At 37.5% G+C, this 72,089-nt stretch overlaps 1 pseudogene and 2 gene segments (V, D, J or C); 2 read left to right on the top strand and 1 right to left on the bottom strand.

Moving 5' to 3' along the window:
- Positions 1-17,564: 17,564 nt before the first annotated feature.
- On the top strand, positions 17,565-18,142 carry LOC500175 (immunoglobulin kappa variable 1-39-like). The segment is given in 2 exon segments: positions 17,565-17,694; positions 17,817-18,142. Coding segments are annotated over 2 exon segments (360 nt in total).
- Positions 18,143-43,560: 25,418 nt separating this feature from the next.
- LOC500174 (immunoglobulin kappa variable 1D-33-like) lies at positions 43,561-44,115 on the top strand. The segment is given in 2 exon segments: positions 43,561-43,669; positions 43,793-44,115. Coding segments are annotated over 2 exon segments (372 nt in total).
- Positions 44,116-51,725: 7,610 nt separating this feature from the next.
- Positions 51,726-52,863, bottom strand: Arpc5l-ps4 (actin related protein 2/3 complex, subunit 5-like, pseudogene 4; annotated as a pseudogene).
- Between the last annotated feature and the right edge of the window lie 19,226 nt (positions 52,864-72,089).

Below are 72,089 nucleotides of genomic sequence, written 5' to 3'. Positions count from 1 at the left end.
GGTCCTTTTTGTTTCTACTTGGTTGATTTCAGCTCTGAGTTTGATTATTTCCTGCCTTCTACTCCTCCTGGGTGTATTTGCTTCTTTTTGTTCTAGAGCTTTTAGGTGTGCTGTCAAGCTGCTGACATATGCTCTTTCCTGTTTCTTTCTGCAGGCACTCAGCGCTATGAGTTTTCCTCTTAGCACAGCTTTCATTGTGTCCCATAAGTTTGGGTATGTTGTACCTTCATTTTCATTAAATTCTAAAAAGTTTTTAATTTCTTTCTTTATTTCTTCCTTGACCAGGTTATCATTGAGTAGAGCATTGTTCAATATCCACGTATATGTGGGCATTCTTCCCTTATTGTTATTGAAGACCAGTTTTAGGCCGTGGTGGTCCGATAGCACGCATGGGATTATTTCTATCTTTCTGTACCTGTTGAGGCCCGTTTTTTGACCAATTATATGGTCAATTTTGGAGAAAGTACCATGAGGAGCTGAGAGGAAGGTATATCCTTTTGCTTTAGGATAGAATGTTCTATAAATATCCGTTAAGTCCATTTGGCTCATGACTTCTCTTATTCTGTCGACTTCACTGTTTAATTTCTGTTTCCATGATCTGTCCATTGATGAGAGTGGGGTGTTGAAATCTCCCACTATTATTGTGTGAGGTGCAATGTGTGTTTTGAGCTTTAGTAAGGTTTCTTTTACGTATGTAGGTGCCCTTGTATTTGGGGCATAGATATTTAGGATTGAGAGTTCATCTTGGTGGATTTTTCCTTTGATGAATATGAAGTGTCCTTCCTTATCTTTTTTGATGACTTTTAGTTGGAAATTGATTTTATTTGATATTAGAATGGCTACTGCAGCTTGCTTCTTCTGACCATTTGCTTGGAAAGTTGTTTTCCAGCCTTTCACTCTGAGGTAGTGTCTGTCTTTGTGTCTGCGGTGTGTTTCCTGTAGGCAGCAGAATGCAGGGTCCTCGTTGCGTATGCAGTTTGTTAATCTATGTCTTTTTATTGGGGAGTTGAGGCCATTGATATTGAGAGATATTAAGGAATAGTGATTATTGCTTCCCGTTATATTCATATTTGGATGTGAGTTTATGTTTGTGTGCTTTCATTCTCTTTGTTTTGTTGCCAAGACGATTAGTTTCTTGCTTCTTCTAGGGTATAGCTTGCCTCCTTATGTTGGGCTTTACCATTTATTATCCTTTGTAGTGCTGGATTTGTAGAAAGATATTGTGTAAATTTGGTTTTGTCATGGAATATCTTGGTTTCTCCATCAATGTTAATTGAGAGTTTTGCTGGATACAGTAACCTGGGCTGGCATTTGTGTTCTCTTAGGGTCTGTATGACATCAGTCCATGATCTTCTGGCCTTCATAGTTTCTGGCGAGAAGTCTGGTGTGATTCTGATAGATCTCCCTTTATATGTTACTTGACCTTTTTCCCTTACTGCTTTTAATATTCTTTCTTTATTTTGTGCGTTTGGTGTTTTGACAATTATGTGACGGGAGGTGTTTCTTTTCTGGTCCAATCTATTTGGAGTTCTGTAGGCTTCTTGTATGTCTATGGGTATCTCTTTTTTTAGGTTAGGGAAGTTTTCTTCTATGATTTTGTTGAAGATATTTACTGGTCCTTTGATCTGGGAGTCTTCACTCTCTTCTATACCTATTATCCTTAGGTTTGATCTTCTCATTGAGTCCTGGATTTCCTGTATGTTTTGGACCAGTAGCTTTTTCCGCTTTACATTATCTTTGACAGTTGAGTCAATGATTTCTATGGAATCTTCTGCTCCTGAGATTCTCTCTTCCATCTCTTGTATTCTGTTGGTGAAGCTTGTATCTACAGCTCCTTGTCTCTTCTTTTGGTTTTCTATATCCAGGGTTGTTTCCATGTGTTCTTTCTTGATTGCTTCTATTTCCATTTTTAATTCCTTCAACTGTTTGATTGTGTTTTCCTGGAATTCTTTCAGGGATTTTTGTGTCTCCTCTCTATGGTCTTCTACTTGTTTATTTATGTTTTCCTGGAATTCTTTCAGGGATTTTTGCGATTCTTTCAGGCATTTTTGCGATTCCTCTCTGTAGGCTTCTACTTGTTCTCTAAGGGAGTTCTTCATGTCTTTCTTGATGTCCTCCAGCATCATGATCAAAAATGATTTTGAAACTAGATCTTGCTTTTCTGGTGTGTTTGGATATTCCATGTTTGTTTTGATGGGAGCATTGGGCTCCGATGGTGCCATGTAGTCTTGGTTTTTGTTGCTTGGGTTCCTGCGCTTGCCTCTCGCCATCAGATTATCTCTAGTGTTACTTTGTTCTGCTATTTCTGACAGTGGCTAGACTGTCCTATAAGCCTGTGTGTCAGGAGTGCTGTAGACCTGTTTTCCTCTCTTTCAGTCAGTTATGGGGACAGAGTGTTCTGCTTTCCGGCATGTAGTTTTTCCTCTCTACAGGTCTTCAGCTGTTCCTGTGGGCCTGTGTCTTGAGTTCACCACGCAGCTTTCTTGCAGCAGAAAAGTTGGTCTTACCTGTGGTCCCGAGGCTCAAGTTCGCTCGTGGGGTGCTGCCCACGGGCTCTCTGCAGCGGGAGCAACCAGGAAGACCTGTGCCGCCGTTTCCGGGAGCTTCAGTGCACCAGGGTTCCAGATGGTCTTTGGCTTTTTCCTCTGGCGTCCGAGATGTGTGTGCAGAGAGCAGTCTCTTCTGGTTTCCCAGGCTTGTCTTCCTCTCTGAAGGTTCAGCTCTCCCTCCCACGGGATTTGGGTGCAGAGAACTGTTTATCCAGTCTGTTTCCCTCAGGTTCCGGCGGTGTCTCAGGCAGGGGTCCTGCTGCTCCTGGGCCCTCCCCCACGGGAGCCCAGAGGCCTTATACAGTTTCCTCTTGGGCCAGGGATGTGGGCAGGGGTGAGCAGTGTTGGTGGTCTCTTCCGCTCTGCAGCCTCAGTAGTGCCCACCTGATCAGGCGGTTGGGTCTCTCTCTCACAGGGTCTGGGGGCTGAGAGCTGCTGCGGGCCGGGATCCGCGGGTGTGGGACTTCCGGTAAACAGAGAACGTGCCGGTCCTAGGGGAATTCTGCTTCCGTGTGTCCCAAGCTCACCAGGCAGCTTTCTTGCAGCAGAAAAGTTGGTCTTACCTGTGGTCCCGGGGCTCAAGTTCGCTCGTGGGGTGCTGCCCACGGGCTCTCTGCAGCGGCTTCAACCAGGAAGACCTGTGCCGCCGTTTCCGGGAGCTTCAGTGCACCAGGGTTCCAGATGGTCTTTGGCTTTTTCCTCTGGGGTCCGCGATGTGTGTGCAGAGAGCAGTCTCTTCTGGTGTCCCAGGCTTGTCTGCCTCTCTGAAGGTTTAGCTCTCCCTCCCATGGGATTTGGGTGCAGAGAACTGTTTATTCGGTCTGTTTCCCTCAGGTTCAGGCGGTGTCTCAACCAAAAGTATTTTTTAAACAGTATAAATACCCCTATATATTTCAGGGGAAAAGAATCAGAAACTTTCATGAATTGGATTTGAGTTATGCACATGAAAGTAGTATTTTAATTTTATAAAAAGAGTATTAATGATTCTCATTTTATTATTATAAAATATTTCCTGAAATTTAGGTATTTCAGATACTCTTGTGCACAACGTGTTTGCCAGAATGAATATCCTATAAAAATAATTATGAAGCTCATTGCTTATTTATTTGCAATCCAGTTTTAATAATCCATTTACTTATGTGAGATCCATGGGATTCTCAAAAGGAATACCATGAGCTCTATGCCCAAATGCTGTGGAATAAAACCCTTCACACTGCTCTGACTCATCTTCCTTACCTTTAACACTTTAATCAAGACAGAAAGTATAAATCTTGAGCAAAGATGGTAGGGGTGTATTAAAACAATGAACTGTTTTCTTCCTATTGGAATGCAAAAGAAAAAGAAAAGAAAGAAAAAACACTGTTGATTTGTGCTCACAAATTGCATCTTCTACACAAACAAACCAAGTAAGCAACTAAAGGTCTACAATGAGGGTGATAAAGCTAATAACTACAAGAGAGCTAGATTTTTTCTAAATGGAAATGTAATAGACATAGATACTATTCTCAAAAATACATTGCTTCCAGTTTCTGCCTGCACCCAGAGCTACTCTGGTCCCAAAGCTCTCTGTTCCCAAATTGCACAGGGAAGCCTGCTGTACTCTCAGAAGTGCTGACAATCCTGAGAACTCAAGAGAGACCACCACTTCTGTTACATTCCTAGCCAAGAGGAACTCACCTTGAGCTCTCTGGACAAAGAAACCTAGAAACAGCCAGGGACATGTTCCTTCCACTTTCTATCTATGCCCAGAGCTGAAAGCTAGTCTCCAGGAGCTCTGCACACCTGAGAGCAGAGGTAAGACTACCACTTTTGCTCTGAAAAATCAGTCTGCACCCCTCAGAACACAGGAAACAAGGAGTAGTCTGGCATAGGATCCTTCTGGTTTCTGCCTATACCTTGAGCTGACTCAGTCACACAGATAAAAGAAAATTAAAATAATGACATGCATCCTATCAGATCACCATGGACTAAGGCTGGTCTTCAATGAGAGTAAAATGTCAAAAAGCCCACATATACATGGAAGATGAAGAATTCCCTAGTCAGTGATAACTTGGTCATGGGAAAAAAAAGACATTAAAGACTTTTTATAATTTAATGAAAATCAAGTAACAAGAAAACCAAACTTATGGGACACAATGAAAGTAGTGCTAAGAGGAAAAGATACGGCTCTGAGTGCCTCCAAAAAGAAACTAGAGAGAGCACACATTAGCACCTTGACAGAACACCTAAACGCTCTAGAGAAAAAAAAATCAAATACACACAAGAGGCATACAGGGCAGGAAATAATCAAACTCAGAGCTGAAACCAAATAAGTAGAAACAGAAAGAAACATACAAAGAATCAACAAAACCAGGAGATGGTTCTTTCAGAAAATTAAGAAGATAGATAAACCCTTAGCCTGACTAACCAGAAGGCACAGGAAGTGTACCAAAATTTTAAAAATCAGAAAAAAAGGGGAGACATAAAAACAGAATCTGAGGAAATTCAAAGACTCATGAGATCCTACTAAAATAGCCTATATTCAACAAAACTTGAAAATCTGAAAGAAATGGAAACAATTTAGAGAAATACCAAGTTGCAAAGTTAAATTAGGAACAAATAAATCATCTAAACAATCACAAAACTCCTAAAAAATAGAAGCCAATATTAAACGTCTCCCAACCATAACCCAGGACCAGATGGGTTTAGTGCACAATTCTATCAGACATTAATAGAAGACCTCATATCAACACTGTCAAAACTTTTCCACAAAATAGAAACAGACAGAGCACTGTCAAATTCCTTCTAAGAAGTGATAATTATACTTATACCTAAATCACACCAAGACCCAACCAAGAAAGAGAACTTCAGACCAATTTCCCTTATGAATATTGACACAAAAATACCCAATAAAATTTTGGCAAACCTAATCCAAGAACACATCAATCCATTATCCATTGTAATCAAGTAGGCTTCATCCCAGGGATGCACGGATGGTTCAATATATATGGAAATCCATCAATGTAATACACTATATAAACAAACTCAATGAAAAAAAAACGCATGATTATATCATTAGATAATGAGAAAACATTTGATAAAATTCAACACACTTCTTGTTAAAAGTATGGGAAAGATCAAGATATCAAGGACCATAACTACACATAGCAAAACCAATATATGACAAACCAGTAGCCAACATCAAACTAAATGGAGAGGAACTTGAAGCAATCCCATGAAAATCAGGGACTAGACAAGGCTTCCCACTCTCTCCCTACTTATTCAATGTAGTACTCAAAATCCTAGGAAGAGCAAATAAAGAACAAAAGGAAGGCAAAGGGATACAAATAGGACAGGAAGAATTCAAAATATCACTATTTGCAGATGATAACATAGTATACTTAAGTAACCCCAAAAATTCCAACATAGAACTACTAAGTCTGAAAAAAAATCAGCAAAGTGGCTGGATATAAAATTAACTCAAAAATATTCAGTAACCTTCCTCTACTCAAAGGACAAACATGTTGAAAAAGAAATTAGGGAAATGATTACTTTAACAGAAGTCCCAAATAATTTAAATACCTTCTAACCAAGCAAGTGAAAGATCTTTATGAAAAGAACTTCAAGTTTCTGTAGAAAGAAATTGAAGAAGATTGCAGAAGATGGAAAGACCTCGCATGCTCATGAATTGGCAGGATTAATATAGTAAAGATGACCATTTTGCCAAAAGCAATCTACAGATTCAATGCAATCCCCATCAAAATTCCAAGTAATTTCCTCCTAAAGTTAAAAAGAGCAATTAGCAAATTCATTTGAAAAAGCAAAAAACAAAACAAAACAAAACAAAACCAAGACAAACAAACAAACAAAAAGACCAGATAGTGAAAACTGTACTCAACAATAAAAGAGCTTCTGGTGGAATCACCATCCCAGACCTCAAGAAAACTGTGTGATGTTGGTACAGAGACAGGCAGGTAGATCAGTGGAACAGAACTGAAGACCCAGAAATCAACCCACCAATCTATGGTCACTTTATATTTGACAAAAGAGCTAAAACCATCCAGTGGAAAAAAGATAGCATTTTTCAACAAATGGTGTTGGTTCTACTGGAGGTCAGCATGCAGAAGAATGCAATCTGACCCATTCTTATCTCCCTGTACAAGGACTTGCTTAAATCCAAGTGAATCAAGGACCTCCACATAAAACCAGATACACTCAAACTAATGGAAGAGAAGGTGGGGAAGAGCCTCAAACTCATGGGCACTGGGAAACATTTTCTGAAAAGAATACCAATGCCATATGCTCTAAGATCAAGAATTGACAAATGGGACCTCATAAAATTGCAAAGCTTTGTAAAGCAAATAATGCTGTCAATAGGTCAAAATAACAACCAACAGATTGGGAAAGATGTTTAACAGTCATATATCTGATAGAGGTCTAATATCTAATATATACAAAGAAGTCAAGCAGAAACCATCCAGAGAACCAAATAAATCTATGAAAGTGGGCTCCAGACCTAAACAAAGAATACTCAGCTGAGGAATATAGAATGACTGAGAAGTTGCTCCCAATCCTGTGGGAGAGAGAGCTGAACATCTAGAAGTGAGGATAATCCTGAGACTACAGGGCAGGACAGACTGCCACTTCTGGCCAACTTTGCCCATTTTCCTGGCCCATGTGGAATTTGCATAGTCCCTCTCAACACAAGAACATAGGAGGACTCAGCCACATGAGCCCCAAGGGCCATATTTGTGCCCAGATCTGAACTAAAGTAGTCAAAAAGCTCCCTGAACCCAAATCTTATGGTGGGTTCAGGGGTGGGGGAGTTAGACTCTCAGAGGTAGGGACACTCTTGAGCACTCAGAGGAGACGATTCTCTGCTCATATTCCCTAGTCAAGAGGAAAACCCCTAGTGCCATCTGTGCACCCTGAGTACAAGGACCTAAGCAGTAGGGGCAAGACCCTTCCGGTTGCTGCCCTCTTAGAAAGCAGAAAGACAGCCACTCATAGTGACTACACACCTGAGAACAGAATACTCTGCTCTCATAAACTGGATGAAAGAAAACAGGAAAATAGGTCTATAGGAGTTCTGACACACAGGCCCACAGGAGGATGAAGACACCGTCAAAAAAAGCAAGAGCAGCTAACATCAAGAACAACTTGATGGCAAGAGGCAAACTCAGGAACCAAAGGAAAAGAAACCAAGACTACTTGGCATTATCAGATCTGAGTTCTCCCACCAAAGGAAACACTGGATATCCAAACACACCAGAAAAGCAAGATATAGATTTAAAATAATATTTTATCGTGATGATGGAGGTCTTTAAGAAGGTCATAAATAAATTCCTTAATGAAATACTGGACAACACAAGTAAACAAATAGAAGCCCTTAAAGAGGAAACAAAAATCTCTTAAAGAACTACAGGAAAGCACAGCGAAACAGGAGAAGGAATTGAACAAAATCATCCAGGAGTGAAAAATGGAAAAAGAAACAACAAAGAAAGCACAAAGGGAGACAACCCTAGGGATAGAAAATCTAAGGAAGAGATCAGGAGTCATAGATGTGAGCATCACCAACAGAATAAAAGAAAATACAAGATAATGGAAATGGAAAAAGCTCCTAGCCCAAAACATCCAGGAAATCCAGGACACAATGAGAAGATCAAACCTAAGGATAATAGGTGTAGAAGAGAGTGAAGATTCTTAATTTAAAGGGCCAGTAATATCTTCATTAAAATCATGGAAGAAAACTACCCTATTCAAAAGAAAGAGATATTCAAAAACATACAAGAAACTTACAGAACTCCAAATAGAAAAGAAATTCCTCCCATCACATAAGAGTTAAAACACCAAATGCATAAAAGAAAAAAAAAGAAAATTAAAATCAGTAGGGGAAAAAGTCAATTAAAATATAAATGCAGACCTATCAGAATTACACCAGAGTTCTCACCAGACATTAGGGAAGCCATAAGATCCTGAACAGATGTGATACAGATCCTAAGAGAACAAAAATGGAAGCCCAGGCTACTATATCCTTCAAAACTATCAATTAACATTGAGTGAGAAACCAAGATATTACATGACAAAACCAAATTTATATTTCTACAAATATATTTCTACAAATGCAGCCCTACAAAGGATAATAAATGGAAAAGCCCAATACACGAAGGGAAACTATACCCTAGAAAAAGCTAGAAATTAATCTCCTTGCAACAAAACCAAAAGAAGAGAAGCTAAAAACATAATCCCACCTCTAAATAAGAAAATAAGAGGAAGCAGCAATCACTATCCCTTAATATCTCTCAAAATCAGTGGACTCAGTCCCCCAATAAAGACATAAACTAACAGACTGGTTACGTAAGGAGGACCCAGCATTTTGCTGCTTTTAGGAAACACACCTCAGAGACAAAGACAGACAATATTTCACAGTAGAAGGTTGGAAAAATACATTCCAATCAAATGGTCCGAAAAAGCAAACTGGAGTAACCACTCTAATATCAAATAAAATAAACTTTCAACCAAAAGACATCAGAAAAGATAAGAAATGACAGGTCATATTTATCAAAGAAAAAATCCACCAAGGTGAACTCTTGATTCTAAGTATCTATGCTCCAAATACAAGAACAACTACATTCATAAAAGATACCTTTCTAAAACTCAAAGCACACATTGCACCTAACACAATAATAGTAGGAGATTTCAACACCCCACTCTCATCAATGGACAGATCATGGAAATAGAAATTAAACAGAGACACAGAAAGTCTAACAGAACTTATGAACCAAATGAATTTAATTAATATTTATAAAACATTCCAGCCTAAGACAAAAGAATATACATTCTCACTACCTCATGGCACGTTCTTCCAAATTGACCATATAATTGGTCACAATATAGTCCTCAACAGATACAGAAAGTTAGAAGTAATCCAATGCATCATATCAGATCACCACAGACTAAGGGTAGTCTTGAATAACAATAATAAGTGATGAACACCCACATATGTATGGAAGTTGAACGATGCTCTACTCAATGATAACTTGGTCAAGAAAGAAACAAAGAAAGAAATTAAAGATTTCTTAGATTTTAATTTAATGAAAATGAAGGTACACTATATCCAAAATTATGGGACACAATGAGAGCTGTGCTAGGAAGAAAACTCATATCTCTAAGTACCTTCAGCAAGAAACAGGAGAGACATAAAACAGCAGCTTGATAGCACACCTAAGTGCTTTGAAGTAAAAAAGAAGTAAAGATAGCCAAGAGGAGTAGAAGGAAGGAAATAATCAAACACAGGGCTGAAATCAATCAAGTAGAAACAAAAAGGATTATACAAAAAAACCACCAGAATGAAAAGCTGTTTCTTTGAAAAGGTCCACAATACAGTTAAACCTTTAGTCAGACTAACAAGAGGGCATAGAAATTATGTCCCAATTAACAAAATAGGAAAGGAAAAAGTGAGACATAACAACAGAATCTTAGGAAATTCAAAAAATCATCACTTCCTACTACAAATGCGTATAGGAGGAAATGGACAGTAATCTAGAGAAAGACTAGGTACTAAAGTTAAATTAGGAATATATATATATATATATATATATATAATCTAAACAACCCCATAACTCCTAAAGAAATAGAAGTAGTCATTGAAAGTCTCCCAACCAAAAAGAGCCCCCGACCAGATGGGTTTATTGCAGAATTCTATCAGACCTTCATAGAAGACCTCATACCAATACTGTCCAAACTATTCCACAAGATAGAAGCAGATGGAGCACTACCGAATTCCTTCAATGAATCCACATTTTCTCTTAAAAAAAAAGCACACAAAGACCCAACAGAGAAAGAGAATTTCAGACAAATTTCTCTTATGAATATCGATGTAAAAATTCTCTGTAAAATTCTTGCAAACCGAGTTAAAGAGTACATCAAAACTATCATACTTCATGATCAAGAAGGCAACATTCGAGGTATGCAGGGTTGGTTCAATATATGAAAAACCATCAACATAATCCACCATATAAGCAAACTCAAATATAAACCACATAATCATTCGAATAGACGTTGAGAAAGCATTTAACAAAATTCAATACCCTTTCATTATAAAAGTCCTGCAAAGAAAAGGATTCACAGGCCCATACCTAAATATAGTAAAAGCCATATAGAGCAAACCAGTAGCTAACATGAAACTAAACGGAGAGAAACTTGAAGCAATCCCACTAAAATAAGGGACTAGAAAAGACTGCCCACTCGCTCCCTACTTATTCAATATAGTTCTTGAAGTTCTAGCCAGAGCAATCAGACAACAAAAGGAGATCAAATGGATACAGATTGGAAAAGAAGTCAAAATATCACTATTTGCAGATGATATGATAGTATATTTAAGTGATCCCAAAAGATCCACCAGAGAACTACTAAAGCTGATAAACAACTTCAGCAAAGTGGCTGGGTATAAAATTAACTCAAATAAATCAGTAACCTTCCTCTACACAAAAGAGAAACAAACCGAGAAAGAAATTAGGGAAACGACACCCTTCATAATAATCCCAAATAATATGAAATACTTCGGTGTGATTTTAACCAAGCAAGTGAAAAATATGTATGATAAGAAGTTCAACCTATGAAGAAAGAAATAGAATAAGATATCAGAAGATGGAAAGATTTCCCATGCTCATGGATTGGCAGGATTAATACAGTAAAAATAGCTATTTTGCCAAAAGCTATCTACAGATTCAATGCAATCCTCATCAAAATTCCAATTCAATTCTTCATAGAGTTAGAAAGAAAAATTTGCAGATTTATTTGGAATAACAACAAACACAGGATAGCTAAAACTATCCTCAACATTAAAAGGACTTCTGGGGGAAACACCATCCCTGACCTCAAGCAGTATTACAGAGCAATAATGATAAAAATTGTATGGTAGGTTTCTTTAAGGGAGGGTGGTAATGGGGGGAGGATTGGGAAGGGAACACACATATGGAAGTGGAAGGGGAGGTTTTGGGGCATATTGGCATGGAAACTGGGAAAGGGAATAACATTTGTAATGTAAATAAGAAATACCCAATTTAATAAAGATGGGAAAATTAAAAATTAAAAAAAATAATAGAAGCAAACTTAAAAAAAAAAGAGAGAGACAGGCAAGTAGATCAGTGGAGTAGAAAAAAAGAACCAGAAATGAACCCCACACTTATGGTCACTTGATTTTTGACAAAGGAGCCAAAAACATCCAATGGAAAAAATCGCATTTTAAACAAATGTTGCTGTTTAAACTAGTGGTCAGCATGTAGAAGAGGGCAATTTGACCCATGCTTAACACCCAGGAAAAAATTTAGGTCCAAGTGGATCAAGGACCTCCACATCAAACGAGAAACACTTAAACTAATAGAAGAAATATTGGAGAAGAGTCTCAAACACATGATCACTGGGGACATTTTCCTGAATAGAACACCAATTCCTTATGCTCTAAGAGCAAGAATGGACTTATGGCACCTCATAAAACTCCAAAGCTTCTGTAAAACAAAGGACACTGTCATTAGGGCAAAATGTCAACCAACAGATTGGGAAAAGTTCTTTACAAATCCTACATCCGATAGAGGGCTAATATAAAAAATACACAAAGAAACCACGAAGTCAGAATTCAGAGAGCCAAGTAAACCTACTTAGAAAGGGGGCACAGAACTAAACAAAGAATTCACAGCTGAGGAATATCGAATGGTGGAGAAGCACCTAAAGAAATGTTCAATGTCCTTAGTCTTCAGGAAGATGCAAATAAAAATCACCCCTGAGATTCTACCACATACCAGTAAGAATGGCTAAGATCAAAAACTCATTAAGATCAGTGACAGCAGGTGCTGACGAGGATGTGGAAAAAGAGGAACACTCCTCAATTGTTGGTGGGATTGTAAACTCGTTCATTCTCTCTGGAAATCAGTCTGGAGGTTCCTCAGAAAAGTGAACATTACACTACCTGAGGACCCATTTATACTTCTCCTGGGCATATACCCAAAGATGCTCTAACATACAACAAAGACACATGCTGTACCATGCTCCCAGCAGCCTTATTTAAGGTAGCCAAAACCTAGAATGTACCCAGATGCCTTTCAACAAGGGAATAGATCCAGGAAAAGTGGTAAATCTACACAATTGAGTACTTACTACTTCGCTATCAAAAATATTAAGGGTGACCAAAATGTGGATATTTCACTCCTCCTTAAATGGGGAACAAAAATATCCATAGGAGGTGATAAGGAGGCAAAGTTTAGAGCAGAGACTGAAGGAATGGCCATTCAGAGCCTGCCCCATATGTTTCCCATATATATACATCCAAAAAAAAACTAGATAAGATGGATGAAGTTAAGAAGTTCATGCTGACAGGAACCAGATGTAGATCTCTCCTGAGAGACACAGCCAGAACATGTCAAATGCAGAGCCGAATTTTAGCAGCAAACCACTGAACTGCAAACAGGACCCCATTGGTAAAATCAGAGAAAGGACTGAAAGAGCTGAAGGAGTTTGCAACCCTGTAAGTACATCAATGCCAAGAAATCAGGGCATCCAGGGACTAAACCACTACAGAAAAACTATAGTTAGACTGATCCTGGGCTCCAACTGCATATGTAGTGGTGAATAGACTTGTTGGGGCACCGGTGGAAGAGGAAAGCCTTGGTCCTGCCAAGGTTGGACCCCTAGTGTAGGGGATTATTGGAGGGGGAGTAATGAGGGGCAGATGGGGAGGCAAACACTCATATATAAAGGGAGGGGGGAATGGTTAGCAGGCTGATGGACAGGAAACCAGGAAAGGGAATAATATTTGAAATGTAAATAAGAAATACCCAATTTAATAAAAATGGGGAAAAAAGAATAAATTTAGTAATCAAAAGCAAACAAACAAACAAACCTGAATGACTGAGAAGCACCTAAACAAATGTTCAACATTATTTGTCATCAGAGAAATGCAAATCAAAACAACAGTGAGTTTCCATCTCACACCAGTAAGAATGGCTAAGATCAAAAACTCAGGTGACATCAGATGCTGGAAAGGCAATAGCAAAAGAGGAACACTTGTCCATTGGTTGTGGGATTAAAAGCAGGTATTCGCATTCTGGAAAACAATCTGGAGTTTCCTAAGAACATTGGGCATTGCACTACCTGAAGACCCAGCTATGCCTCTGAGGGGCATATACCCAAAAGATGCTCCAACATACATCAAAGACACATGCTCCACTACATTCATAGCAGCTTTCTTTACAGTAACCAGGAGTTAGAAAGAACCCAGATGCCCTTCAACAGAGAAATGGATACAGAAAATGTGGTACATCTACACAATGAAGTACTATTCAGCTATCAAAAACAATGACTTCATGAAATTCATACGCAAATGGATGGAACTAGAAAATATCATCGTGAGTGAGGTAACCCAATCACAGAAAACACACATGGTATGCACTCACTGATAAGTAGATATCAACCTAAAAGCTAGAATTACCCAAGATACAATTCACAGACCATAAGAAATATAAGAAAAAGGACTACCAAAGTGTGGATGCTTCCCTCTTTCTTAAAATGGGGAGCAAAAATATTCATAGGGGGGAATATGGAAACAAAGTTTGGAGCAGAAACTAAAGAAATGTTCATTCAGCACCTGTCCCACATGGGTATACAGCCCAAATATATATACAGCTACCAAAACAAGGTAATATTGATGAAGCTAAGAAGTGCATGCTGATGGGAACGTATAGCTCTCTCCTGAGAGGCACAGCCAGGTCATGCCAAGTAGAGAGTTGAATGCTAGCAGCAAATCATTGAACTGAGAACAGCGTCCCTGTTGGAAGAATTAGAGAAAGGATAGAAGGAGCTGAAGAGGCTTGAAACCCCATAAGAACAACAATACTAACCAACAAGAGCTCCCAGGGACTAAAATACTACACAAAGACTATACATGGACAGACTCATGGCTCCAGCTGCATATGTAGCAGAAGATGGCCTCGTTGAGCACCAATGAAATGAAAAGCCCTTAATCTTGCCAAGTCTGGACCTGCCAGTGTTGGGGAAGTTCCGGGGGGGGATGAGAAGGTGGGGTGGTTGAAGAGTTGGAACACCTTTATAGAGCAAGGGATGTGGGATGGAATAGGGAGCTTATGTTCTGGAACTAGGATAGGGAATATATTTTTGAAATGTAATTAAAAATATCCATTGAAAAAGATAAAATGAACTCAATAATAATAGGGGCAACGTGAACATTTAAGAAAATATCTCTGTCTGAACTCTTTTCTTTTCAAAGGTCATACTGCCTATTATTTTTAGACCTGAGTGTTTTTACAGAGTTAGACATAATATGTATCATATTTTTAATGCTCCTATAATTTATCATATTTATGAATGTTTATCTTGGGAGAAACCAATATTAGAATTCTCCCTAAGCTATAATCCATGCTTTTACTTAGTAAAATCCCTTAAATATCACTAGGAGAACTAATATGTGTTTTCTACTTCTGTATTTTAAGCATAGATACAGATTTTCATAATGCTTTCAAAGACTTTTGAACACAGGTAGTAACTCTGTCTTAGGAAGCCATAGGCTGTACACCCAGTTTGCCATGGCTAATCCTTAATTTAACACTGATGACATTTTGTCCAGTGCTAAAAACTGACAGATATTTTATGTAGTTTTTCTCCCAAAGGTTCTCTTTACTTAATGCTTGGCTCTTTTGAAACACTAGCCAATGTCTGAAAATTGCATATTTTTCCCTAATGAAATCCATCCATGTATGTCTAGAATCAAAGCTCAGTTGTTGTCTTACTTTGACTACCAATTACTTTTCATGGCAAATACTATCTTTCAGGATCCAACTCTATTTTGGTGGAAACTAATTCCACTGATATAAGCAAGTGTCCCCTTGGAAGCAAAAATGTGCCTGCAAATGCTGAGAATGATTCAACAGACTCTCAGCAAATACATTTTAAAATAAAAAAGCCAAGCTTTAATGAAAGTGTTAAATTATACATGTTTTTATTTAAAATTTTTATTTCAATGGTGGTCTGACCTCAAATTCAGAAATTAAGTAGCTGAGAACACTTGCCCTCCCAATAAGAAATAGCTGCATTTAGTAAATTAATTTCATTTCTTTCAACAAAGTAAGTTATGTAATTTTTGAATTCCTCAAATGGAAACCACCTATAGGCTAGCAATTCTTTTGTAGATGAAATACTGTTATCTTACAGATTTAGTAAGATGATTTTTCATACTTCTTTTGAATAAAGAGTTCTAGAATTTATGTGACAACGTAGAATTTTTTTTTTTTTTTTGGAGCTGGGGACCGAACCCAGGGCCTTGTGCTTGCTAGGCAAGCGCTCTACCACTGAGCTAAATCCCCAACCCTGACAACGTAGAATTTATATTCAGTATAATACATTAGACTGGTAGGATCATCATCATGCATCCGTATATATATGAATGTATGTATATATAAATGAATATATAGATATATATGCAAATATATTATCTTAAACTCAGAAATATATTGCACTTAGAATACAAAGCATTTTTTTAATTTGTGGAAGAGTGAATAAAATATTTTAGTAACCCCAAGATATTATGTATTTTCACTGAATATGGTAATTTCTATTACTTCTTGTTAGCAATTAAATAGTGTGTCAAATAGAGTTATGTCTCTTATAAATTATGAAAATAGTCTCAAAAATGTCTTTAGTAGTGTGGTATCATTATAGAAAAAATACTGCTCTGCAATCAAATATGTGTTGTCATGGTCAGGCCTGGTATCTTGGGATGCAAGACTGTGATGAATTACTAAGACAAGTGATCCTGCAACTGTATCTAGATCTGTCCATTTTATGCTGATTGTCATGTGACCAAAGCACAAATCCACTGCCAAAGAACTTATTAACTGGCTGGTCCCACAGTGGACAATCAACAGTCTCAGACAGGACAGCTCATGATCATGAGGACTTCCTCTCAGCTAATGAGGACTACAATGGAAATATAATCAGGATAAATATTTAGTGATCAGTGTTGCATAGTACATTAGGATTGTCCTTGTACACTGTGCTTAATTTTGTTTTGATTTATTATGTATCCAATCTCAGGAATCAATTGTCATATACAGAGGACCCAGTAGTAGTGTTTTCTGTTATGGTATTCAAGTGTATCGTTACTAGTAATACCTGCATGCTGAAGAATTGTGGTTAACAATAGCAAATACAAGAAAAGTGTTTACATGGAAGATCCCAAAATGAGCAAAAGATGCATCTCATTTAGCCCATGATAATAAAAATACCTCCATATTTATATGGACTAACAATTCCAAGTGACACCAGTTGTTGGGTTCAAGGTGCTATATGTGTACATATTGTGGATTTACTCATCTTTACTGTATTAAACATGGCAAATTCTGTTAAAGCTTAAGTTTTAGTCACAAAGACATTCATGGTATATTACAGTTTTTTTAAGACTCATTCATTTATTATATATAAGTACACTATAGCTGTCTTCATATACACCAGAAGAGGGCATCGGATCTCTTTACAGATGGTTGTGAGCTACTATGAGATTGCTGGGAATTGAACTCAGGAACTCTGGAAGAGTAGCCGGGTGCTCTTAACCGCTGAGCCATCTCTCCAGCCCAATATATTACAATTTAAATTTAAAGAAATGACTACTTAGAACAAAAAATAATTCACCAGGATAATATATAGAATTTAATAATCAATTTGAATTATTAATTTAAATTATTAATTTCTTCTTTGATTTATATTACTGAAAAGCAGAATTTTATTCTATTATACAAGGTATTTTTGAAATATAGTATTAAAATTAGAGCTCGTGTATAGTAGAAATTTTCAAATAACCCTAAAACACATCTGTAATTTTAAAATCTTAAAAATAAATTGAATACTCCAAAGGCATATCTGTGGTCTGACCTCGGATATCTGGGGTCATTACGCTTGTGCTAAATGCTCAGCAGAGTGAGTCTTGCAGCTGTTCTCAGACCAAATTTGTTTCCAATGATTTGCATGTACTCACTCCCCAACTTTTGGAGCTTCCTCATATAGCAGTCATATGTTGAGTCATTGTCATTGCAGTTAAGACTCATCAGGGAAATGAGGGTGGCTGTTCAATTCCTTGGGCTCCTGTTGCTCTGGTTTCAGGGTAAAAATGGTCTAAAATGGGAGATTAAGTGTTGCACACAGTTTTCTGTTTGCTGGTGTTTGGGAAGGGTCCTCTCTTTCCATGCTTAACTATGTGGTAATTTATTATGTCTCCACTCCTAGGTGCCAGATGTGACATCCAGATGACCCAGACTCCATCCTCCATGCCTGCATCTCTGGGAGAGAGAGTCACCATCAGTTGCAGAGCAAGTCAGGGTATTAGCAATTATCTAAACTGGTATCAGCAGAAACCAGATGGAACGATTAAACCCCTGATCTACTACACATCCAATTTACAATCTGGTGTCCCATCAAGGTTCAGTGGCAGTGGGTCTGGGACAGATTATTCTCTCACCATCAGCAGCCTGGAGCCTGAAGATTTTGCAATGTATTACTGCCAACAGTATGATAGTTCTCCTCCCACAGTGATATAAGTCATAACATAAACTGCATGAAAGCAGAACTGAGAGGTTTGCCTTCACCAGATGTTCCTCATGGTGAGTCACCCACTGAAACTGTACCTCAGACATAACAGGAGGTTTAGCTAAGCTCATGAAGAGTCATTTGTTTTGGTAAGAGAGACTAAACACTCCTCTCTATACCTTTTTTCCTTCCTCTTCATTTTTAGCAATACAGAGTACCAGTGTCTTTCCTGACTTAATGGAGGATGCAGTTGCTTCCTTTGAGATGTCTGAGTTGTTGCATATGTAAGAGAGAATAGTTGGGGCACCAGTGGAAGGGTAAGCGCCTGGTCCTGCCAAGGTTGGACCCGCAGGGCAGGGGAATATAGGGGATAGTAAAGGGAATATATGGGGGGAATACCCATATGGGGAAGGGGGAAGTGAGGGAGTAGGTGCCTATGGACAGGAAACAGGAAATAACGGGGAATAACATTTGAAATGTAAGAAATATATCTGAGTTGCATCACCAATAAAGACTCATAGAAAAGAATAGATGCTACTGTGCAAATTCCAGCACACATTGTTTAAATGTAGAAAATTAGCCTAAAAATACCAGAATTTAAAAGGCAGAGAAATATTAATGAGAAAATGGACAGCACATAGTATTCCTGGTTTTCTTACAAGATCTAGATCACATGTGTCTGAGAAAACTAAGGTGGCCTAAGAATAACTCTGCTATGTCTTAAAATTGTAGCAAAGGATTTTGATGTTTTTTGCTGGTCTTCAACACTTCACACAGTATTCCTCTGGCTTCAAATTCACTGTTCTGTTCATAAGAATAAAACAATACTAAACCACACTAATGTAACTTTTAATCCCACTCTGTGACATGGAATACAGATTTGAAGATATGAAATCATAGAAGACAAACACTTGTTTCTAAAATGCTTCCAGCAGAGGTATTTCTGAAAAATTAATATTTAAGAACTTAATTTTAGAAAAACACCAAAAATGACGAAAGAACAAAGGTGATCTATACTTTATTCTCAATCTCTCTTTCCTTCTCTCCTCCACCTTCATTTTCTTTCTTAGAAACAGTCTATTATGTGTGGATACATCTACTTTTTGTTTCTTCATCATGTCCCATTCACCTATTAGTTCAGTTGTGTACCTAGTATTCATATGAATTTAATTATTGGGATTTTACACAAAGAAAACAATTAAATCAGAAGTTATAATACTTAATTTCTAAAATCTTAGTTATTCTATTAATTGATATAAATTCTAGAATGAGTTTATCAACTTTAGAAATTCCTTCAGGAATATTAGTTACATTACACTGAGTTCAGATACCCATATGGAAAACACATATTTAAAAGTGGTTCATTAAGATGGAGAGAATGGCTCCTAGATAAGAGCAATTGTTGAAGAGTTGAAGAGTTTTATTCTCATCATCCACATGATGAAGCAGTTATCATTACCTTCAGTTCCAGAGGATCCAGCACCCTTATGTAATCTGAGGGTTCTGCTCAGGCAAGATTACACATTTCAAATATTGTCTGCTTTTCTACTTCTCCATAAACCCTAAATCAAAACAGCGAATAAGATTTCACCAGATCAGTATAGCCAAGAAAGCCATCAGAAAACATTAAAAGATGAATAAAAGAATTTAAGAGTTCTTTGTTAAGTAAGATTTCACTTCAAAGCTGTAATCAAAATGAAACAATTTTCATGGCCTTAATTGGAATGCAGTTATCTTATGTACACCTTTTTTAAGAAACATAAAAAGAATCTTTTGGCATTAAGTCATTGCTATAGACAGTGATCCAAAACCACATTAAAAACATAGAGGCAAGCAACCAAGCAAACAAACAAACAAATCCTAGAATATTTGAGTTTAGGAAAACAGCAAAAACTGAAAAACAATCTAAATATTTATAAATTATAGGATATCCAATTGAAAGGAATCTTACTCCTTGTGGCAGGTTTGCAAAAGTGTATCTCCAAGGTAGGTTATAAGACCATTAATATCCAGAGAGACAAGCATTTGGAAAGCTGTAAGTTTGAGGTCAGCCTGAGTAAGATTGAGTTTCCAGGACTAAGCTACAGATTAAAATTCTGTTTGTAGAAACAAGGGAAAAAGGAAAATGGAAAATTAACTAATAATAAAACACCTTCTACAGGATATACATATTACAAATATAAAATGTAATTTAATATTAAAATAGAATAATTGAGAGGATAAACGAACCAAACATTATATGTCTAAGGTATGAAAAGTAGCAATTGGTAAAACTAAGCACAGAGGTTGATAGCAATATGCAGGTTTCCAGTATTGATTTCATGGGCATCCCTAGAGCAGGTCAGTAATAAAACATGAAAGCATCCCTTATTTATAACTGGAAACAATTTTAGACTTAATAGAATTTCATAAAATACTATCCTGGGAGATCAGACTGTGAATATTCCTCATGAACACTGGGGCCATTGTCAAGACAAAAGCCATAGCAAACAGTAAAAGACAGCAAGCCCTTACATCATCTTCCTTCATGTAGAGGGCATGAATATATACTTTCATATATGGTGGGCAGAGGTTAATCTTAACTGGTAGTACTCTCATTCTACATAGCTTTCAGTTTATTTTTTTTCAAGGCAAATTCCCTCTGTGAGCTATAGTATGCTGAGTAGTTTAGGGTGGCTTTTGAATCCCCAGAAATCTACTCTTCTGTGCCTCTCCAGTGCTGAGATTGTAACCATCACTCGGTTTTATTGTCCTTATTTCTATTATGAGTTTTGGAGATCAAATTCAGGTGCCAACATGTGCACTGTGATCAGTTGGGAACCAAAGCCCTACTTTATCCTCTGTAATGAAAATGGAATTAAAAAAACAGTGGAGTACTAAGAACTGAAAAATGCGAGGGGAAAATATGGTCGAGAAAATTCACAGATTTATTATTAAAATGTATCAAGGACAAAAAATCAAAGGTTGCATTCTAAATTATCCAAATAAAAGTGAAAGTAGTCTCTGCTCCCAGACCCTGTGAGAGAGAGAGACCCAACCGCCTGGTCAGGTGGGCACTCCTGAGGCTGCAGAGCAGAAGAGACCACCAACACTGCACACACCTGCCCACATCCATGGCCCAAGAGGAAACTGTATAAGGCCTCTGGGCTCCCGTGGGGGAGGGCCCAGGAGCGGCAGGACCCCTGCCTGAGAAACCGCCCGAACCTGAAGGAAACAGACTAGATAAACAGTTCTCTGCACCCAAATCCCGTGGGAGGGAGAGCTAAACCTTCAGAGAGGCAGACAAGTCTGGGAAACCAGAAGAGACTGCTCTCTGCACACACATCCAGAGGAAAAAGCCAAAGACCATCTGGAACCCTGGTGCACTAAAGCTCCCGGAAGGGGCAGCACAGGTCTTCCTGGTTGCTGCCGCTGCAGAGAGCCCGTGGGCAGCACCCCACGAGCGAACTTGAGCCTCAGGACCACAGGTAAGACCAAATTTTCTGCTGCAAGAAAGCTGCCTGGTGAACTCAAGACACAGGCCCACAGGAACAGCTGAAGACCTGTAGAGAGGAAAAACTACACGCCCGAAAGCAGAACACTCTGTCTCCATAACTGACTGAAAGAGAGGAAAACAGGTCTACAGCACTCCTGACACACAGGCTTATAGGACAGTCTAGCCACTGTCAGAAATAGAAGAACAAAGTAACACTAGAGATAATCTGATGGCGAGAGGCAAGCGCAGGAACCCAAGCAACAGAAACCAAGACTACATGGCACCATTGGAGCCCAATTCTCCCATCAAAACAAACATGGAATATCCAAACACACCAGGAAAGCAAGATCTAGTTTCAAAATCATTTTTGATCATGATTCTGGGGGACTTCAAGAAAGACGGGAGGAACTCCCTTAGAGAACAAGTAGAAGCCTACAGAGAGGAATCGCAAAAATGCCTGAAAGAATTCCAGGAAAACATAAATAAACAAGTAGAAGCCCATAGAGAAGACACACAAATCCCTGAAAGAATTCCAGAAAAACATAAATAAACAAGTAGAAGCCCATAGAGAGGAGACACAAAAATCCCTGAAAGAATTCCAGGAAAACACAATCAAACAGTTGAAGGAATTAAAAATGGAAATAGAAGCAATCAAGAAAGAACACATGGAAACAACCCTGGATATCGAAAACCAAAAGAAGAGACAAGGAGCTGTAGATACAAGCTTCACCAACAGAATACAAGAGATGGAAGAGAGAATCTCAGGAGCAGAAGATTCCATAGAAATCATTGACTCAACTGTCAAAGATAATGTAAAGCGAATAAAGCTACTGGTCCAAAACGTACAGGAAATCCAGGACTCAATGAGAAGATCAAACCTAAGGATAATAGGTATAGAAGAGAGTGAAGACTCCCAGCTCAAAGGACCAGTAAATATCTTCAACAAAATCATAGAAGAAAACTTCCCTAACCTAAAAAAAAGAGATACCCATAGACATACAAGAAGCCTACAGAACTCCAAATAGATTGGACCAGAAAAGAAACACCTCCCGTCACATAATTGTCAAAACACCAAACGCACAAAATAAAGAAAGAATATTAAAAGCAGTAAGGGAAAAAGGTCAAGTAACATATAAAGGGAGACCTATCAGAATCACACCAGACTTCTCGCCAGAAACTATGAAGGCCAGAAGATCCTGGACTGATGTTATACAGACCCTAAGAGAACACAAATGCCAGCCCAGGTTACTGTATACAGCAAAACTCTCAATTAACATTGATGGAGAAACCAAGATATTCCATGACAAAACCAAATTTACACAATATCTTTCTACAAATCCAGCACTACAAAGGATAATAAATGGTAAAGCCCAACATAAGGAGGCAAGCTATACCCTAGAAGAAGCAAGAAACTATTCGTCTTGTCAACAAAACAAAGAGAATGAAAGCACACAAACATAACCTCACATCCAAATATGAATATAAAGGGAAACAATAATCACTATTCCTTAATATCTCTCAATATCAATGGCCTCAACTCCCCAATAAAAAGACATAGATTAACAAACTGCATACGCAACGAGGACCCTGCATTCTGCTGCCTACAGGAAACACACCGCAGACACAAAGACAGACACTACCTCAGAGTGAAAGGCTGGAAAACAACTTTCCAAGCAAATGGTCAGAAGAAGCAAGCTGCAGTAGCCATTCTAATATCAAATAAAATCAATTTCCAACTAAAAGTCATCAAAAAAGATAAGGAAGGACACTTCATATTCATCAAAGGAAAAATCCACCAAGATGAACTCTCAATCCTAAATATCTATGCCCCAAATACAAGGGCACCTATATACGTAAAAGAAACCTTACTAAAGCTCAAAACACACATTGCACCTCACACAATAATAGTGGGAGATTTCAACACCCCACTCTCATCAATGGACAGATCATGGAAACAGAAATTACACAGAGACGTAGACAGACTAAGAGAAGTCATGAGCCAAATGGACTTAACAGATATTTATAGAACATTCTATCCTAAAGCAAAAGGATATACGTTCTTCTCAGCTCCTCATGGTACTTTCTCCAAAACTGACCATATAATTCGTCAAAAAACGGGCCTCAACAGGTACAGAAAGATAGAAATAATCCCATGCGTGCTATCGGACCACCATGGCCTAAAACTGGTCTTCAATAACAATAAGGGAAGAATGCCCACATATACGTGGAAATTGAACAATGCTCTACTCAATGATAACCTGGTCAAGGAAGAAATAAAGAAAGAAATTAAAAACTTTTTAGAATTTAATGAAAATGAAGGTACAACATACCCAAACTTATGGGACACAATGAAGCTGTGCTAAGAGGAAAACTCATAGCGCTGAGTGCCTGCAGAAAGAAACAGGAAAGAGCATATGTCAGCAGCTTGACAGCACACCTAAAAGCTCTAGAACAAAAAGAAGCAAATACACCCAGGAGGAGTAGAAGGCAGGAAATAATCAAACTCAGAGCTGAAATCAACCAAGTAGAAACAAAAAGGACCATAGAAAGAATCAACAGAACCAAAAGTTGGTTCTTTGAGAAAATCAACAAGATAGATAAACCCTTAGCCAGACTAACGAGAGGACACAGAGAGTGCGTCCAAATTAACAAAATCAGAAATGAAAAGGGAGACATAACTACAGATTCAGAGGAAATTCAAAAAATCATCAGATCTACTATAAAAACCTATATTCAACAAAACTTGAAAATCTTCAGGAAATGGACAATTTCCTAGACAGATACCAGGTATCGAAGTTAAAACAGGAACAGATAAACCAGTTAAACAACCCCATAACTCCTAAGGAAATAGAAGCAGTCATTAAAGGTCTCCCAACCAAAAAGAGCCCAGGTCCAGACGGGTTTAGTGCAGAATTCTATCAAACCTTCATAGAAGACCTCATACCAATATTATCCAAACTATTCCACAAAATTGAAACAGATGGAGCCCTACCGAATTCCTTCTACGAAGCCACAATTACTGTTATACCTAAACCACACAAAGACCCAACAAACAAAGAGAACTTCAGACCAATTTCCCTTATGAATATCGACTCAAAAATACTCAATAAAATTCTGGCAAACCGAATTCAAGAGCACATCAAAACAATCATCCACCATGATCAAGTAGGCTTCATCCCAGGCATGCAGGGATGGTTTAATATACGGAAAACCATCAAAGTGATCCATCATATAAACAAACTTAAAGAACAGAACCACATGATCATTTCATTAGATGCTGAGAAAGCATTTGACAAAATTCAACACCCCTTCATGATAAAAGTCCTGGAAAGAATAGGAATTCAAGGCCCATACCTAAACATAGTAAAAGCCATATACAGCAAAACAGTTGCTAACATTAAACTAAATGGAGAGAAACTTGAAGCAATCCCACTAAAATCAGGGACTAGACAAGGCTGCCCACTCTCTCCCTACTTATTCAATATAGTTCTTGAAGTTCTAGCCAGAGAATCAGACAACAACAGGAGATCAAGGGGATACAGATCGGAAAAGAAGAGGTCAAAATATCACTATTTGCAGACGACATAATAGTATATTTAAGTGATCCAAAAAGTTCCACCAGAGAACTACTAAAGCTGATAAACAACTTCAGCAAAGTGGCTGGGTATAAAATTAACTCAAATAAATCAGTTGCCTTCCTCTATACAAAAGAGAAACAAGCCGAGAAAGAAATTAGGGAAACGACACCCTTCATAATAGATCCAAATAATATAAAGTACCTCGGTGTGACTTTAACCAAGCAAGTAAAAGATCTGTACAATAAGAACTTCAAGACACTGAGGAAAGAAATTGAAGAAGACCTCAGAAGATGGAAAGATCTCCCATGCTCATGGATTGGCAGGATTAATATAGTAAAAATGGCCATTTTACCAAAAGCAATCTACAGATTCAATGCAATCCCCATCAAAATACCAATCCAATTCTTCAAAGAGTTAGACAGAACAATTTGCAAATTCATCTGGAATAACAAAAAACCCAGGATAGCTAAAGCTATCCTCAACAATAAAAGGAATTCAGGGGGAATCACTATCCCTGAACTCAAGCAGTATTACAGAGCAATAGTGATAAAAACTGCATGGTATTGGTACAGAGACAGGCAGATAGACCAATGGAATAGAATTGAAGACCCAGAAATGAACCCACACACCTATGGTCACTTGATTTTTGACAAAGGAGCCAAAACCATCCAATGGAAAAAAGATAGCATTTTCAGCAAATGGTGCTGGTTCAACTGGAGGGCAACATGTAGAAGAATGCAGATCGATCCATCCTTATCACCCTGTACAAAGCTTAAGTCCAAGTGGATCAAGGACCTCCACATCAAACCAGACACACTCAAACTAATAGAAGAAAAACTAGGGAAGCATCTGGAACACATGGGCACTGGAAAAAATTTCCTGAACAAAACACCAATGGCTTATGCTCTAAGATCAAGAATCGACAAATGGGATCTCATAAAACTGCAAAGCTTCTGTAAGGCAAAGGACACTGTGGTTAGGACAAAACGGCAACCAACAGATTGGGAAAAAGATCTTTACCAATTCTACAACAGATAGAGGCCGTATACCCCAAATATACAAAGAACTCAAGAAGTTAGACCGCAGGGAAACAAATAACCCTATTAAAAAATGGGGTTCAGAGCTAAACAATGAATTCACAGCTGAGGAATGCCGAATGGCTGAGAAACACCTAAAGAAATGTTCAACATCTTTAGTCATAAGGGAAATGCAAACCAAAACAACCCTGAGATTTCACCTCACACCAGTGAGAATGGCTAAGATCAAAAACTCAGGTGACAGCAGATGCTGGCGAGGATGTGGAGAAAGAGGAACACTCCTCCATTGTTGGTGGGATTGCAGACTGGTAAAACCATTCTGGAAATCAGTCTGGAGGTTCCTCAGAAAATTTGACATTGAACTGCCTGAAGATCCAGCTATACCTCTCTTGGGCATATACCCAAAAGATGCCTCAACATATAAAAGAGACACATGCTCCACTATGTTCATCGCAGCCTTATTTATAATAGCCAGATACTGGAAAGAACCCAGATCCCCTTCAACAGAGGAATGGATACAGAAAATGTGGTACATCTACACAATGGAATATTACTCAGCTATCAAAAACAACGAGTTTATGAAATTCGTAGGCAAATGGTTGGAACTGGAAAATATCATCCTGAGTGAGCTAACCCAATCACAGAAAGACATACATGGTATGCACTCATTGATAAGTGGCTTTTAGCCCAAATGCTTGAATTACCCTAGATCCCTAGAACAAACGAAACTCAAGACGGATGATCAAAATGTGAATGCTTCACTCCTTCTTTAAATGAGGAAAAAGAATACCCTTGGCAGGGAAGGTAGAGGCAAAGATTAAAACAGAGACTGAAGGAACACCCATTCAGAGCCTGCCCCACATGTGGCCCATACATATACAGCCACCCAATTAGACAAGATGGATGAAGCAAAGAAGTGCAGACCGACAGGAGCTGGATGTAGATCGCTCCTGAGAGACACAGCCAGAATACAGCAAATACAGAGGCGAATGCTAGCAGCAAACCACTGAACTGAGAATAGGTCCCCCGTTGAAGGAATCAGAGAAAGAACTGGAAGAGCTTGAAGGTGCTCGAGACCCCAAAAGTACAACAATGTCAAGCAACCAGAGCTTCCAGGGACTAAGCCACTACCTAAAGACTATACATGGACTGACCCTGGACTCTGACCTCATAGGTAGCAATGAATATCCTAGTAAGAGCACCAGTGGAAGGGGAAGCCCTGGGTCCTGCTAAGACTGAACCCCCAGTGAACTAGTCTATGGGGGGAGGGCGGCAATGGGGGGAGGGTTGGGAGGGGAACCGGGAAAGGGAATAACACTTGAAATGTATATAAGAAATACTCAAGTTAATAAAAAAAGTGAAAGTATAAACACAATATTAAACCTATGTTACAGAGTTAAGCTCTGGAAGTAGAGGAGATGCAGCTGTGCTATTGTGCAGTTTATAGCAATACAGTGTGGAGACCGTTCTACTAGTAAGTGATCTCCAGCGCAGTAAGAGCTGAGATATTTTCTTGCTGCAAGTAATATGTCACCTGAAGGACCTGTATAACACGCAAAAGTCATTGGCAGAAAAATTGACATATGGAGGTGTAACCAGAAACTTGAGAACCTGGTATGGTGTTTTATCAAATTTCCATCTGGTGATCCAGTGCATCCTCACAATTGATTGATACTGGATCTGTAATTGATGGAATCTAATGTTCCCTGGGTTTATAACTATTGTTTGCCACAGTCTGCAACAATGTCTGACTGTCCTGACTATTAGAATTAAAGGATGCAGCATCTCATGGTAAGTATTAGCTATATTTGAATACATGAATTTGAATTGATAAAAATTATTAGTTAAACACATCTGTTTCACTTGCTCAATGACCATGTATGACTTGTGTTTAGTCGTTGCCATATTTTATATTTCTGATATAGAAATCGTCTTCAAAGTAGATCCTATCAGTAATTGTTTATAAGCATATGTGACATATTTACTATTCACAGTTCAAAACAAATCCATCTGCTATTTGTCTACATGACTAGATGACCTCAAATGCTTCACTCTGTAGTAAAGCTATCAGGACTCTCAAAGTTGGCTAATGTAAAATTGTCTAGGATAGTACTTTTCATATGTGCAGTCTGTATATATAAGGCATACAGGTGATGATATAGTCTTGATCTACAATCACAACATTTGGTATTGTGAGACTTGATTAAAGGATTTTACAAGTCCAGACCTAGTCAAGAAATTATCCTCACTTAAAAAGTGTTTTAATGACCCAAGTGAAATGCTACTTATTCAAAAATTAAACCTAACAAATTGTTCTCTTCAGATTTATGTTGAATTAGAATTGGATGTTTAAGGTAATATGATGCATCAGTCAATGTAACATGCTAGGTTTAAAGTGCCTACTTAGCACTCTAGGTAATCCTCAGTAACAAAATATACATGATACACGGATATAAATAGAGATAGAGATAGATATATCATACATATCAAAACAATCTGGAAGAAGGTATAGGGACATTATGACATCCAGACCTCTGAAATTCTCGCTAAACACAATAAGCCCATGGATATTACATTTCTCATTCCCTAGAGAATGTAAGCCTAAGGCATCTGAATCATTATAAGTTTTTAATTCACCATATTAAATTATATCATCTCATACCTATGTTATATGGTAGGATGCATTAAGGAATGCTCAGATAGTGAAAGAATTACATGTACATATTTTGAGAAACAGGAAGAAATTCCACATATTCATAACTAAAAAATATGTAAAGTGCTATGCTTTCAGACAACTTTCAAAATAATTACATTAGTGTATTTATACTGCAGGATCATGTATATGAGGGAAAAATCATGCATGCTTGTCTACTAACCATTGACATTGTACCAGGTGACCAGCTGAGGGACACAGAGCAAACTCAAGGAAGAAACCATACTGGCAGTTTATTGAAACTGCCAGTATTTAAAACAAATGAACTCTGGATTGTATCTTAGGTAATTATTTTTGTTGTTAATATTCACTTATTAGTGGATATATACCATGCATGTCACTTTGGGTCTGAGTTACCTCTTTCAGGATGATATTTTCTAGTTCCACCCATTTGCCTGCAAAACCTGTAATGTCTTAGTTCTTAACAGCTAAATAATATTCCCTTATATAAATGAAACACATTTTCTGCATCCATCGACTGTTGTGGGATATTTAGGTTGTTTCCTGCTCCTGGCTATCACAGATAAGGTTGCTATGAGCATAGCAGAGCATATGTTCCTCTGGTATGGTGTGGTATCTTTTGCGTATAAGCCCAAGAGTGGTATAGTGAACTCTTCAGCTAGATCTATTTCCAATTTTCTGAGGAAACTCCAGATTGATTTCCAGAGTAGTTGTACCACGTAGCAAGTCCACTAGCAATAAAGGAGTGTTCCCCTTTCTCCATATTCTCACCAGCATGTGCTATCATCTGAGTTTTTTTTTTTTTTATTAGCCATTCGATTGGTGTAAGTTAGAATCTCAGGGTTGTTTTGAATTGCATTTCCCTGATCTCTAAGAACATTGAATAGTTATCAGCCATTCAAGATTCCTCTGCTATGGATACTCTGTTTACCACTAACCTCATTTTGAGGTGTTTTCTTAAGGTTACCTTCTTGAATTGTGTATATATTTTGGATATTAACCCTCTATCAGATGTTGGGTTAGAGAAAATTCTTTTTCCCAATCTGTAGCTTGCGAATTTTCCTTATTAACTATGTCTTTTGCCTTAAAGAATATTTCCAGTTTCATGAAGACTCATTTATTAATTCTTGATCTTAGAGTCTGAGACACTGGAGTTCTGTTAAGAACATTTCCCCCTGTGCCAAGGAATTTAATGCTATTTCCTCTTTCTCTTCTTTTAGATTCATTGTATCTGGTTTTATTTTGAGGTCCTTGATCCACTTGGACTTGAGTTTTGTACAAGGTGACAAATATGGATTTATTTTCATTTTTCTACATACAGACTGCCAGTTAGACCAACACCATTTATTGAAGATGTTTTCATTTTTTTCCATTGTATACTTTTGGCTTCTTTTTGAAAGATCAGAACTCAAGAAGGTTAACAAGCAAAAGGACCCAAGTGTGAATGCCTCAACCCACATGAAAAGGTGAAGAAAACAATCAGAGCAGGATTAAGGAAGGAGGAAATTGATTAGGATAGTAGAATGTGAGGGGGAAGGGGAAATATGGTCAGATAGAGGGTATGAGAGACAGAACAGAAGCCCTGAGAGCCATCAGAATGAATGGAAATATGCAACCTTGAGGGTGGGAGTTGGGAAGAACCCTCTAGAAAGTGCCAGAAACCTGGTAGGTGAGAGACTCTCAGGGATCAAAGGGACTAGATGGAAAGTCAAACCTTAAAGAGAAGAAATTGTTAGGGTTTATCTACAGTAGACAAAAAGAGCATCAAGTGGAATGATGGAGATGCTATCCACAGTCAAAAACTCAGACCTAGAATTGCTCCTATCTAAAAGAACTTCAGGGAAAAAATGGAGAAGAGACTGAGGGAAAGGAGGCTCAACATGGGATCCATCAAAGGGAGGTTCCAAGACTTGACAGTGTTACTGATGCTATGGTGTGCTTATAGACAGGAGCCTAGCATGGCTTTACTCTGCATGGCCTAACAAGTAGCTGACAGAGACAGATGCAGAAACTTATCCCCTGTCACAGGTCTGAAGTCAGGGACCACTGATTTAGGGAAACTGGATTAGGGAGAGGCTGGAAGAAGCTGAGGAGAAAGGTGTCCACATAGGAGGACCAGCAGTCTCAAGTAACCTGAACCCCTGAGATCTCTCAGACACTGAGCCACCAACCAGGCAGCATGCATGAGCTAGTCTGAGGCCCCCAACACCAAAAGCTGAGAAGACTGCCTAGTCTGTACTCAGTAGGAGAAGTGCATAATCCTGGAGAAACCTGAGAACCTAGGGAGTTGGGAAAGACCTGGTCAGGGGAGGGGGGACATCCTTTTGGAGACTAGGGGAAGAAGAATTGTGGGAGGAATGAGGAACCTGGAGGAGGCAGGCAACAACTGGATTCAAAAAAATATAAAAGTAATAAGAAATACCAAAACAAAAGAAAAAATAAACTCAGGATCATTGACACTAAGGGCAATGAATGGACAGTCAAACTTCTAGATGGGAGGATAACCCTACAATATGCAAATTTTCTCCTTCAACCTGTAGAAAATATTTTATGTATGTGATTATGTTATGCATTATAATTATATGTTTAATTTAGATATTTTGATGCATCTTAATTGCTCGTGTAACTGAAAAACTCTGTCCTAAAAAAGAGTTTATGTAAAATAAATAAATAAAAAAAAAAAATATATATATATATATATATATATATCAGTACTGGAATTCATTATACTCTGACCCATCTTCTGAAGGACTAAATATTTTCCTATTCTCTCTCACCAATTCTTCCCTATTTTATTTTAAAATTCCCATGAATCCAAATTTATTAATGAATATTTCTCTTTTCCTAAAAACACGATGTATTATAATATTTCCTTCATATTTGAGAGATATACTGTAGCACTTTACTCTGCCATGCATCTCAATAAGGCATTTCATAATTTTTATTGAATTAATAATGAAAATTGAAAATTAGCAAATCCAAATATCATTTTACTTTGAAAAACTCATAATTTTTAATGATTTTCATAAATATTTAATTAAATGCCATGCAATACCTATATGGAACTCAAATACTGTTATTAAAAGCATACTATTTACATAGAAGTACATTGTAATATAAGTATAGTATTTATTAATTAAAAATGGAAATTTACAAAGGATATGAAATTAGGAGGTATCATCAAGAGCCAAGCTGAGCAAAGACCATCTTTTTATATTCTTCAAGTATAAAAAGAAACCATTCTTATTAATTGGTAAGATTTATGATGGTAATAGTGGTAACAGTGGATGAATTCACTAAACTGCAGTAAGGGTTATCTAGTGTTTCATGTTCATGAAATGATGACTTTCAATATACGACATTTATTCTGACCTTCAAACAAGAAGATATACTTTTCCATTACTTAGCAAAGTTCACCACTAGAATTCAGTTTAGTTGTGCAAATGAGTTTTAGTTGTCATTTTTATATCCTTGTGGTAACTAATATGACATCCCTTCCTAGGATTATTTTCACTTCGTGCTACTGTGGAGACTAATTCATTCACCTATAAGAAAAGCCAGCCTGTGTCATCTTTTGGCATGATTAATCTCCCAACTCTTTGTAGCAAATCATCACTCCTTCATGTGTACTGAAAATGTAGTGTTTATTAGAATGATAAGGCCACTTGCACATGGTGCCTTCCACAATCATCATTTTTTTTTTTAGCATCCCACTATTCTCTCATCATGCAATAGGTTTAGGTATACGGTTTTTACTACAATATAGAAGACTTTCAAATGTTAATCCCTTTTTAGGTTTCCTGTCCATAAGCCTCCCTCCCCTCTCCCCCTTCTTATATAAGGGTGTTCTCCTACCTATTCACCCCTCCTTACATCTGCCCCCCTGTCATTCCCTTACATTGGGTGTCCAACCTTGGAAGGACCAAGGGTTTCTCCATAGAAGACTTTTAATGCTGTTTTTCCAACATAAGAGCCCTACTGCACTCTTCAGAGGATTTTCATAATGCTCCGAAGGGTGGACTTCTCTTTGCAACTCTGAAGTAAAAGCTCACCTGTATGCTTGTTTCAACTAATCACTCTCCTCAGTTCCCTTTCTTAAAATGAGGCATCATGTTAACCTTCAGGGGCTGGGAATCTGGATTCCTGACAAACAGAGTGGGAGAAAAAAAGCAAGAATGGGAAGGATGGGCAAGCACTTGGGCCCTTGCTATGCAAGTGTGTTCTGTTCACATGTAAAATGGCAGTTTCTGTTCTCCAGGAGGAGCTTAGGGTTATATATGTCTCTGTGTTTGTCTCTGTCTCTCTGTCTCTATCTCTGTCTCCTCCCTGTCTCAGTCTCTGTCTCTGACTCTCTCTGTCTATCTCTCTGTCTCTCTCTCTGTCTCTCTCTCTCTCTCTCTCTCTCTCTCTCTCTGTGTGTGTGTGTGTGTGTATTTGTATGTGTGTGTGTTTGAGTCTATGAGTGTGCTTGCGTGTTTGAGAGAGACAGACAAAAAGCAACAAAGATAGGCAATTTCAACCTAATCCAACATTGTTCACTTTCTCAAATTTATTCAGCTTCACAATAAAGTAATTGAAAAATTTCCTCTGGTTATATCCACTCTTTTACTGTTAAGTATTTGCCTTACTTGTTTCTTTTTCACTTTTCAACATCATATAAACAAATATAAATGTTTATATGTAGCTCCCTTTTGTTTTCCATTTATGCAAAAATACATTCTTTGTAGAGAAACTTTCATACTGTCTATCCTTTTTCAATCATTCTTGGACTTTAGACCCTAGCTGAAGGCTGAAGACTCTGTGAAATCTTTTTTTTTAATTTTTTTATTAGGTATTTTCTTTACTTACCTTTCAAATGTTATCTCCTTTCCTGGTTTCCCCTCTTGAAACTCCCTTTCCCATAATCCCTCTCCCAGGTACAATCCCTCTGGAAATCATTCTGGTGGTTACTCAGAAAACTGGACATAGTACTACCTGAGGATCAAGCTATAACACTCCTGGGCATATACCCAAAAGATGCTCCCACTTATAACAAGGATGCATGCTCTACTATGTTCATAGAAGCCTTATTTATAATAACCGGAAGCTGGAAAGAACCCAGATGCCCTTCAAGAGAGGAATAGATACAGAAAGTGTGGTACGTTTACATAATGGAGTACTACTCAGCTTTTAAAAATAATGGCTTCATGATATTCATAAGCAAGTGGATAGAACTAGAAAACATATCCTGAGTGAGGTAACACAGTCAGTCACAAAAGAAGATATATGGTATGCACTCACTGATAAGTGGATATTAGCTCAAAACATCAGAATACCCAAGATACAATTTACAGACCACATGAAGCTCAAGAAGAAGGAATATAAAAGTGTGGACTTTGTCCTGTCTTGAGACACAGATAACAATTCTGTAATTAATTAACCTAAAACTGTCAATTGAAATCTTTAAATTTTAATACAGATTTTCATCTTCAGGTTCTTATTTCAACCTTATCAAACAAAGATTTTGTCCAACTCTATTTGTAATTCCAGCTAATATGTAAGTACAAATCTATCTGAAGTATGACAAATTCATTTTAACACTTTAGAGCAACAATATACTATTTCTTAGTTGCTAAACACAAGTTCTGTGCTGATGTTGACTTTAATAAGAGGGAATCTCACCCAACAGAGGTGAAGTACTTTTTTTATGTCTCTCAGTGACCACAACACAAGGAAAAAAATTAAAGATTGGTTCTTAGACACAGATTCCTTTAATTTTCTTGCACTACAAACCAGTCAGGTTACAAGCTCTTTTACTGACACAATCAGAGTACTACTGCATAGTATCTATCCAAATTTGCAGGTCTTTAAAGGGAGAAGAAATGCATTCCACTGTTCAGAACTAAGTATGTAGTCAAATAAATCCACTTGCTAGCAGGTTCTTAGTTGCATTTTTTACTGTGGGGTATATTCACACAGTTCAGGAAAGTTTCTCATGCTGCTAAGTCCATTAGGTGCATGAGCATATCACAAAACGAATTCCAGTTCGATAAGCTAATCCTTATGCTTGCATGTTGAAAAGCTATGACATCCATAAAGCAGACACACCCTGGAGAGACTGAAAAGGTGGTGGTGGAAGGATGTGTAACAACACAAGAAAAGCTTGTTGGCCTAAATAGCAGTTGTCTGGTACCGGATGCATAGTGCTGTTTTTCTTGGAGCAGAATGACAAGAACAACTCTCTTCTCTGGAGGAGGCTACCAGAAGCAAGGTTCTTTACAGCCCTCTTCCACTTTGTTAATTTTAGAATGGATTGTTGAAAGTTTGCTTTAAATCCTAAAAGTATTTCAAAACATAAGAGCAACTGAATGTCCTTCTGGGTACTTATGCTCAGTGTGTTGACATTGAAGACATTTAAACCTCTATGGTAACTTTCTATTGTCTATCATTTAGTAACCTTCCAACTTTACATCACAGTATGAAATTCCCATTGAAAGACATTTATCTTAGAAAAATTTCTACTTCAGTGGTTTCATTTGTCTATGTTTTGTAATTTATTCTTTTATTGAAGATATTATGGGTATGTTAACATTTGTCTGTCATTTTTCAACTATTCTCCCTAAAAACAGGAAGATGTAGTTATTGTTCAGCTCTTTCCTTGGTGGTGTTGTTATTCATGAGTAAACACCTGTTCAAATACTTGCAAACTAAAGCCTCTTGACCTGAATTTATTGCCATCATGTAATTTTTGTTAATTGTTATTTCCTGTATAGAAAACAACGCGTATTATTAAAATAGTCATCACATCACCAGCCAGTGCATCATGTCCAACTACTTGCATTGGATTTGCTGTATCCAGAAGTAAAATTACTGTGCCATATGATTCCTTCAGTAAAAAACCCACACAGTTACATATAGAGCAATGGGTTGCAATCTCTCTTCATGATTCATGAAGACATATGGCATTTTGTAAGAATAAAGGGAAACAGTATTTATAGTTTAGAACAAAGTAGTGAAATCAGTGTTCAAAATAACCTGCACCATTAGGAGGGACCTCCATTCTAAGAAGCTGTTTGGAATAAAGTGGTCAACTTAGATTCTATATACCCTTGAATTAGGATTTCTCTCTCATCAATGTGAATCTAGGGAATATCTGAAAATAAGTCAATTTGACTTCATTCATCATTCTAGGACACCCACTCACTTAGGAAAGAATATCCACTGTACCCTTGGTCATTAATAAGGTTCAAGTAATCTTGAGTTATATCCTTTGCCATAGTGCTTTAGAAAGTTTGAGTCTATGGAAGTATGGGAGAGTCTACAGAATATGTGATCCAATTTGCCGATATGCATGTCTAAGCCACGTGTCCAAGTCGTGTGAATTATTACAACCTGTAGCTGGAAATATTTAAAAAAATACATGCTGTTGCTGGTAAGAGACTGGTCTGTTCTTATCTTATGGTGACTCTTTGACCCAGAGCTCTGAAATCTCTCCACTGGACTCACTAAGTTCCCATGGTGGGTCACTGTCATGCCAGCCCCACGCATCTGAATTCACATGGCTAGCAGGGATGTACTTTTTTGCAAACCCATGCTTTGTTGCTGTGCCCAGCTGAGTTGCTGATGAAGGTAAACACCACACAATCTTACTCTAGAATCAACAGGTAACACAATCACTGGGTGCAGCACCTAGCATCCTAACTTATCACACCTTCTAAGTTAAATCCTCTAGTGGTAAAACCTGGCAGATCTACCATCTAAGCCCGGGGAGTCTTTTTCACTACATGTTGTCCCCCAAACTCTCCCAGTTGAAAAGCAAGTCACCTTTTCCTGCCTCCCCTCTTCTTCTCTGTGACCTGCTCACCCAGTGTTTGGTCCCCTGAAATCTTTATTCATTAGGGGAAGGTTCTGTAACAGCAGCCTTCCAAATTGATCTTCCTTAAATTAGCAGCATATATGAACAAAAAAATGTTGTATTATCGATTCCTGCCTGAGTCCATCTTCACCCTTAACCGTGGTCAAAATTAGAGGCACATCATAGAGAAATCTGTTTCCCACTTTGAGTTCTAAGAATTAATTCTCATGCTCTGTGAAATGTTAATATCTATTGTACTATTAGCTTATGTGACTGAGGATCAGTTTATTTCCTTGGCCACACCCAAGATTATTATTCCACAAACAAAGGAGAAATATTTAGAATATGGACTATTGGGTTCTCTGCATAATTACAAGACAAGAAAATGAAATTCAACACATTTGATCATGAATCACCTTTAATACATTGCAGTCTTCATTATGTATTCAGGGAAAGTGCTAAATAGAAACTTTCTTGAATTAGATTGGAGTCATAGATCTAAAAGTGTTATTTTAATATCATGTAATCATTAATGGAAATCTCATTTTACTCTACCATATGGAGTTCAGGTATTTCAAAGAATATTTTCAGAAAATAGTATTTTATATTAATTTCCTTTTAAAGGTTAAGAAAAATCATTGCTAATTTATTTTTATAATCCAAGTTTCCACATTTTATTTCAGGGTGTGTTATCTGTGCATTTCTCAGTGAAATACCATGAACTCCAGGTCCAAACCCGTACAGATCTGAGAGTAGTCCTTCAACACAGCTCCGAAACATATCCCTTTCTTTTAACATCTATTTTAATCAAGATAGAAAAAAATCAAATCAGGGGGGAAAGGAAATGTTTTATTAAATCAATGGTTTTTATTCTTGCTAGTATAATACAAAGAAAAAACTGTTAAGGCAGTTCTTGCCTGTATCCCATATACAAACTACTATCTTTCCCCAATAAAAATTGCAAGGTTATTCCCTTAGACAGGTTGTGTCCTACAAATATACTTTTCCTGAGGCACTGTAGAGTAATATCATGAATTTTCCTTGTATTTATTTATGTCTTTCCAATGGTCACACTGGTGAAGCAAAACACATTGTTTCTTCATTTTCTATTATTAACAAATCTTTCTTTATTTTTATAACTTTTAATGTTGTTTCCAATTTATATATTTTTTCTCATATATTATATTCCAAATATAGGTTCTGCTGCTCTTGCACTCCAGTCCTCCAAGTTCTTCCTTCCCTCCCCTTTCTCCCTTAGATTACTCCTCTATTTCCATTCAGAAAAGAACAGGTCTCCCAGGGATATCAACCAAATATAACACAACAAATTACATAAAACTAGGCACATACCCTCATATCAAGACTGAATAAGGCAAAGCAGTGGAAAGAAGAGTGTCCCCAGAGCTTACAAATGAGTCAGAAACAACTCCCACTCCCACTGTTAGGAGTCTCCCAAGGACACCAAACACCATATCCATAAAATATATGCATATCTTTTGGCTCAGTCTCATATAGAATTCCTGTCCTGTTCCTTCAGTTCTAGGTGAGCCACTATGAACCATGATTAGTTGATTCTCTGGGTGATTCTCTTATGGTGTCCTTAAACCCTCAGGCTACTACAGTCCTTATTACCTCTATTACTGGTGATCCAGATCTCTTCCTAATGTTCAGCTGTGGATATCTCCATCTTCTCCTTTCAGTTGTTAGACAAAGGCACTCTGATGACAACAATACTAGGCGCCATTCTATGAGAATACCAGAATATTATCAGAAAATATTTTGTTGACTTTTTTTTTCTATTTTTTGACAGTTGCATTTGGTTTTTTTCCTTGGTCTCTTGGCTATCCAACCTCTAGTTCCTGGCCACTCCAGAATTTTCAGGCCTGTTTTCCTTGTGGCAGGGGTCTGAAGTTTGTCCAGCCATTGATAAAACTCTCACAAGATCTGGGACACAATTACCCCATAACTGTAAATTTTCACTAGGACCACATTCATAATGATATTTTCATTTTACTAGGTTTTCCAATCACCCTCGAAATGATCCTCAATTCTTATAGTCTTTTCCTCCATCTATCCCTACTCTGATTCTTCCTGTTTTCATCTTCACCATATCCCAGTTTATCCATGAAAATGATTCTGTTTTTTCTTCCTAAGGAGCTCCAAGAATCACCTTGGCAGTTCTGCTTGTTAATTGATGTCTCTGAAGCTGTGGATTTAGCATGATTTCTTGCTAATGTGAATTAGCATTGTTTACTTAAAAGCTCACATTTAGTTTTTAAAACTGGATACACTGAAAATGTTAAATAAAAATGAGTAATATTGTTGAATGCATTGGCAAAAGAGAAAACATCCTGAACAGAACATCAATATTACAACCATTAAGATTTGATATTAATAAATGGAACCTAGGGGTTGGGGATTTAGCTCAGTGGCAGAGCACTTGCCCAGCAAGCACAAGGCCCTGGGTTCAGTCCTCAGCTCTGGGAAAAAAATGGAACTTCATGAAACTAAAAACTTTTGTGATGCAAAGGACTCAAAACAATAGCTCAGAAAGTGAGAAAAAATTTCAAGAGCTCTATATCTGATACCCAAAATATATAGAGAACTCAAGAAACAGGACATCAACCAACCAACCAAACATCAATTAAAAATAATGTACAAATGTAAAAGGAATTCTCAAAAGAAGAATCTCAAATGGCTGAAAAACACTTAAAAATGTTCACTATCCTTTTATCATCCGTGAAATATGATCAAAACATCCCTGAGATTCCATCTTATACATGTCAGAAGGGCTAGGATAAAAGACGCACAAGCAACAGCTTATGCTATTTGGAGCTCAAGAACAAGGACCACCAAGTGTGTCTGCTTCTGTTCTACCTACAAGAGGGAGCAAAATAATTGTGGGAAGTAGGAACCTGGGATGGAAAGAGAGGGAAAGGGAAAAGGAGGCACAGGATCAGGTGTGGGAGGAGACTGGGCAGAAAGGGTCAGGAAATTGCGTGGAAATGTGAACCATTGAGGGATGAGGAACAGTCGGTAGCTATCAGAAAGTCCCAGGTGACAGGCAGGTAAGCCATAGGCTTCCAGGACAGAACAGGAAAGACATTATCTCAAGTACTCAAAAAAAAAAAAAAAAGGGAAGAGAGAATCTGTTGGAACCATATTCAGAGGTTAGGTTCAGCCCCTGTTTGAGGGAAATGGGGCCACCCACCCATCTCAATAATAATAATAATAATAATAATAATAATAATAATAATTCAGAGTTGTTCCTGTCTAAAGGAAATGCAGACACGATGAATGAAGCACAGAGTGAAGGATTAAGAGACTGCCCCACCTAGGGATGTATTTCATCTGCAGACACCAAACCCAGAAACTATTGCTGATACAAAGAAGTGATTGATGACAGAAACCTGGTATTACTGTTTCCTGAGAGGCTATGCCAGAGCCTGATCAATACAGATAAGAATGTTCTCAGGTGTTACTGTAAAATTATAATAAATAACATGCTGTCTTTTACACCACTAGATCCAGCACTGCAGTGCCCCAAGATAACTACTTAATATCTTAAGTCTCAGTCAGCAAAGCCTCTCACCGAACTTGCTCCATCCCATATCACACTCCCAAAGGCCTCTCTCTGAGCCTGGCAGCAATCTCTGTACCTATCTCATTCCCAAGGCAGGTTTCCATGCCAGAAACACACATCCAATTGCTCAGCGGCCCAGTGTCTTTAGCTGCCGCACACTTTCTTTCACTCAAATCACTACATGAAAGAACATACAACACAATAACCTCTGATCCAATTGATAAGACATAATTGCCCACGTAAACATACAAAGCCCTGTACACACCCATCCCTTAAGAACATTTATAACAACCTGTAAAGGTACATTGTGGAATCTTAATATCAGCTTCCAAGTTGCTACTCTCTGTCTCTCCTATCCTCTCCTGTTCCTGCCTCCTCCTCTTACTTCAAGCTTTTCTCCCACCTATCCTTCCTTCCCATCCAATGACAGGCCTCATTTTACCTTGCATCTGCCTCACCTGTGACATCATCTCACAAGCTAACCATCAGAATATTTGAAGGACCCCAATATAAGAGTAAGGGAAAGGACTGAAGGAGCTGAAGGGGTTTGCAACACTACAGGAAGAAAAACAATATCAATGAAACAACTCCCTGCCCAGAGCTCACAGGGACTTACCAAACAGCACACATGGAGGGACCCATGACTCCAGCTACACATGTAGCAGAATATTGCCTTATCTGGTATCAATGGGAGGGGAGAACCTTGGTCCTATTTTGGATAGATGACCCAGTATAGGGGGATTGTAGGGCGGTGAGGAGCAACTAGGTACATAGGTGGAGGATCACCTTCAAAAAAGCAGTGGATTTGTGGAGGGGCAACTGGGAATGGTGACAACACTTGAAATGTAAATAAATAACCATTAAAAAAAAGGAATTTCCTCAGACAATTATAAGGAGGGAGTTCACTTTTATACTTGACACACAAGAACCCATATTATTCTCATGTATTTTCAATACAAACCTCTTTAGGAATTGCTCACAAGTTTCTGAACCTCTTTTAAATGCCCCTACCAGTGATAATACTGGGATGAGGTTGATGAGCAGGTTCTGTAAAGGCTCTTAGTGACGCACCATGGGCGTTTTTTTTTTTTTTTAACAAGTTAGAACTTTCAAGGACTAACATACATCCCTTTGACATGCTGGGGTTTTTACATTCTGTGTCTTCAGCAAATGCACTCTTCCCAACAAATTCTGGCAAGCTGCCAATAGCCAGAGCAGTAGTCACATTTTTGAGCAATTTAGGATCTCCTAGACAAATTAAACGGTGATTTACCACATCTGGAAAAAAGTGACAATTCTGTTGAATAAACCTTTCCTTCTGAGAGGAACAATATCCACCCAGGCAAGGAATGCCATTAAAAACATTTTTACACAGAGTTTTTCGAAAATGGCCTCTTTCTACTGCTTTAGCTTTTACCATTGAATTAATGTTTTCTTTCTATTAAATACTGATATTTAGAGGCACTGAGTGATTTAGAGAACTTGAGTGTAATTATTTTGTAGATGATAAGACATTATGTCCCTTACTTATTTAACCATAAACCAAGAAAAGTATTCATGTTTTTATACAAATGAGCCATGGGTTCAGTTACAATTTTAAATTGCATTTCAGGAATACAGGGCTTCTTAACTTCAGTGAATAACTATCTCAACTATGTGGTACTTACATGTAACTGGTGAGCTTTTTAGTTAATGAATAGTATTCTTCAAACATCACTTATATTTCCCTTCCATATATATATATATATATATATATATATACATATATATATGTGTGTGTGTGTGTGTATTTTTAAACAAGTTAGGACTTTCAGTTATCAACATACATCCGTTTGACATGGGAAACACACACACACACATATATATATATATATATATATATATATATATATATATAATTTTAGCACCAATTATATCTCTCTTTTGGACATGTCCATTTACCTTTCCTATTTTCATAACTCTCCTGTGTCCATTATCTTCTCTATGGGTCGTCATGGGGGAATTCCTTGCCCTGACTCACCTCTGTCTTCTACAGAATCGATTCTCTCACTTGTTGAACTATCCTCATGCTCTTTCTTTTGGAAAAAGTCCTTATTAATCTCATCACACCTCTACTAACATGAATAAACACATTGCCATCCTCACTATGTCTGTTCTTTCCTTTACAGAGTTATTATATTACCTTCCTAACATGTTTCTCTTTTCAACAACCTAAATGCAATGTCCATAAATCAGACATCAAAAATTATGTTCTCTTTGGATTTGGGAGAGTTTGGGGGCTGATAATGGATGAAGCTTTATGAAATATATTGGATTTCAATATATTAATGGGTCATATTTAGAAAGAAACATTTCTAAATCACAATTACATTAAGAAAATTGTGTTAAGAAGAAACAGAAAGAAAGAATTGGAGACATAACATAAATATTAGGCAGTATAACACATATTCTCCATCTGGCAAGGTGATGATTTGCAACATATGGAAAAGAAGAAAATAAGGGTTGTAGAGACCACCTAGCAGTTCAGAAAACATTCTCTTCTTGCAGAGTATATGGGTTAGGTACACAGCAACACATGCAGATTTCAATCATCCGTAACTCTAACATCCTTTTCTGCTCTCACCTAGCAATAAATCCACTGTGCACACGTACATATAGAGGGAAACATCCATGCGCATAAAATCAAAGTTTTCTTGTTGTTTTCCTGTTTTATTTTTAAGAAAAGGATAAAACTGAAGTTCATTTTTGGTAGTCATAGAATACTAGATTAAGATGAATTGGACAGTGTAGGAAATGAAGTGATGATACATAATCTTGTCATTCTTTAAAAAAGATGACCCCCCCCCAGTATTTGTCTCTTCTAATTTTGATAAAGACAAAAAGAATTAGGAATATTCACAAACAAATCATATTTTAATCTCAGTGATATCTACAGTTAACCATTAAAACTTTCTTGAATTTTCTGTGAACATACAAACCTGAGAACCCCTAGCATATACAAAATATAGCATTAGAGTGATATACTGCGCATGAGAGAAATTTTTAAAAAACATAAAATTAGTGCTATTAATATCATTATTTGGGCCTCCAAAGATGAGCACCTTCATTGGAAAAAATCTGCACTGTGCTAGTCTGATGTAAGACATCAGAGGTCATTGTGCTTTTGTTTAGTTACTAAAATAAGTCTATCCTGGAGCTGTGCCCAGCCCTGTCCAGATGCAGCTGATTTACATGTGCTGAGATCATATCCTATTGCCCCAGAGATTTAATAAACCAACCATTCACAGTAAAAGAGTTATTCTTGGTCAGGAGACAACAAGAAAATGACGACCTCAATTCAGTTCCTGGGGCTCCTGTTGCTCTGGCTTCATGGTAAAGAGCATAACATTGATTATTTGTTATAAACAGTATGTAATCAGGAATTTCTAGTCCTTCAGGAAAGTCTTCTTTGAACATAACTAATTTCGTAGGAATTTATATTTTTTTTTATTTTAGGTGCTCAGTGTGACATCCAGATGACACAGTCTCCTCCCTCCCTGTCTGCATCTCTCGGAGACAAAGTCACCATCACTTGCCAGGCAAGTCAAAACATTAACAAGTATATAGCTTGGTATCAGCAAAAGCCTGGAAAAGCTCCTGGGCTGCTCATAGGTTACACATCTAGACTAGTGTCAGGCATCCCATCGAGGTTCAGTGGCAGTGGATCTGGGAGAGATTATTCATTCAGCATCAGCAACGTGGAGTCTGAAGATATTGCAAGTTATTACTGTCTACAGTACGATAATTCTCCTCCCACAGTGATACAAGTCATAACATAAACCACCCAGGGAAGCAGAAGTGAGAGGCTACTTTGCCCCAGATTCTTACCCTATGTCTTACCCATTCTGCTAAAAACATTTTGGTTGCCAAGTTGCAAAGTCCATTGGGATCTTTTAGTAGCACAAGGAGAGAAAAAATGAAAAAAGAAACTAAACATCTGTCGTTTAAAAATCCTGAATCTAAAACATGACCACAATTCCAATGATCAAAATGTATGAAATCATTTGTCTTGAATAGTTTAAGAATTGCATCAATTGAAAGTCACATTGGGAACCCACACACCTATGGTCACTTGATTTTTGACAAAGGAGCCAAAACCATCCAATGGAAAAAAGATAGCATTTTCAGCAAATGGTGCTGGTTCAACTGGAGGGCAACATGTAGAAGAATGCAGATCGATCCATCCTTATCACCCTGTACAAAGCTTAAGTCCAAGTGGATCAAGGACCTCCACATCAAACCAGACACACTCAAACTAATAGAAGAAAAACTAGGGAAGCATCTGGAACACATGGGCACTGGAAAAAATTTCCTGAACAAAACACCAATGGCCTATGCTCTAAGATCAAGAATCGACAAATGGGATCTCATAAAACTGCAAAGCTTCTGTAAGGCAAAGGACACGGTGGTTAGGACAAAAAGGCAACCAACAGATTGGGAAAAGATCTTTACCAATCCTACAACAGATAGAGGCCTTATATCCAAAATATACAAAGAACTCAAGAAGTTAGACCGCAGGGAAACAAATAACCCTATTAAAAATGGTGTTCAGAGCGAAACAAAGAATTCACAGCTGAGGAATGCCGAATGGCTGAGAAACACCTAAAGAAATGTTCAACATCTTTAGTCATAAGGGAAATGCAAATCAAAACAACCCTGAGATTTCACCTCACACCAGTGAGAATGGCTAAGATCAAAAACTCAGGTGACAGCAGATGCTGGCGAGGATGTGGAGAAAGAGGAACACTCCTCCATTGTTGGTGGGATTGCAGACTGGTAAAACCATTCTCAAAATCAGTCTGGAGGTTCCTCAGAAAATTGGACATTGAACTGCCTGAGGATCCAGCTATACCTCTCTTGGGCATATACTCAAAAGATGCCTCAACATATAAAAGAGACACGTGCTCCACTATGTTCATCACAGCCTTATTTATAATAGCCAGAAAATGGAAAGAACCCAGATGCCCTTCAACTGAGGAATGGATACAGAAAATGTGGTACATCTACACAATGGAATATTACTCAGCTATCAAAAACAACGAGTTTATGAAATTCGTAGGCAAATGGTTGGAACTGGAAAATATCATCCTGAGTGAGCTAACCCAATCACAGAAAGACATACATGGTATGCTCTCATTGATAAGTGGCTATTAGCCCAAATGCTTGAATTACCCTAGATCCCTAGAACAAACGAAACTCAAGAAGGATGATCAAAATGTGAATGCTTCACTCCTTCTTTAAATGAGGAAAAAGAATACCCCTGGCAGGGAAGGGAGAGGCAAAGATTAAAACAGAGACTGAAGGAACACCCATTCAGAGCCTGCCCCACATGTGGCCCATACATATACAGCCACCCAATTAGACAAGATGGATGAAGCAAAGAAGTGCAGACCGACAGGAACTGGATGTAGATCGCTCCTGAGAGACACAGCCAGAATACAGCAAATACAGAGGCGAATGCCAGCAGCAAACCACTGAACTGAGAATAGGTCCCCCGTTGAAGGAATCAGAGAAAGAACTGGAAGAGCTTGAAGGGGCTCGAGACCCCAAAAGTACAACAATGTCAAGCAACCAGAGCTTCCAGGGACTAAGCCACTACCTAAAGACTATACATGGACTGACCCTGGACTCTGACCCCATAGGTAGCAATGAATATCCTAGTAAGAGCACCAGTGGAAGGGGAAGCCCTGGGTCCTGCTAAGACTGAACCCCCAGTGAACTAGACTATGGGGGGAGGGCGGCAATGGGGGGAGGGTTGGGAGGGGAACACCCATAAGGAAGGGGAGGGGGGAGGGGGATGTTTGCCCGGAAACCGGGAAAGGGAATAACACTTGAAATGTATATAAGAAATACTCAAGTTAATAAAAAAAAGAAATAATAAAAAACACCTATACATGGAAAAAAAAAGAAAGTCACATTGGCACACATGCATAAACCCACAGAGAGAGAAAGGGAGAGAGAGAAAGAGAGAGAGAGAGAGAGAGAGAGAGAGAGAGAGAGAGAGCTGTAAATACTGGAGTAAATTAAACTTATCTACCTCCAGCTTTTAGAATCCTGAAACCCTAAAGTCAATCCAGTATGTATAAGAGCATGTTATTCTCAGAAGCTCCCTTCAATCAAAATCCATACTTAGTAGAGGAAAAGGATACCTAATCATTTGATCACATGATCCTCAGATGTGTTTAGGAAAATGACATGAGTGATCATGTGTTTCCATGCCTGTATCACCTCAGCCATCACTTCTATACACACTACTACTTGAATATTTCAAGGGTTATGTTATAATTATCTGATCTTTAGTCTTATGGATATTTCCTTCATAAACTCTGCAGGAATTCATAGAAAGAATCAAGGTTCTGAGAACTGTGCTTTCAGATGTTGTGGTGATGAAGAATTAATTTCTAATTAGTGCAGTCTTCTTGGACCTAATTCTAACAAATTTCTTATTAGGGTTTGTTTCTGAGTATAACTTGATAGTACCTCCATGTACAAATCCAGGCTATAGTAAAATAAATTTAAAAATAAAATATAGTAATCACTATGAAGTAATAATGTGAAATGTGTAAAACAGAAATACCAAATGACTTGGTTTGGATATACCAAATATAAATTTTAAGATACTACACTTCGTGTTTTTGGATGTCTGATTATAATTTTAGTAACTCATATAATGGAATAACCTATAATTTTGTTATAATGATTCTCAACAAATGTGCTGAATGTGTTAAGGTTCTGAGGGATATGCTTTCTGATACTGTGGCAAGGGAGAATTAAAATCTTATTAGCGTGGGTTGGAGAGATGGCTCAGTGGTTAAGAGCACCGACTGCCTTCCAGAGGTCCTGAGTTCAATTCCAGCAACCACATGGTGGCTCACAACCATCTGTAATGAGATCTGATGCCCTCTTCTGGTGTCTGAGGACAACTACAGCATACTCACATACATGAAATAAATAAATCTTTAAAACAAAAAATAAAATCTTATTAGCGCAACAATCATCATCATCATCATCACATATAATTAATCGGACCCCATTCTAATATTTTATTTAAAAAGAGCTGTTTTGCCCACATGGTTAAAATATTTGCTATTATTAATTGGTTAATGCCATAGAAAAGCAATGTTTTTCAATATAAACGAAAATATATCTTAAAAATACTAAGTGGTTAACAGCACTAGATGTTCTTGCAAAGGCCCTCGGGTCATTTTGCAGCATCCTCAGATAGCATACAACTCCAGACTTAGGTGAACCAATGCCTTCTTCTAGCCCCATAGATTCCTGTTCAAACGTTGCCCACATAAATGAATGCAAGCACATGCATAAGCACACAAAATAAAAAACAAAATATATAATAAAATGTTTAAAAGAGAAATTTTGATTTAAATCTAGAATAAAGCTTTATGTGTTCAGGGTGAACTAAGTAAGAAATATGAGTAAGCAGAAGGAAAACACGGATGAAGAAAATATTCTTCACATATTGCTTGGGAAAGAGGCCTTTCTCCCAAACATGTGGAGTGGGTTCACACCATAATAAGGCCCACAGTAATAATCTGAAAATTCTTCAGCCTGAAGTTGCTGTTAGGAAAGAGTAATGTCTGTCCCATACTCACTGGTGCTGAATTAGTACTGGACACCAGATGTTAGAAAGCATACCACGAAATGGCGGTGATAGAAGATGATTCCAGTTAGCTTGTATCCAACTAAGTGATTAATCTGGTGAGAGCTCCATGAGACACTCTCCCTGAACTGATGGTAACCCACTCTTTTTCAAACTCAGTCATTAGACTCAATATAAATGACCATGACATCTTCACCAAGACCTTAAATTAGAAGTAGCTATTATTAACATAATGCATTAGTCTTTATTTAAAAATCTTAAATAAAGGTATTTTTAATTTATATGTATAGTAGTATTTTGTGTCAATTTTCATTCTGTGTAAAAAAAACTATTTTTCTTATACAAAATATGTCTTTTATACTTAAAATCTGAGACCAAAAATATAAGCATAGGCACAGGGTTGTTACATCATCATAGCAAAGTTTCTCACCTGTAGATTATATTAAGACCGCCTCCTAGGAAAAAAATAAATAAAAGGAACTTTGAGTAGTCAGTCAACTTGGATGTGAGAACTCTATGCTGAGTGTCACAGGATGGTAGCAAGAGTAGATGTGAATTCCATAATGTGGACAAAAAGAGAAAGAGAAAAAGAATATGTCATTATTCAGTGGAAAGTGTTCATGCACTTACAGATGTACAGAAATGAACTGTAAACAAATTGATTACCAAAGAACAGTATCTTTGTATCAAATGTACATATTCACATCAACTGCACTCCAGTTGGAAAAAATTTTCATTATTAAAATATTGATATATATGTGAGTGTATGAAATACTGTATAACCTATATAGCTTTGTTACTCCCTTAAATTTAAAATACGTATCTGCTACCCTTTCTACATGTGTTGGAATTTTAGAAATCTCGCTGCTAAATCATTGACTTTTTTCTCTCTTTTTTTTTTCATCAGATAACATATATTCAGAACTCACTATCTTCTCTGCTGGATCATTTTTAAGTGCTTTTAAATTTCTTTTCATGACAGAATAAGGACACCCAGAGTTTCTCCGAGGGCGAGAGTTGGCATGGTTCAGACCCTCTGCCAGGTCAAGATAGTTCTCTTATCTTTAACTACCATCTCCAAATGGAAAAAAAAATCAGTGTTTGTAATCTTCATGAATAAGAGATTAACACTCATAGGCATTTTGGATACATGAAATACAACCAACTACGCATCAGAATCCACTCATTTTATGGTAGTAGACAAAAATGCATAAATAATACTTCGATACTCTCCCCTTATTTCCTCGTAAAATATACTGGGAGGGAAAAATGAATATCCAGGTTGTTTTAGAGTCTTCCCAGCTTTCATCATGGATAGCATAAATAGAAAAGGAACAAGATAGTTCAGTGGAACGATTTTTTAATTTGAAAAATAAATTTTAGAGTTATTATTGATTATCTTCTTCCCATTATCAAATTTTAATCAAAAACAATGGTCATTTCAACCACTACTTTTTTGTAAGAGAAATAAACTTAACATAGACCTCAATGACAAGAACTATGTGGTAACAGCAAATGAAAAATCAAAGCTGATGATTAAGCTTTACTGTGTTTTATACTTATTTCTAGTGAAGACTGCATACATTTATTTTCTCAAAAGTTTTCTGCATTTTTATTGGATATTTTATATATTTACATTTCAAATGCTATTCCTTTTCACAGTTCTTCCCTCACCTATCCCCTCTCCCTGATTCAGTGATAATGCTCCCACTCCCATCCACTCTCCCCTCATCATCCTGGCATTACCCTACACTGGAGAAAGGAACTTTTGATACTTTGATATTTTGATACTTCACAGGACAAAGGGCTTCTCCTTCTATTGATGTCAGAATATGCCGTCCTCAGCTACATATGCTGCTAGACATATGTATGGTCACTCCATATGTACTTTTTGGTGGGTGATTTATTCGCTGGTAGCTCTGCAGTTTCTGGTTGGTTGATATTGTTGTTCTTCCTACAGGGTTGCAAACCCCTTCGATTCCTTCTGTCCTTTCTCTAACTCCTCTAATTGGGTCCCTGTGCTGTGTTTGAAGGATGTTTAGCAGCAAACATCCTCACCTATATCAGAAAGGCTCTTGCAGAGCCTCTCAGGAGACATTCATATTAGGTTCCTGACAGCAAGCACTTCTGGGTATCAGCATTGCTGACTGGGTTTGGTGGCTGCCTATGGGATGGAGCCCCAAGTGGAGCAGTCTCTGGATAGCCATTCTTTCAATCTCTGTTCCATTCTTTGTCTCTATATTTCCTACCATTAGTATTTCATTTCTCCCATTAAGGACTGAAGCATCCACATTTTGGTCTTGCTTCTCTTTGAGCTTCATGTGATCTGTGAATTATATTTTGGGTATTCTGAACTTTTGGGCAAATAACATATCAGTGAATGAATATCATGTGTATTTTTACTTATTTGGTTTCCTAACTCAGGATATTTTCTAGTTCCATCCATTTGCCGAAGAATTTCATGAAGTCATTGTTTTAAATAGCTGAGTAGTACTCTATTGTGTAAAAGTACCACATATTCTGTATCCTTTCCTCTGTTGAAGGACATCTGGATTCTTTCCAGCTCCTCGTTTGTGACTGGTGAATCTCAGGGGTGTTTTGATTTGCATTTCCCTGATGAATAAGGTTGTTGAACATATCCTTAGATGTTTCTCGGCCATTCGATACTTCTAAGGTGAGAATTGTCTGTTTAGCCTGTACCCTACTTCAATAGAGTTTTCTGGTACTGTGGAATCTAACATCTTGAGTTCTTTGTATATATTAGATATTAGGCCTCTATCAAATGTTTGATTGATAAACGCCTTCTCTGAATTAGTTGGTTACTGTTTTGTCCTATTGACTATGTCCTCTACCATACAGAAGTTTTGCATTTTATGAGATAGCATCGGTCAATTCTTAAGATTAAGTATGTCATTGATGTTCTGCTCAGGAAAATTTCCCCTGTGCTTATGTGTTCAAGGCTTTTTCCACTTTCTTTTCTATTAGTTCCAGTGTATCTAGTTTTATGTGGAGGTCCTTGATCCACTTGGACTTGAACTTTGTAAAGAGGGAAAACAATGGATCAATTTACATTCTTTTACAGGCTGACTGCCACTTCAACCAGCACGATTTTTTTAAAATGCTGTCTTTCTCCCACCGGTTTTGCTCCTTCAGCAAAATCAAGTGACCATAGGTTTGTGATTAATTTCTGCCTCTTCAATTCTATTCCATTGATCTACCTGTCTGTCTCTGTATAAATACTATGGAGTTTTAATCAATATTGCTCTGTAATACAGCTTGAGGACATGGATGTTAACTTTCCCCAGAAGGTCTTTTACTGCTGAGAATAATTTTAATATCTAGGATTTTTGTTATTCCAAATGAATTTGCAAATTGCTCTTTCTAATTTTATAAAAAATGAATTTGAATTTTAATGGGTATTGTATTGAATCTGTAGATTGCTCTTGACAAAATGGCCATTTCTACAGTATTAATCCCGTCAATTCATGAGCATGGGAGATCTTTCCATCTTCTGAGGTCTTCTTGGATTTCTTCCTTCAAAGACTTGAATATCTTGTTATAGAGATATTTCACTTGCTTGGTTAGAGTCACACCAAGATATTTTATATAGTTTGTAACTACTCTGAAGGATGGCCATTCCCTAATTTCTTTCTCAGCCTGCTTATCCTTTGAGTAGAGGAGGCTACTGATTTGTTTGAGTTAATTTTATACCCAGCCAAAATGAAGACGTTCTTTATCAGGTTTAGGTATTCTCTGAATCTACTGTTCCAGCTAGACAACACGATTTTTTCTTACAGTCAAAACATGAATGATGGACACTACTCCTCGAACAAGTGTCTTTTCATGACCCTGTAGTAAGATAGTGCTGCTATTGTCAGATGGGGCTCTCAAAGCCTTTATATTGATTAGGAGGACCATACCATTTCTGTCCAGAGCCTGAACAGCTCTTTCAATATCATTAGCTTTAAAAGAGATGAGTACCTTCAAGACAATGCTGCCTGCCTGGTCCTTCACTGCCTGACTCTTTGTGCTGATCGGGGAGGGGAGCAAGCATCCTGGAGAGCAGTTGTCACAGGAATGAGTCCACCTTGCCCTCATCAGACCAGATAGCTGCTGTCCTCCTCCTCCAGGACCTTGTTCTCCTCATAATCATCCACATCCACCTTATGAAATTGAGCCAATGACACCATGTTCTTCAACAGCTTGGATTGTGACAAAATGCTGGCCTCTCCCCTGTAGTGCCTCTCCCTCAGACTGTTATTTTTTTTTTATTGTTTCTATTTTAGTCTTTAGATCCTCTATGGTTTTGTTCAATTCCTTCACCTGTTTGTTTGTGTTTTCCTGTAATTCTTTAAGGGATTTTTGTGTTTTCCTCTTTAAGGGCTTCTCCTTGTTTACCTGTATTTTTTCCGTATTTTTTTAAGGGAATCATTCATGTCCTTGTTAAAGTCCTCTATCATCATCATGAGATGTGATTTTAAATATAAATCTTGCTTTTTGGGTATGTTAGGGTATCCAGGACCTGCCAGGGTGGAAGCACTGGGTTCTGAGGATGCCAAGTAGCCTTGGTTTCTGTTGCTTATGTCCTTGAGCTTGCCTCTCGCCATCTGGATATATTTGGTGTTATTTGGTCTTTAAGTCTCTGACTGGACCTTATAAGTCCTCTGGGGCTGTGATCCTGTCATCTTAGGAGTGAGAGTACTCCTTGGGAGACCTGTTCTGTCTGGGCAGGATTTGGTATGTTGGGCAGTGGGACAGCCTTAGCTCTTGGCATAGATGGAGGCCAGAAGAATCTTATCCCAGAATACTCCGTGGTTCTTGTGCCCTGTGTGTTCCTGTTAAGTCTCTCTTTGGACAGTTATTGGAGCAAAAGTGGTGGACTCACCTGTGGGCTTAGTAATTTCACCATATTCCGCAGGTAAGGGGCTGTCCCTTGAAGCTCTCATCTTTTCTTCTGTGTTCTGTAGCTCAGAACTGCAGGTTTGAGAGAGAAAACTTGTGTTCTATTTGCAGTGCTCTCAACTAGAATTTAGTGTGGGAATACTGGATTTTGGTATATTCTAATATAAATGGAACACGGGAATTTTAACTTTTAGAGAGACTCCTGGAGTACAAGGTTCAGAATGTAGGGAAATATTGGTATGTTCTGACTCTAATATAAGATCAATCAAAGCAAGCATTGAAGTTTGAACCACCACTCTCCACCGATTTACATGACACAGGCCACTTCCCTGAGCATTTACATAAACTGTACATAATCTGAGAAATTTTAGTCCTAGCCATGACTCAGATCATTTCCTGTTGGTCTGGATTTCAGGTAAGGAAATGCAGCATAGGTGATTTTTGCAGCTTACTATGTTTACTGCTATATGACTTCTTATGAGAATCATTATGCAAATGAATATTCAAGTTGCATCTGTTGTATGTTTTTCTGTTTCATGTGGTATGTGTGAAATGCTGTTCTCCCAATGAATAGCCTTGCTGACTGTATGTGATAGTCCATGTCACCATCATTTGCTTTGTGAGTCAGAACATAGGTGATTGGTTATCTTGTTATCAGCAAAAAAAAAAAAAAAAATCAGGGAATCTCCTACATTTCTGTCTATGCTAGATCCTGTTGGCAAATTTCAATAATGTCCAGGTTTAATACCAACAAATCTACATTACACATTTCACCATCAGTCCCAAAAATTCTGAAAATATTGTCATCTACTACTGGCAGTAGGGCAGCAACACTCCTTCAATGATACAAGTCATAGCAGAAACTTCACAGAGAAGCATAGGTGAGTGTGGGCTCCCCTATTTGGTACATTGACATTTGAAATTGTACCTTTTTTACACAAAACTCATGTTGTGTGTGTGTGTGTGTGTGTGTGTGTGTGTGTGTGTGTGTGTGTGTAAGATTACTTGAAGATTTTGGTAGAAGAAGCAGGCCTCTTCATCCCTACTAACTTTCCTGTTTTGCTCCAGAAACATAGACAACACAAAGGCTCTCTAGAATTAATGAAGAATTTAGAGCATGATATATGACTATTTGCCATAATTGGAAGTCATAGTCTTTTTTAAGAAAAAATGGAGTAAAGTTAATCTGTGTTTATTACAATTCCTTTAAATGACTTAATGCAGTTTATTGATTTGCGTACTACTGTTATTAAGTTGATACCTGTTAGGAAAGTTAATAGTTTAAAATGGGGCTCTTTGGTACATAAACAGTTCCTAGGCCACCTCTAACATGGTCGTCAATTTCTAAGTCTGTTTGATGCATCCTTATCTAAGCTAGTCAAAATAGTGTTAACTAATTAGCTATAGTAGTAGAGTATCTGTATCTAGTAGTTATAGTGCTTTCAATATTTCTATATGAAGTGAACCTAAAACTATAGACTATTCTACTTATGTTTGCACATAATAAAAAGAGGATGTTGGTTAGAACCAGGAGCTTGCTTTTCAGGTCTTTTCAAGAAATCTATATGAGATTTTTGTCTTTTATTCTTACACAAATAAAAATGAACTCAGTTTGGGGCCTTTCATTCTGGCCTAATTTTGTTGATATTCTAAGGACTATTATTCATTCTGGTATGCAATCTATATAATCTAAACAAATGCACTTGAAACGTTCTTTTCTGTGTATTTCTTGATTTGTGTTACTGACCTGAACTGAAAGGAATGTTGTTAATAACTGTGATCTGTGAAGGAATCATTTGTTTTTATCGTAAAAGAATTTGTGTAAAACACATTCAATGACCAAAGATAGTTGCTAGTTTACATTTACAGTTGCTTTATAAGAAGGTGACTGTTTTCTTTCAAATCACTCTTATCTTCGCCGTTTTGGACATAGTTAGCATTTCTGCTCACTCATGGACTTCAGGCAATCTTGCAGCTGAAAGGATCCTTCTACTCTGTAACTGTGAAGTGCTTAGGCAGATGGAAGCAGACATGACAAAAATTGTAATGTCTCTAAAAATTGCTTTTCGAGGGATATCCTGGGTCATGTTTGCCTGGCTTTTGTGAAGAACATCAGTTTATAAGAACATCTACCTCTATAGGCTGGCTGTGGCATAGAAATGTGGCCAACTTCAAGGAAGTATTCAAAAATTCCACAAAAATCTTTAGATAGAAAGCATACTACTCATGACTACAACTCAAATATTAGAAAAGAGTATGCAAAGCAACAGTGTAGGAACTATTAATAATAAATAGTTAAAAAAATCATAAGATGATGATAATGTTTGATTAAAAGCCAAAAATCACAAAAAAGTGAAAATTTTACTAAAAGGAACAGTGAGATATAAAAGGGACAGAACATTTTCTGTTACATATAAAGTAAGGACAAACTAGGAAAGACATAAATAAAACAAAGAAATATATTAAGGAGGATAAAGTATTTATTAAAAATGAAATGTTAATATGTTGACTCAGTTTTGTTTTGTTTCATTTTATTTTGATTTGTTTTGTTTTCCAGCTATAATTAATGGTCCTGGAAAAAGGTAAGTGTGCAAAACTGCTAATATAAGGCCAACATTGGTTCTAAATTTAAAGCTTATTTTAAAACATTTTTCTTTAGTTTGTGTTTCACACATGTGTACAGCAAAATATTTTTACATCTGCCCCATTTCTTTAATCCCATTCTTACCATATCTCTGTAATGCAACTACCCTTTCAAATATGCTCTCTCCTCTGTCTTTACACCCCACTATGTCCATTTAGTGTTGTCTATATATACACTGATATGAGATCATTATCTATTGGAGCTCTGGAACCTACCAATGGTCACATCCTCTAAAAGGAATGGTTCTGCCTCTCCAGCAACTAAGCAAAAGAATGTTCAGAATGGTATGTGTCCTGTAGATTTTCTTCCCAATCTATTCCAGGATTTTGACTTTCATGATCTTGTGTAAGTCTTGTGTAGCTAACCACCACTACCATGAGTTTCATATTGCAATGGCCTTGTCATGTCAAAAGCACATTTTATGGAATGCTTCCTCATTTTCTGGTATTTGCATTTACTCTGCACCTCTTCCCTGAGAGTTCCTGATCACTAGAAGGTAGACACTAAATCAGTTGTCCCATTTAGGCCTAATCACTCAATTTACTACTCACCATTCTGACCAGTAATTTTTTTTTTATCCATTGCCTCCTGTCTAGTATAAAAAAGAACTTCACTGAACAAATTTTATCAGATGTAGAAATTCCAGATACCTGGAGAGGTATGTGTGTTTGTGTGTGTGTGTGTGTGTGTGTGTGTGTGTGTGTGTGTGTGTGTGTGTATGTGTCTGCATGTGTGTGTGTGTGTGTGTGTTTAATTTGCCCTTATCATAGAATCTTCCAGTTAAATAATGCTATTACACTGTAGAAAAATTTTTTTCCAGCTACTGTCATTAATATCTACTTGGTAGATTTCCACTTCATTTCTCTATTTCCTTTGCCCAAAGAATGTGTTGTCTTCATCAGTAAATCTTGCCATTAAATCCTGTTGGGTGGGAATCTAAAATCTGTATCAATATCCTGTAATGTTTGGAGGTTTCCATGCTCAGATCATTTTACTGGAAGACAGATTCTGTCAGGCACATATAGAACAGCTTAAGAATCTCTAACACCACTCTGGAATCTTTGATAAGGATAAAGTTCAGGGAATTATTTTCCTTAGTACTAGACTCTTTCAAGGTAAGGTGCAGCTGATATAAAAGAGCTTAGATTATGATTCTGTGCTGTTGACTACCTATTACTGGTAATCATTTGGGTCTCTTCTCTGGGTAAGACTATTTCTCCTGCTCTCAGTATTTCTAAGCATTTTATTAAACTGGAAGATTCCGTGACAAGGGCAGATTCTATATATGATACAAATTACACACACACACACACACACACACACACACACACGCATGCATGCACACACGCACATTCATCCACAGCATTTCTAAATTACCCACAGTTCTTTTATAATAATTATTATTATTTATTAGATATCTTATTTATTTATATTAGAATGTTACCTCTCTCTGTTCCCTTTCTCAGAGTTCCCCAATCCATCCTCCATCCCATTCATCTCTGAGTGGGTACCTGCTGGTTATTCCCATTCTCTAGTGTATCAAATATCTATAGAGTGAATCCTCTCCCACTGGGGCCAGATAAGGCATACAGTCATCTCATTCATGTATGCCTGGAGGATTCGGACCAGCCTGCTATGCTTTTGGTTGTGGGCTTAGTCTCTGGGAGCACATATAGGTACAGATTATTTGACACTGTTGGAATTCCCCTTTATTCCTTCAATCCTAACCCTAATACCCAACCTCCATTCAATGGTTGGCTCTAAGGATCTGCACCTGTCTCAGTCAGCTGTCACAGTCTCTCAGAGGGCAACTATGCTAGGCGCTAGTCTGCAAGCACAACATAACAACGGTAATAGTGTCAGTGTTTGGTACCCATCCAACAGATTGATCCCAAGTTGTGCAGATCACTGGTTGGCCACTCCTTCAGTATCTGCTCTATTTTTATCCCTATATTTCTTTTAGACAGTTACTATTCTGGATCAAAATATTGAAGATGTGTTGGTGTCCCTCTCCCTCTACTGGAAGCCCTGTCTAAGTCCTGGAGGCAAATTGTTCAGGTTCCATCTCTCTACTACTGGGCATTTCAAGTAAGGTCACCCATTTTGAGTCCTTGAAGCCCCTTACATCACAGTTCTATATTTATAGATTGAATCCCCTTTAGTGTTGCAACTTCAATATTAGCCTGCCTACTGATAGTATTCTTGTTGAGGTTTTGTTAGCCAGTCATGTCACTAGATCTCACAGGAGAGACAATCTCACAGAAAATTTCCTGTCCCTGTCACACTTATTTTTCACATGAACTTTATAATGATTCTGAAGTTTTAGGCTTTGGAATTGTGTTATAAATATACCAAGTGAGACTGGTTACCACATGATCTCCTGGTTTTTACATTTTGGTCAGTTGCGGTTTTCTAAAATGGTCTCTGTTTCAGTGAAAAATTCTTTTACTATGTAGGAAATGGCACGTGGATTGAACACACTTATGCACCTTGGAATATAACAGCAATTAAAGAAAAAGAATTCATGTATCTCAGAAAGAACAAGGCTAATAAAATGGAATATTTAGAGTGAAGGAAAGAAAGTATGAAAAATACATGATTATGATTATGTTATAAATTTGATAATTTAAAAATAACAAAATCCAACCTAATTTTTATGTTTGCTTTCTAATCAAAGAGATGACATTACCAATGAAATAATAAAAGCACTCCAGGTATCAACATGGAAAATATCTATGTTTATTATAGATGATAGTCCTTTCTGAGCAATTTGTCCCTCCAGTAATGTACCAAAACTATAAACTATTAGAATAGGAAATCTCAAAGAGAATTGTGCAGGCAAAATTTAGTTGGAATTGAAATGATAAGGACATTCTCCACAGATCTTTTTTCCCCATTTCTTCGGGTGGCAAAAAATGCCCTGAAGGTTGAGAAAGCAAACAGTAAAGGTTATAGAATGACTTCTTTTCCTCATGTTCTCTAAGATACTTAGACGAAAGTCCAGGGTTTCGTCTGTTTTAACCAGTTAATCCACAGGGATGCATAACTTTAGAGACACTATCACTCATCTATTCATCTGTCCTTATATATCTTAGAAGTAAGATAGTATGCAATTTACTACAGTTCAAAAAGTAATTTTCAATAAAAGTCATAAATACAAACCCCATAAAAACCCATGTCTTTCAGTTTGTTTTTTTGTTTGTTTGGTTGGTTGGTTGGTTGGTTATTTTTTCTTTGGCTTTCATGTCCCTCAACTTATTGTTAGTACATTCAGTGATTAATTTGAGTAATATTTTGCCATTATAAATCTCAGAAAGTACTGTATTTTTAATGAAAACTTGATTTTAAAATTCAAGTATGAGGGGAATGTGGGGGAGGGCAATTAGGGGGATGTATAGGGGGAATACAATTAGGGGGGAGTGGGAGGGGATGGAATGGGGGCTTATGGACAGAAAACTAGGAAGGGGAATAACCTTTGAAGAGTAAGTAAGAAATACATAATAAAAAAATTTAAAAATTCAAGTATGTATATTCAAGTACTGTTCTTCATGGTAGCAGTAGCATAAAGGTATACGAGGCTGAATAGCAAAAGCAACCTACATCTCACAAGTAGCTACATGACACAAACAGGAAAAGTTTACCCTTCCTTTAAAATTGCATAAGATATTCAACAATGTCATAGTACATCTTTATATGAAATACTTTGTTACATTTGTTCCCATAAACAACTTCCTTATTATTTTAGCCAGTTATAACCTCCCTTCAAGTACATCATATCTTTGAATTTCAACCTAACATTCTCATAAGGATGCATAAATTATAGACACTTTTGCAGCAGTACTAAACATGTTTTTCACTAATGATTTTTTTTTACTTCATGATATATTTGTATATCCTGTGTGACTGTGTAGACATGACTCTTCCTTAATGCTCAGACCACTGGAAGGAAACAAGAGCTCCAGTCTGGGGTTTTCAACAAAAACATTTTTTCTAAGCATACTAGTTTTTAACACTGATCACTGTGAATGTTGCTTCTTCTATGGATTTCAAAATTGGCAATGACAAGCCCTGTGTTCATTTGGGTCATTTTGCCAGAAGAGGACAGCATTAACACATACTTATTGAACTAATATCACTAGTCTTAGAGCTACAATTATTTAACCCTAGAAAGCAAGAATTCCCCATCTTTTGATACACTTTTCTAGGAAGATTTCCAGGTTTCTGCTCACTTCCTTGTAAGTTGTCTTGACATTGAACACATTCACGTTTATGTAATTTTCTATGGTTAATCAGAAATTCACTGTTTTCAGAAGGGAAAAACAAGCTCCTTTTAGAATACTGGCTTCTATCTTTGGCTTCTTTTAAAAAAATTATTATATATTTATTTACTTACATTTCAAAGGTTATTCCCCTTCCTGGTTTCCTGTCCATAAGCCCCCATTCCCCCCTCTCCCTAATACGTGTGTTCCCCCTATACATTACCCTTATTGCCCCCACCATATTCCCCTCCACTGGTGGTCCAATCTTGGCAAGAACAAGGGCTTTCCCTTCCACTGGTGCCCCACCAAGGCTATTCTCTGCTACATATGCAGTTGGAGCCCTGGGTCATTCCATGTGTAGTCTTTTGGTAGTGGTTTAGTCCCTGGAAGCTCTGGTTGGTTGGCATTGTTGTTTTATGGGGTTGCAAGCTCCATAAACTCTTTTAATGCTTCCTCTAACTCACCCCAATGGGGTTCTATTCTCAGTTTGGTGGTTTGCTGCTGCTAGCATTGACCTCTGTATTGGACATTCTCTAGATGTGTTTCTCAGGAGAGAGCTACATCCAGTCCCTTCCAGTATGCATTTTTTAACTTCATCAATCTTACCTAGTTTTGGTGGCTTCTCACAATATTTCTCTCTAGTTCAGTGGAATTCATTTCCACTAGTAGTTTTTTGAAATTGTAGTACCAGAGAGAGAGAGGGAGGGGTGACAAAAAATCCATATTAGGAAAGTTGAGATTGGATAACCCAGTAGAAGAAAAGATGGTTTAACAGATTACAGAACTTATTGCTCTTGTAGAAGATTAGGATTTGATTCCCAGGAACGATGTGGTATCTCACACATATACATAACTCTAGCTCCACGGAATCTTAACTTGTCTTCTGACTTTCTCCGGAATCAAACATGCACATGTGTCCATACTATATGCAGACAAATGCTCAAACATGTAGAATAAAATAAATATGCATAAACAATTACAAAGATATGATGAGATGCCCCTCATATTCAGTAGGGCAAAGACAATTATAATCCTGTTTTTGAGAGATCTCTTTAGGAATAAAAAGTAATTTAAGGATTGACTTCATGAAGATATCCTGTCTTTACACACAAGGAGGCTTATTAACCAATATGCTGATTTGTTTATGTCTCATTTAACACTACACGTAATTTATTGTTCTTATTGCTAAACCCTAAAATCTATATTTACAATCATACAGGAAGTTCTTTCATTCTAAAGGAACAAGAAAGAGACGAGTAAGTAACCAGTAAACATAAAAAATGAAAGAAGAGACCACAGTTTATCCTGAAAGAAGAGAAGCCAGTTCTCTGAAATCATACTTTAAGTTAACTTGGATTCAACAATTCCTAGTTCAGTATCTCTCCATGTGTGCCTTTAATACACAAGAGAACTCCTTTATGAAGAGGGCAATGAAGCAACTCTTCTTCTTCTTCTTCTTCTTCTTCTTCTTTTTCTTCTTCTTCTTCTTCTTCTTCTTCTTCTTCTTCTTCTTCTTCTTCTTCTTCTTCTTCTTCTTCTTCTTTTTCTCCTCCTCCTTCTCCTCCTCCTCCTCCTCCTTCTCCTCCTCCTTCTCCTCCTCCACCTCCTCCCCCACCTCCTCTTCCTTCTTCTTCTCCTTCCTATTTCCTCTTCTTCTTCTTCCTCCTCCTCCTCCACCTCCTCCTCCACCTCCTCCTCCTCTTCCTTCTTCTTCTCCTTCCTATTTCCTCTTCCTCCTCCTCCTCCTCATCCTCCTCATCCTCCTCTTCCTCCTTTTTCTTGCTTTATTTACAATGCATACAGGCCTGCATGAATTCCTTCAGGCCAGAAGATGGCACCAGATCTTAACATGAGACAATAGGTGTTTTCTGGGAATTTAACTTAGGACCTCTGGAACTGCAACAAGTACTCTTAACATCTGAGCCATCTCTCTAGCCCAAGAAAGTTATTCTTAAGGAAAAGCAAGCAAGATTTCATTGCTTCCTCATGAGATCTGCTTAGCTTTAACTTTTAGAGGAACAAAATTGAATTTTGCTTTACAACTTATTACAATATTAAATTACAGCTTCAATAACTATTATTCTTTAATAATTGAAGGACAATTTAATTGAAGACTATGCTCAGAAAGCCCCAAATAATAGTATGACATAAATTAAACAGCAACAGAGCTTATTTTATATTGAGAATGATGGCAATCCAGATGAGTACAACTTTATGAATCTTTAAGCCCTGGGTTGTCTTATAACTGCACTGTGGTAGAGTTCCTAAAAAAAAAAAAAACCTGAAATACTATACATGGACTGACCCAGAGCTCAAACTGCATATGTAGCAGAGAATAGCATTGTTGGGACACCAGTGGAAGGAGAAGCCCTTGGTCCTGCCAAGGTTGGATCCTCCCAGTGCAGGGGAATATGGTGGGGGCAATAAGACAGATGTATAGGGGAAATACCTATATGAGGAAGAGAGAGGGGATGGAATGGAGCATCATGGACAGGAAACTGGGAAGGGGTACAACATTTGAAATGTAAGTAAAGAAATATATATAATAAAAAATTAACAAAAGGAGGAGGAGGAGGAGAAGGAGGAGGAGGAGGAGGAGGAGGAGGAGGAGGAGGAGGAGGAGGAGGAAGGTCATTGCATTAATCACAGTTCCAGAGGATTTCAATATCCAATTACTAAGGGCTCTGTAGTTTGTGGCAAGACAGTGAACTGGGGTAAGATGACAGGGCATAGAAATTTCCTTACTCAATGACATCATTATAAACAAAGAAAAAGAGAATGGGGTTGATGTCCAAATATTTTCTTCAACGATACATGTTCAACAACCCAAGAACTTCTACAGTTCTACTTCATAAAAGTTCCAATATCTCTCAATGTTCTCACAGACTGGCAAGCAAACCTGCATGAAATGCACATTTGGGGAGCATTTACCTAAGCTGCAGCCAGTGAGAATGTCCGTTTGATTACATTTCTTCCATCTATGTGAAGCTGTCCTTTACTTTGTTAAGGTAAAGCTTTGTGTTTAACTTATTTCTAGGGAAGATGGCATGGTTTTTCATAGCTGTATTAGTCTGGTTAATAAAATTATAACTGGTAAAAAATAGTCAGTATCTGTGATTTTATACATTTCAGTGGGAGATTCCTTTTTCATTCTCCGGGTTATGCCTTTGGTGGTATATTATTATAGAAATGTCTCTGAATACACATGACTTCCAGATCAAACATGTGACTGCAATATTTCCAAGAGATTTGTGAGTGCAGCAATCTGATTAAATGAGAATATGTGCATATAGTCTCAGATGAGCAGCTTGCAGCAAAAAAGGAAGCAAGTGGGGCTCCTGTGCATTCATTGAGTCCATTATAAAATCATCTTCAAAATAGTTTAATCATGATAGAAATATGACTCAAATGTTTAATAGAACTTACCTTGATAACAATATCAAATGTGTTAGAAATCCATGGGCAAATCTCTGGTCATAACTATAGACCACAAAGGAAATAAAGCAAAATAGAAATTCACATCATTATTAGCATGATATCTATAAATAAATAGACACTGTCTTGGCTTGACAGGGTACACACTAAATGAAAAACAAAACACATGAATTTATAAGTGAAGACCTGCCTACTCTATCTTAGCAATTTTAGATTTCATCTTCAGAAATCACAAATGGCTCGAAGTTGCTTTTAAGTAATGTACTTATGAGAATAATGAGTAAGTAACGTGAGATCAAAAATAAAAGACACAATGGATTTTCAATTATAGATTTTCATCTTTCTGCTTATCAGTGTCTCAAGTTAGTTAGGTCTGAGGAAAGAATTTCAGGATCTAAGATCCCTTTTCCTTGGGAAGTCTGGGTCTAAGATAAACTATTTTTCATTTTGTCTCTTCTTATTAATGGGTGGTATCAAGTTATTTTGTATCTCTATATTTATTATAATAGCAGACATTTAAATGCTTAAATTGATTCTGGCAGTGATAACATTTCTCACGACCCACTCCAATGTCTTGGGTTCCTGAATGAAAGGCATATACCATAGCCTTTATATTTTGATATGTCTAAAACAGCTCAATGAAGAACTTTCAACAAGAATGAAAAATAACTCCATGGAGATAAATCCCATGTTCTAAGTGATAATTGAATATTATTATTAAGATGAATTTTTTAGGGAATCTTTATGGAATAAGTCACTTGACACCAGTACCTACAAATGAAAGGATGTCGCCCATGAAGCAAAGGAAGAATGGCTTTGATTCTATGTCTAATTTACATTTTCATGTTACACACAAAGCTACAAGTTGGGCTGGGCAAATAATTAAGATTTTACAGAAACATCACTTTAGTATCTCTAATTACTGAGAAAGAGCCTTTACTCAAGGAAGTTGTTAAAAATGAAAGAGTCAGGTACTGTTCTTTGTGCTCTTGGATTTAGGAATATCCTCCCACTGGCCTATACCTAAGAATATCTTGAGAATCAATTAGAATTTAATTCCCATTAAAGAAAACCAGCTCCCTTAAGGGACAGCATCTACTCTAGTCTCAGTGATGAATAAATCCCATGTGACTTTATTCTCAACTTGTTCAATATTGGCTTAGAAAGAGTAAGCTGTAGACCCACAGAAAACTATGCAGAGTGTATGGTCCTATCATTCTCTTAACTTAAATATCACTAAATGTCCAAGTCCTGTTAATTACAGGAGTTTGCCACTTTGATATTCCCTAAATAACTAGCACCTGAAACACAGAGATGTTGTAGTATACCTTATCCTACCTGAATAGAGTACATGTTCACTTCTTTTTGCATTGATCAACATTAAGGACACATCATACTAACTCATCTGTTTCCAAACATGGGAAAATAGGATTTATTCTTTTAGGTCTTTATTGAAATCTTATAGTTTCCATTGTGAAGCCAATACAAGTGACTTCACTTACTTCAGCTTAATGTCCTGACCACAGAACAGATTGCTATGCCAAGCATAAAAGGAAATTTTACATAATACTGGCAAAATGTTTTCCCTATAAAAAAGAGAGAAATGCCTCACTTTTTAAGAGCTCTGGCTGCTCTTCCAGAGGTCCTGAGCTCAATTCCCAACAAACACATGGTGGATCATAACTATCTATAACTTGGTGTAATACCCTCTCCTTTTTTTATTTTTTATTTTTTCATTTGATATTTTCTTTATTTACATTTCAAGGGTTATCCCCTTTTCTTGTTTCCCTGACAGAAAGCACCTATCCCATCCCCTCTTTACCTGCTACTATGAGGGTGCTCCTCCACTTACCTGCCAACCTTCCCCCGCACCAGAAGATTCCCGTACCCTGGAGAATAAAGTCTGCACAGGACCAAGGGCTACTCCCATTGATGCCAGATTGGGCCACTGTCTGCTACATATGCAGCTGGAGCCATAGGTAATTTCATGTGTACTATTTTGTTGGTGGTTTAGCCCCTGGGAGCTCTGGTTGGTTGATATTGTTGTTCTTATGGGGTTACAAACCACGTTAGCTCCTTTAGTTCTTTCTCCAATGGGGATCCCATTCTTAGGTCAATGGTTGGCTGAAAGCATCTGCCTCTGTATTTGTCAGGCTATGGCAGACCCTCTCAGGAGACAACTATATCAGGTTCCTGTCAGCATGTAATTCTTGGCATCTGCAATAGTGTCTGGGTTTGGTGAAAGTATATGGGATGGATGCCCAGGTAGGGCAGTCTATAGATGACCTTGCCCTCAGTCTCTGTTCCACAATTTGTCTTTATACTTCCTCCTGTGAGTATTTTGTTCCCCCTTCTAAGAAGTACTGAAGCATTCACACTTTTGTCTTCCTGCTTCTTGAGCTTCACATAGTCTGTAAATTATATGTTGGTTAGTCTGAGCCTTTGGGCTAATATTCACTTCTCAGTGAAGGCATAGCATGTGTGTTCTTCTGTGACTGGGTTACCTCACTAAGGATGATATTTTTTTAATTCCATCCATTTGCCTAAGAATTTTACGAAGTCATTTTTTAAGGGCTGTTATCCCTTCTTATATGCAAGTGTGCATGCAGATAGAATACTATTATATACAAAATAAATAAGCAGATCTTCAAAAGATGTATACTAGAAAAATAAAAAATCATTATTTTAACCAAAAGTAAAAACAAAGTTTAAAACAGTGTAAATATCCCTATATATTTCTGAAAAAAGAATCAGAAACTTTCACAATTAGATTTGTGTTATGAACATGAAAGTAGTATTTTAATTTTATAAAAAGAGTATTAATGATTCTCATTTTATTGTTATAAAATATTACCTGAATTTTAGGTATTTTAGAAACTATTGTGCACAAAGAGTTTGCTGGAATGTATATCCTATAAAAATAATTATGAAGCTCATTGCTAATTTATTTGCAATCCAGTTTTAATAATGCATTTAATTATGTGAGATCCATGGGATTCTCAAAAGGAATACCATGATCTCTGTGCCCAAATGCTGTGGAATTAAACCATTCACACTGCTCTTACTCATCTTCCTTACCTTTAACACTTTAATCAAGACAGAAAGTACAAATCTTGTGCAAAGACGGTAGGGGTGTATTAAAATAATGAACTGTTTTCTTGCTATTGAAATGCAAAAGAAAAAAGAAAAGAAATAAAAAACACTGTTAAATTGTGCTCACAAATTGCATCTTCTACACAAATAGACCAAGTAAGCAATTGAAGGTCTACAATGAGGATGTTAAAGCTAATAACTACAAGAGAGCTAGATTTCTTCTAAACAGAAATGTAACAGACATAGATAATATTCTCAAAAATTCATTGCTTCCAGTTTCTGCCTGCACCCAGAGCTAATCTGGTCCCACAGCTCTCTCTTCCAAATTCCACATGGGAGCCAGCCGTACTCTCAGAAGGGCTGACAATCCTGAGAACTCAGGGGAGACTACCACTTCTGTTACATTCCTGGCCAAGAGGAACTCATCTTGAGCACTCTGGACAAAGAAACCTAGAAGCAGTCAGGTACATAATCCTTCCACTTTCTTTCTATGCTCAGAGCTGAAAGCTAGTTTCCAGGAGCTCTACACACCTGAGAGCAGAGGTAAGACCACCACTTTTGCTCTGAAGGACCCCTCAGGACACAAGAAACAAGGAGTAGTCTGGCATAGGATCCTTCTGGTTTCTGCCTATACCTTGAGCTGACTTGATCACACAGATAAAAGAAGATTGAAATAATGCCATACATCCTATCAGATCACCATGGACTAATGCTGGTCTTCAATAACAATAAAAAGGTCAAAATCCCACATATACATGGAAGATGAAGAATTCTCTAGTCAATGATAACTTGGTGGAGGGGAAAAAAGAAATTAAAGACTTTTTCAAATTTAACAAAAATCAAGTTACAAGAAAAACAAACTTATGGGACACAATGTAAACAGTGCTAAGAGGAAAATTCATAGCTCTGGGTGCCTCCAAAAAAAAACAAAAACAAAAAAAACTAGAGAGAGCACACACTAGCACCTTGACAATGCACCTAAGCACCCTAGAGAAAAAGAAGCAAATACATACAAGGGGCATACAGGGTAGGAAATAATCAAACTCAGAGCTGAAACCAAATAAGTAGAAACAGAAGGAAACATACAAAGAATCAACAAAACCATGAGATGGTTCTTTCAGAAAATTAACAAGGTAGATAAACCCTTAGCCTGACTAACAAGAAGGCACAGAGAGTGTATCAAAATTTAAAAAATCAGAAATAAAAAGGAAGACATACAAACAGAAACTGAGGAAATTCAAAGACTCATGAGATCCTACTACAATACCCTATACTCAACAAAACTTGAAAATCTGGAAGAAATGGAAAAAATTTTTAGGCAAATAACAGGTTCCAAAGTTAAATCAGGAATAAATAAACCATCTAAACAATCACAAAACTCCTAAAAATGTAGAAGCCAATATTAAAAGTCTCCCAACCATAAAGAGCCCAGAACCAGATGGGTTTAGTGCAGAATTCTATCAAACATTAATAGAAGACCTCATGTCAACACTGTCCAAACTATTCCACAAAATAGAAACATACAGAGCACTGCCAAATTGCTTCTATGAAGTGATAATTATGCTTATACCTAAATCACACCAAGACCCAACCAAGAGAGAGAATTTCAGACCAATTTCCCTTCGACTCAAAAATACCCAATAAAATTTTGTCAAACCTAATCCAAGAACACATCAAACTGTCATCCATCGTACTCAAGTAGGACTCAAGTCCCAAATAATTTAGAATACCTCCTAACCAAGCAAGTGAAAGATCTTTATGAAAAGAACTTCAAGTTTCTGTAGAAAGAAATTCAAGAAGATTGCAGAAAATGGAAAGACCTCCCATTCTCATGAATTGGCAGGATTAATATAGTAAAGATGATCATTTTGCCAAAAGCAATCTACAGATTCAGTGCAATCCCATCAAAATTCCAACTAATTTCTTCCTAGAGTTAGAAAGAGCATTTTGCAAATTCATTTGGAATAGCAGGAAAACAAAACCAAACAAAAACCAAAACAAAGAAACAACAAAAAATAAATAAAACCAGATAGTGAAAACTATTCTCAACAATAAAAGAGCTTCTGGTGGAATCACCACTCCGGACCTCAAGAAAACTGTATGATGTTGTACAGAGACAGACAGGTAGATCAGTGGAACAGAATTGAAGACCCAGAAATCAACCCACCCACCTATGGCCACTTTATATTTGACAAAAGAGCTAACACCGTACAGTGGAAAAAAAGATAGCATTTTTCAACAAATGTTGCTGGTTCAACTGGAGGTCATCATGTAGACGAATGCAATTTGACCCATTCTTATCTTCCTGTACAAGGACTTGCTTAAATCCTAGTGGATCAAGGACCTCCACATAAAACTAGATACACTCAAACTAATGGAAGAGAATGTGGGGAAGAGCCTCAAACTCATGGGCACTGGAAATCATTTCCTGAAAAGAACACCGATGGCTTATGCTGTAAGATCAAGAATTGACAAATGGGAACTCATTTAATTGCAAAGCTTTGTAAAGCAAATAATACTGTGAATAGGACAAAATAACAATCAACAGATTGGGAAAGATGTTATCAATCATATATCTGATAGAGGTCTAATATCTAATATATACAAAAAAGTCAAGCAGAAACCCTACAGAGAACCAAGTAAATCTATTAAAGTGGGTTACAGACCTAAACAAAGAATACTCAGCTGACTACATATTGAATGACTAAGAAGTGGCTCCCAAATCCTGTGGGAGAGAGAGCTGAACATCCAGAAGTGAGGGTAATCCTGAGACTATAGGGCAGGGCAGAGTGCCACTTCTGCCCAACTTTGTCCTTTTTCCTGGCCCATGAGGAAGTTGCATAGTCCCTCTCAACACAAGAACATAGGAGCAGTCAGCCACGTGAGCCCCACAGGCTATATTTGTGCCCAGATCTGAACTAAAGAGGTCAAAAAGCTCCCTGAACCCAAGTCTTATGGTGGGGTCGGGGGTGGGGAATTAGACCCTCAGAGGTGGGGACACTCCTGAGCACTCAGAGGATACTATTCTCTGCTCATATTCCCTAGTCAAGAGGAAATCCCCTAATGCCATCTGTGCACCCTGAGTACAAGGACCTAAGCAGAAGGGGCAAGACCCTTCTGGTTGCTGCCCTCTCAGAAAGCAGAAAGACAGACACCAGTAGTGACTACACACGTAAGAACAGAACCCTCTGCTCTCATAAACTGGCTGAAAGAAAACAGGTAAATAGGTCTACAGGAGTGCTGACACACAGGCTCACAGGAGGATCAAGCCACCATCAGAAATAGCAAGACCAGCTAACATCAGGAACAACCTAATGGCAAGAGGCAAGCTCAGGAACTGGAACAAAAGAAACAAAGACTGCTTGGCATTATCAGAGCTGAGTTCTCCCACCAAAGGAAACACTGGATATCCAAACATACCAAAAAAGTAAGATATAGATTTAAAATAATATTTTATCATGATGATGGAGGATTTTAAGAAGGTCATTAATAAATTTCTTAATGAAATACAGGACAACACAAGTAAACAAGTAGAAGCCCTTAAAGAGGAAACAAAAAAAACTCTTAAAGAACTACAGGAAAACACACACAAAAAAAAAAAAACAGGAGAAGGAATTGAACAAAATCATTCAGGAGTGAAAAATGGAAAAAGAAACAACAAAGAAAACACAAAGGGAGACAACCCTGGGGGTAGAAAAACCTAAGGAAGAGATCAGGAGTCATAGATGTGAGCATCACCAACAGAATACAAGATAATACAAAATAGTGGAAAATGGAAAAAGCTCCTAGCCCAAAACATCCAGGAAATCCAGGACACAATAAGAAGATCGAACCTAAGGATAATAGGTATAGAAGAGAGTGAAGATTCCCAACTTAAAGGGCCAGTAAATATCTTCAACAAAATCATGGAAGAAAACTTCCCTAACTAAAAGAAAGAGATTTTCAAAAACATACAAGAAACCTACAGAACTCCAAATAGATTGTACCAGAAAATAAATTCCCCCATTACATAAGAATCAAAACACCAAATGCATAAAACAAAAAAAAAAAAGAAAATTAAAATCAGTAGGGGAAAAAGTCAAGTAAAATATAAATGCAGACCTATCAGAATTACACCAGACTTCCCACCAGAGACTATGAAAGCCAGAAGATCCTGGACAGATGTGATACAGACCCTAAGAGAACACAAATGGAAGCCCAGGCTACTATATCCTGCAAAACTATCAATTAACATTGAGTGAGAAACCAAGATATTCCATAATAAAACCAAATTTATATAATATATTTCTACAAATCCAGACCTACAAAGGATAAAAAATGGAAAAGCCCAACACAAGATGGGAAACTATTCCCTAGAAAAAGCTAGAAAGTAATCTCCTTGCAACAAAATCCAAAGAAGAGAAGCTAAAAAACACAATCCCACCTCTAAATATGAAAATAACAGAAAGCAACAATCACTATCCCTTAATACCTCTCAAAATCAATGGACTCAGTGCCCCCAATAAAAAGACATAAACTAACAGACTGGTTATGTAAAGACGACCCAGCATTTTGCTGCTTTTAGGAAACACACCTCAGAGACAAAGACAGACACTATTTCACAGTAGAAGACTGGAAAAATACATTCCAATCAAATGGTCCGAAAAAGCAAGCTGGAGTAACCAGTCTAATATCAAATAAAATCAACTTTCAACCAAAAGTCATCAGAAAAGATAAGAAATGACAGTTCATATTTATCAAAGAAAAAAATCCACCAAGATGAACTCTCGATCCTAAGTATCTATGCTCCAAATACAAGGACAACTACATTCATAAAATACACCTTTCTAAAGCTCAAAGCACACATTGCACCTCACACAATAATAGTAGGAGATTTCAACACCCCACTCTCATCAATGGACAGATCATGGAAACAGAAATTAAACAGAGAGATAGACAGACTAACAGAAGTTATGAACCAAATGAATTTGATGAATATTTATAAAACATTGCAGACTAAAACAAAAGGATATATGTTCTTCTCACTACCTCATGGCACCTTCTTCCAAATTGACCATATAATTGGTCCAAAACAGTCCTCAAAAGATACAGAAATATAGAAATAATCCAATGCATCCTATCAGATCACACGGGCTAAAGCTGGTCTTCAATAACAATAAGGGAAGAACACCCACATATACATGGAAGTTGAACAATGATCTACTCAATGATAACCTGGTCAGAAAGAAATAACGAAAGAAATTAAAGATTTATTAGAGTTTAATTTAATGAAAATGAAGGTACACCATACCCAGAATTATGGGACCCAATGAGAGCTGTGCTAAGAAGAAAACTCATAGCTCTGAGTGCCTTCAGAAAGAAACAGGAGAGAGGTACATCAGCAGCTTGACAGTACACCTAAATGCTCTGTAACGAAAAGAAGCAAATATAGCCACGAAAAGTAGAAGGCAGGAAATAATCAAACACAGGGCTGAAATCAATCAAGTAAAAACAAAAAGGACTATACAAAACACCACCAGAATGAAAAGCTTGTTCTTTGAAAAGGTCAACAAGAGAGTTAAACCTTTAGTCAGACTAACCAGAGGGCATAGAAATTATGTCCCAATTAACAAAATAGGAAAGGAAAAGTGAGACATAACAACAGAATCTGAGGAAATTCAAAAAAATCATCACTTCCTACTACAAAAGCATATAGGAGGAATTGGACAGTGTTCTAGAGAAAGACCAGGTAACAAAGTTAAATTAGGAGTATATAAATCATCTAAACAACACCATAACTCCTAAAGAAATAGAAGTAGTCAT

This window comes from Rattus norvegicus, chromosome 4 (genome assembly GCF_036323735.1).
Source record: "Rattus norvegicus strain BN/NHsdMcwi chromosome 4, GRCr8, whole genome shotgun sequence".
NCBI lineage: Eukaryota > Metazoa > Chordata > Mammalia > Rodentia > Muridae > Rattus > Rattus norvegicus.
Note: the sequence above shows the minus strand (reverse complement) of the source record. Positions and strands in the feature narration are given on the sequence as shown.